We start from the raw sequence: 72,089 nt of genomic DNA on the forward strand, positions 1-72,089 counted from the left end.
TGAAGCTAGCTTGCTAAGAGTGTCTGCCGATTTGTTCTCACTTCTCTTAATGTGAACAACATTGAAAGAGGAAAACTGGCGAATCAAGACCCTCGCTTGTGACAGATAGGAGGCCATGACGTCATTTTTGGCTTCGTATGTTCCATTAATCTGTCCCACAATTAGCATTGAATCCACCTGAGCTTCTAAATGTTTCACCCCAAGCTTTTTCGCTATCCGCAGGCCTGCCAGGAAGACTTCATATTCCGCCTCATTGTTAGCACTTTTAAAGTCTAACTTGATGGCGTATGTAAATTCATGCCCCTCAGGGTTGACTAGCCTTAATCCTGCACCTAATCCTTCATTTCTTGAAGCTCCATCCGTGAACAATGACCAAACTTGCCCTTGTTCCGGAGATGCTTGAGGTTGTTGTTCGATTAAACATTCTTGTTCTTTGTGCTGTGGGACTTCTGTGACGAAGTCCGCCAGCACTTGCCCTTTGATTGTTGGTCTTGGTTTATAATCTATCGAGTGTTCTCCCAATTCAATGGCCCATTTTTCCAGTCGCCCAGATAATTCGGGTTTACTTAATATGTTCTTGAGCTTGTATCCAGTTAACACATTGATGGGATGACCCTAGAAATATCTGCGGAGCCGACGGGCTGCGCACACTAATGCCAAGACCAACTTTTCCAACATCGAATATCTTGTTTCTGGGTCTGACAATGTTCTACTGACGTAATAGATCGGAGTTTGAACATTTTTCCTATCCGTTAGTAAAACAGCCCCCACGGCAATGTCAGACGCCGGTAAATATAGTGTTAATGGTTCACCCGCGTGAGGAGCTGTTAACGTGGGTAATTACATTAAACACTTCTTGAATTCCTGGAATGCTTGTTCAGCTTCCGGAGTCCATCTAAATTGTGCCTTTTTGAGACAGTTCCTTAATGTTGAGATGAACGGGTAAGATTTAGCAGCGTGGTTTGCCAGGAACCTGTTTAACGCTACCAATCTACCGTTAAGTGTTTGAACTTCTTTGAGGGATGCGGGAGATGGCATGCGAGCTACTGCTTGTATCTTGTCCAAATTAGCCTTAAAACCCATGCTCGTCACGATTACCCCAAGGAACTTTCCTTCCTCCATTCCGAAGGAGCATTTTGCTGGATTCAGCTTCATATTGATGCTTCTCAAAGTTTCAAAAGTTTCCTCTATGTCTCTCAACATTTGATCCTCTTCAGTGCTTTTGATCACCAAATCATCCATATAGACTTCAAGATTTCGACTTATTTGACCTTTGAAGGCCTGATCCATCAGTCTTTGGTATGTGGCACCCGCATTCTTTAACCCGAAAGGCATCATTCTGTAACAGAATGTTCCTTGGTCAATGCAGAACGCTGTCTTAACCTCATCACCGGCTGCCATATGAATATGTTGATAACCTTTATAGGCATCGAGGAAGCACTTGAATTTGAATGGAGCCACAACATCTACTTTCAAGTCGATATCTGGAAGTGGGTAAAACTCTTTTGGACATGCCTTGTTTAGATCTTTGTAATCTATTCGTTCCGTTGCTTTTCGGGACCATTACCGGGTTGGCTACCCACGTCTGATATTTGATTTCTCGTATGATACCGGCATGGAGAAGATCTTGTACCTGCTCGTTCATGGCTTTTGTTTGTTCCGGACCCATCTTTCGTTTCTTTTGCACTATCGGGGTGATCAACGGATTCACCTTTAATTTGTGCTCTGAAAATGCTCCGCGGGACACCTGTCATGTCCGCGGGCTGCCATGCGAAAATGTCTATATTTTTGGTCAATAATTGCTTCAAAAAGGTTTAGACGATTTTAGAAATAGCCGGACCGATTATCACAGTTTGATCAGGAAATTTCTTGTTAAGAACCCATTTCTCTGGTTCAGTTCTCTGGGTTTGTTTTGGGATCTTGCTTGGTTTTGAACTATCTGTTGTGAAGCAATGACGGTTGACATGAATTATTTCTACGCCGGTGCGGGTCGGAACCCCTACTGCCCGGTGAGCTCTGGACGGATGAGCATTGAAGTCGCCAATTACTTCTCGTCCGAGAATAATGCCATGTTTGGAAGTTGTCGGTAAGACTAAAAATTCGACTTCCTCAGTTTTGAATGGACCCCGTCACTAAGTGTGACCGGGAATGTAATGATACCCTGCGGGTTCATTATCCCCCCCCCCCTCAATCCAGAAACAGGGGCATGAATCGGCCTTAACCTTTCTTTATCATCTTCCTCAAGTTGTTCGAAGCACTGTTCGTACATGATGTCAGATGTACTACCAGTGTCGAAGAACACATATTGCGATCGATAATGTCCGAATAAAGCAGTAATTATCAAAGGATTCTTATTGCACCGTCCTCCCCTGATATGTGGAAAAATGACTGGTTCATTCTTCCATTCCTCATCCGCAAACTCTTTCCTCCTACTACTACTGATCTTTTGTCCTCCCTGAATCATGTGGACGTTCAAATCTTTTATTTGCCTTTTGGCCGGGCCTTGGTTATCCTTTACGGGAGGTTTACCAGTCCCTGGTCTTACACTTTTGACCAAATGATCCAACTTTCCGTTCTTTACAGCTGCCTCGATTTCATTCCTTAGGGCTACACATTTGTTCGTGTTGTGCCCTATGTCATTGTGATACGTGCAATGTTTCTTATTATCGAGGAACGACTTCCTCGGTAATGGTTGTGGTTTGCGGAAGGTCAAATTCTCAGTTGTGTGGATTTCTGAAGGAGTTTTTGACAGCTGCGCCCAACTGTTGTTGGACGATCGTGCTGGAAAGCTACGCTTGTTCTTGTTGCCAATCAACGATCTCGCATCGAACTGCTTCGGTTGTTCTGTGGTCGGTTGCAGCCTTGACCAGATTGTTCCTTTAGCTTGTTTATTTGGTCTTGGAGTCTGGAACTCGACCCTTGGTAATTGCTTCTGGCTGCTGGACCCCAATGTTTTTTCAGTTCTTGCAAACAACTTAGCTGTTGTCATGATTTCATCCCAGGACTCGGGCATTCCGTCTTTTCCGGTTAGTGTGCGGATCAAGGCGTCACTATGGACATTTTGGCGGAATGCTCCCCGTAGCATATCTTCACTAACCCCTCCAATGTTAAGGCTCTCGTTATTAAAACGAGTAATGAAGTCCTCAATGGATTCATTATTTCGCCTTTCAACATCCAATATTTCCGAAGGATCGCGTGTATGCTTTCTTTGTTGGTTGTTGGGAGAATTTTGCTACAAAATCCTTCCAACTTTTAATCTGTCCGCATGGTAATTTTTCAAACCATTCTTGTAACGATTCCGGCAGAATCAGGTATACCCTAACCGGAATATACTATTTATGTGTTATTTAATAATGAATATATGAATTATAATGTGTTTATACGAGTATGTATGATTCACAGTACGGATTATACTTGATTATACAGTTAATCGTATTGGAAATACGATCAACCGATTAACGGTTATTGAAGCCCGAACGAATCGGGGATACATTATAGACGAGATATATAATATATAGTGATGTTTACGAAGTATTAAAGCTTCGGGATAAGTGAATTAAAGCACAGAAAAAGAATTTCGATTTAATGGTACGTCGGTACGTTAAACGAAACCTTTAATACCAAACCAAGCAAGAGGCGATCGATCAAGCCGAAAAAGATGCGCAATTATTAATAATATGATGTTTTAAGTCAATGAAGTCATGGTTTAAGTTTTTGAATTTTTTAAATTGGTTTTATATAAATTTTATTTTTTAGCCGAAAAACTACCGTTTTAACCTCGTTTTAAGCCGAATTAAACATTTAACCAAAAAACGAACTGAACCAGATTATCCAAAACATTATCCAGATCTCTGATATCCAAACTAGTGGCTAGAAATGGAGAGGTGGGTCCCACCCCACCCCCCATTCATTTCCGATCGGATAAGGGGTTCCAACCCCCTTACTTATCATTTTTTTTACATCAAAACATTGAACAAACTTCACTTTCTCTCAAATTCATGACCTAAAAACCGAGAGTTTTAGCAAGAAAAACAAGGTAACGATCGAGTTATTCACGTGTTCATATTCGTTTCTTGAGTTTGTTTGCAAGAAAATGAGGTTTCAAAGATGAAAACCGATTCTTGCATGATCAAGTGATGTATACGGGTTATACAAGGGATCTTGGTTCCAAGAAAGGAGTTACACGAACCAAAAACGAATTTTTACGGTTAAATCTTTGTTTTTAAATCATAACAGAAACCATGAAAGAAATGGCTTGATTGTGGGTGTAACTTGCTTGGTGTGGTGTTATTGTGCTTGTAGGTGTTGTATCTAGTTGATAGCAAGGGCTAGAAAGCGAGATCCTTACGTTTTGAAGCTAGAAACACAAGGTAGTTCGGTTTTTGTATAATGTTTGAGATTTGGACAGATTGTGATGTGTTGAGATTTAGGTCATGAAATTTTACAGAGGTGTTATATATATGAAAATATGAGTTCTGTGAATTGTTTGTAATATTTGGACAAAGGATGAATATTTGGTGAATTTAATGCTCGGTTTTGGCCAAAAATGGTGAAAAATAGTTAAATATCATGAAAAATTCTGGAAAATTCCAGATAAGCTTTTTATAACATGTATAAGTCACACACAAAATTTTAGGTCATTTGGAGAAGTCTAAGTAGGCTTTTCGGTTAAACGTGTTCTAGGGTTTTCTAGCATGGTTTTGGTAAAAAGGGCATATAAAAAGAGATTTTGGTTCTGGAAAAATTACAGGGGACTAAGGGGATGGCAGGGGTCATCCAGGAAAAATTTGGGATTTTTCTAAGATCGTTTGGTATTTACGACATATTTAGTGTTTTAATGGTGTTTAAAAATAGATAAATAAATTTTAAATATAAAAATTAATTCTGGAAATATTTTTATAAAATTCCCCACTGTCAAAAAGTGATTTGTGCAAAATTTCAAGATCTGGGATTAAACGGATAATTATTGGTGCAAAAACAAACTTTTAAAGCTTAAAACGCGTAAACCGGTAAAGTTCGCATAAGCGAGCTGACTGGTGTATAAAAACCCTAAAAATGAACCATTTTCATATAATTGAGTTAAACAAGTAAAAATAAATCATCCGAAAATAATTCGGATGATTTGGGTACCTTTTACCCGATTTAACAGTTTCCGGTACACTAATGACGGAAACGGGTCCCCCGGCCAAACGGGGCGTCTAAACCGAGCTCTAAATTCACAACCATAATTAAATTATCAGTCAACAACTATTTTCGGGTCGCGTGTGACCAAACTCATTTTTTTGAAACGTAAAAACGAATAACCGTGCTAGGCACGCAAAACGGGAAAAACAACTAATAGTAATTTTGACTAGTGAACTCTAAACGATATCACAATCTGAGTCCGGAGAAGTGTTTCTGGGTTAACATTACCCCCGGAACGAGTACCGTACGAGGTTAACAATGTTCCCAGACGCACCGGTTAACACGGTTAAAGTTATATTAATAGTGATTGTATAGTAACGAACTTAGGGATCGTATTACAGATCCGGACTAGTAGCTGGTATACTGTGTTACTTAATTGCTTACGACAAGGTGAGTTTCACGAGCCCCTTTTTCCTGAATTGTTTTTAAATATTTTCCCGGGGCGGAAAGCATGTTGTTACTAAAATGTTTAAGTACATACTGAGCGTTTGGATTTGCGTGTATTTATATATGTTTTATTGTACGGGAATCGTACGGAAATCTACTAAGATGGTAATTGTCTGAGTTACTAACATTGTAAGGCCCCGCAACACGAGTGATTAACTGAAAGCCGGTAGAGTGTGGATAGTACTATTGGTCCGACAAACCCAACTGGTCCGACATGGATTTGCTGATGTTTCCCAGCCAGTTGCACATGTCTATTTTGGGTGTTATATATACTTTGCTATGTAATGTTAGGCATAGCGATTTGGGGCAGGTTCGTGGGCGGAGTATGCCACGGGGTTGTGTGTGATAGTCAGAGGTTTCACTTGTGGGCTCAGCATAATTACATCGATAATATACGATTATTATAATGATTTGTCACTGTTTATTTAAATTAGTGAAACTCACCAACTATTCGTAGTTGACCCGTTTTCTTTCCATGCTTTCTAGGTACTCCCAAACTGGAATAAGTGCTACATACTTGATGATGCGTGCTTTTTGTGGAAGCTTAGTGATCATTTTGTATTAATTATGTTAATGTAATGTTGGTAAAACTTATGTGCTATCGCCTAGACGGTAACTAAACTCGGAACAATGTAATATGATGTAAATTAATGTAGTGGTGTTTTCTTTATGAGCAATGCTGTTGATATCAGATGTGTCTGTTGCATCCCGTTTACGTTTCCGCTGCGGTTACGGGGTGTTACAGAACTTGGTATCAGAGCTATTGGTTATAAAGAATTAGGATGTCTTTAAAAGATACTTAAAATATAACCAGTAGCTCAAGTATTATAGGATCTGAATATCAACTAATAATTTATAGTGACGAGATCTGGATTAACTTGGATGGACAAGTGAGTTATTATGGTCCGGAACATAATAACAGACTTGTCCACACGAGGGAATTCAGGGGAAGTCACGGGGAACACTAATAGGTAAAACCGGCAACATATGTGTAAGTATATGATAATATTTTTATGTGGCAAAGTTGTATAAGTATGTGTATATTAATTGTGATTTACATCATGGAAGGAACTATATGTTTGCTAACTTGTGTACAGGTATGGATGTCGAGGTCTCGAAGTTTGTCCATGGAAGAGGACCCGGAGGAGGCCAGTTCCGGGAACTCTAGGAGCTTACACTTAGCATCCAGCACTGAGCCTACTGAGACTAGCCATAGGAGTGCTAGCTTGTCCTCCCCTGCTAGGGTTGCCAGATCCCCCACCCCACCCGCACCACAGGTCACCCCTACCCCTCCCAGACCCGGTCCCCGCCTCACGGCGCGGATCAGTGTCCCTTATGTCCCACCTACCTCTACCCCACCCAGACCCACTTACCACAGGGGCGAGTCCTCCCGCCTCCAGCCTGAGCCTGTACCTCCACCCGTGTGGGGTACCCCTAGGCTGGAGAGGGATGAGCGTCCCTCCTCCGAGGCTGCATGGCTCCGAGTGCTCCACGAGCAGGTGGTTGAGCACACCATCGCCTTGACGGTGGGTATTCAGAGGAGGAATCACTTGGCGGACTGCGTACTGGACAGCCAGTACGCGATTGGCCAGCTGAGGAGGGAGGGTGCATACTCCCAGTGGATGATTGACCGGATGGAGACACGGATCCGGGGTTTGATGGCGGTGTTAGTGGTGATGGTGGCAGTGATGGTGTGGTTGGTATACCACCATGTTTAGATCATGTAGGGTGGTAGTAGTCAGGGTCCGCTTTTTGATACTCTGTGTAAGCAGTTAGTGGCGATGCTAACATAGAGTGAATCTTGGGTAGTTATAGTACAGCCACTAGCCCATAGGGGGTCTCTTTTTTTGGGAATATCATTGTAGATACTTTTGGTGTATCATTCAAGCACTGACCCATAGCGAGTTATGTCGAAATGATGCCGATGTAGGACCGATGTATGAAAACTTGATCTATGGGCTGATGTTTATGAAATGTGTACTGATGCTTATGTAATATGTACTAATGTTTATTAATGAATGGAATATGTGTTATGTATTGAGACTGGAAATTGTATTAATTATATGTATTTTCTTAATGTTTTGTAGAATGGCACCAAAACGGTCAGCTCAAATGTCAGAAGGGGATGTGAGTCGTCTGATTGCTCGACAGTTAGAGGCGGCGATACCGGATATAGTATCGCGCATCGCTGCCAGTATTAATAATACGACCAATCCAGGCCCTGCGAGCAATCAAACGACCACCAATAATGATGGGGAACAAAATGTTAATCCTCCACAGAACGATAACCCGATTCCGAGTAATGACGCACCGCCTAGGGTGGTCGTTACAGACAGTAATGGTCCTATACCTAGTGTAGAAACGAACCGCATCGAGCCGACTCCTGCAGCAAAGGGGTGTTCAATCAAAGATTTTATGTTGTGCAAGCCCCTAGAATTTAGCTGGTCGGAGGGACCAAATGGGTTGGTTAAGTGGATTGAGAAATTAGAGGTCGTTGTGAACATCAGCAACTGTCCTGAGGATTACGTTGTTAAGTATGCTACCTGCATGTTCACGGACTATGCCTTGACATGGTGGAACACAATAGTGCAAACTCGCGGTCAGGCAGCGACAAACCGCATGACCTGGGCAGAGCTCAAGGCCCTTGTACTGGAACATTTCTGCCCGAAAAACGAACTGCAGAAATTAGAAAACGAATTGTGGAACCTGGAGATGCAGGGGGCAGACCACTTGGGTTATACGAACCGATTTAATGAGTTGTCACGATTGGTGCCATGGTTGGTCACCCCAGAGTCAAAGAGGGTTGAGCGTTATATATGGAGACTAACTCCAATAGTAAGGAGTATAGTCAACTCTAGGAGACACAAGACGTTTGAGGGTGCGGTGACGCAAGCTGGTATCGTCACATACGATTTCGTGAGGAGTGGGTCACTGAAGGTGGCAGGAGAGTCTGCTGGGGGAAAGCGAGGTACGTATGATAATAGGATCCAGGAGAAGCAGCAAAATAAACGTGCTAGGCCCGCTGCCCAGAACTACGCCATGACTAGTTCAGGCGGAAGGCAGGAATCGCAGAAAGGGACGTTCCCTAAGTGTGGGAAATGCGGTTACCAGCATGGTGGCGTGTGCAAGGAGGTAGTGTGCCACCGGTGTGGCAGGAATGGGCACTACGCACCAAGTTGTAGGAGGAACCTGAACAATCTGAACCGACAACCGCAACCTATCCGTTAATAGCCATTTAGGACCCAACCAGCCCGACAACAATACCCACAAGGAAACCAAATGATGACCACCAGCCGTGCTTGCTTTGAATGCGGCAGCACAGATCACTTCAAAAGAGACTGCCCGAAACTGAACCAGGGAGGAAATAGGAGACAAACAGTGGGTCAGGCATCGTCGTCCAATCCGGCGAGAGGCCGAGCTTTTGTGATGGGGGCGAACGAAGCACGCCAGGACCCCAGCCTAGTGACAGGTACATTCCTCTTCTCTGATCATTACGCTTCTGTATTATTTGATACGGGTGCTGATAAAAGTTTTGTCTCCGTTAAGTTTCTATCGATAGCAAACCTTCCGATTAGTGAACCCATAGAACCTTATACCGTAGAAGTCGCTAACGGTAAAACCATGATAGTTAATCAGATAGTTCGGAATTGCCCTTTTATTCTGAACGATCAATCCTTCCTGATTGACTTATTACCGGTAGAATTAGGTAGTTTTGACGTGATAGTGGGAATGGATTGGTTAGCACGTAACAAAGTCGAAATAAACTGTGAAAAGAAAATCGTCAAGATCCGGGTGTCGAATGACGAAGAGGTGTTAGTGCAAGGAGAGAAGTCAGGCACAATGATACCATTTATATCCCACCTCAAGGTGATAAAATATATACGCCAGGGATGCGTGGCGTATCTAGCAAGCTTGACGGCCACAGATTCTGATGAGAAACGGGTGGATGATATCCCGGTGGTACGCGAATTTCCACAAGTTTTCCCAGAAGAATTTCCCGGATTACCTCCAACCCGACAGGTCGAATTCAGAATCGATTTAATACCTCAAGCTGGCCCCGTTGCTAAAGCACCTTACAGACTTGCACCGTCCGAGATGCAAGAATTATCCAATCAGTTGCAAGAATTGTTGGATAAAGGATTTATACGTCCTAGTCATTCCCCGTGGGGTGCACCTGTATTATTCGTGAAAAAGAAGGACGGGAGCCTTAGAATGTGCATTTATTACAGGGAGTTGAACAAGTTAACAATCAAAAATAGATACCCTCTTCCCCGAATTGATGACCTGTTTGACCAGCTGCAAGGTGCGAGCTATTTCTCAAAAATCGATCTTAGATCGGGATACCATCAGGTTAGAATTCAGGAAGAAGATATCCCAAAAACCGCATTCCGGACTCCCTACGGCCATTACGAGTTCTTAGTTATGCCTTTCGGGCTAACAAATGCGCCGGCAGTGTTCATGGACCTCATGAATCGAGTCTGTAAACCTTATCTCGACAAATTCGTCATCGTGTTTATTGATGATATTCTGATTTACTCGAAAAGTAAGGAAGAGCACGAGCAACACTTAAGAATAATTTTAGAGCTTCTGAATCAGGAGAAGTTGTATGCAAAATTCTCCAAGTGTAACTTCTGGTTACAAGAAGTACAATTCCTCGGTCACGTTGTAAACCATCAAGGAATACACGTTGATCCAAGTAAGATTGAAGCAATTAAGAATTGGCAAGCGCCTAAAACGCCAAAGGAAATCCGCCAATTCTTAGGCTTAGCTGGATATTATCGTCGATTCATAGAGAACTTTTCCAGCATCGCCCAACCTTTAACTCTCCTGACTCAAAAGGATCGAAAGTATGAATGGGGAGAAGAGCAGGAGACGGCGTTTCAAACGTTAAAGCAAAAATTGTGCCAAGCGCCGATTTTAAGTCTCCCCGATTGAGACGATGGTTTTGTCGCGTATTGTGACGCATCGCGTAGAGGGTTAGGATGCGTGTTGATGCAGAATAATAAGGTTATAGCCTATGCTTCCCGATAGTTAAAAGTACACGAGAAAAATTACACTACTCATGACTTAGAACTGGGAGCGGTTATCTTCGCACTTAAAATCTGGAGACATTATCTCTACGGTACGAAGTGCACCATCTTCACCGACCATAAAAGTTTGCAGCATATATTCGATCAGAAAGAACTGAATATGAGGCAACGAAGATGGGTCGAGTTGTTAAGCGATTATGACTGTGGCACCCGTTATCACCCCGGCAAGGCTAACGTCGTAGCCGATGCCTTGAGTAGGAAAGATCGGGTTAAGCCATTACGAGTGCGGGCGCTGGGGATGATAGTCCAGTCGAACCTTTCGGACCTGATTCGAGTCACTCAACGTGAGGCGTTGAAAGAGGAACAATTGGAAAAGGAGGGACTTTACGGCAATGAGAAGAATTTCGAACAGCGCGTGGACGAAATTCTCTATTTCAAAAATCGGATTTGGATCCCGACCCTCCATGACCTTCGTGAATTAATCATGGACGAAGCGCATAGATCGAAATATTCCATACATCCGAGATCGGATAAGATGTACAAGGATGTGAAGGAGTTCTACTGGTGGCCGGGTATGAAAAAGGACATAGCAACGTATGTCGGTAAGTGCACGACTTGTGCGAGAGTTAAGGCGGAACGCCAGAAACCCTCAGGTATGTTACAACAACCAGAAATTCCCGAATGGAAGTGGGAGCAAATCACGATGGATTTTGTGACACATCTTCCTAAAACGTCCCGAGGACATGATGCAATTTGGGTAATCGTGGATCGATTGACCAAATCAGCACATTTTATCCCGATTAGGAATAATTATAACACTGAGAGACTTACGCAAATTTATATAAATGAAATTGTGTCTCGTCATGGGATACCCATCTCAATCATCTCTGATCGGGATAGCCATTTCACCTCCAAACTTTGGCAAGCTGTGCAAGAAGCGCTGGGAACGCGCATTAATCTAAGCACAGCTTACCACCCACAGACCGATGGTCAGTCTGAAAGGACCATCCAAACCCTGGAGGATTTGCTTCGTGCATGCGTACTGGATTTTAAGGGAAATTGGGATCAACATCTCCCACTCGTTGAATTTTCCTATAATAACAGTTACCATAGCAGTATAAAGGCAGCGCCTTACGAAGCATTGTATGGTCGGAAGTGCCGATCACCACTCTGCTGGACTGAAGTGGGCGACACTCAGGTTATTAGATCAGACCTGGTCCAGGAAACGACCAGCAAAATCCTTGAAATTAGGAACAATCTGAAGGCCGCGCGGGATCGGCAGAAGAGTTATGCCGACACCCGTAGAAAACCGTTGTCATTTGAGAAAGGTGATAAAGTGTATTTGAAAGTATCACCTTGGAAGGGTGTAGTCAGATTTGGAAAGGCGGGGAAGTTAGCCCCGAGATATATCGGACCATTCAATATTACTGCAAAAATCGGTCCCGTAGCATACCGATTAGAGCTACCCGATGAACTGAGTGCAGTTCACAACGTGTTTCACGTATCGAACTTGAAAAGATGTCTGGCGGATGAGACATCGGTGTTACCTTTAGAGGGTGTCCAAATAAGTGATAAGCTCGATTTCTTAGAGGAACCCATAGAAATAGTAGACGGGAAAGTCAAGCAGCTTAGACACAATAAGATTTCGTTGGTCAAAGTTAGATGGAATTCGCAACGAGGCCGAGAATATACATGGGAACGAAAGGACGAATTCCGGAAGAAATACCCCTATCTATTTCCTCAAAAGGAAGTAGTCGACGCGTAAAAATTTCGAGGACGAAATTTCTCTTACGGGGGGAGAATGTAACGATTCCGGCAGAATCAGGTATACCCTAACCGGAATATACTATTTATGTGTTATTTAATAATGAATATATGAATTATAATGTGTTTATACGAGTATGTATGATTCACAGTACGGATTATACTCGATTATACAGTTAATCGTATTGGAAATACGATCAACCGATTAACGGTTATTGAAGCCCGAACGAATCGGGGATACATTATAGACGAGATATATAATATATAGTGATGTTTACGAAGTATTAAAGCTTCGGGATAAGTGAATTAAAGCACAGAAAAAGAATTTCGATTTAATGGTACGTCGGTACGTTAAACGAAACCTTTAATACCAAACCAAGCAAGAGGCGATCGATCAAGCCGAAAAAGATGCGCAATTATTAATAATATGATGTTTTAAGTCAATGAAAGTCATGGTTTAAGTTTTTGAAGTTTTTAAATTGGTTTTATATAAATTTCATTTTTTAGCCGAAAAACTACCGTTTTAACCTCGTTTTAAGCCGAATTAAACATTTAACCAAAAAACGAACTGAACCAAATTATCCAAAACATTATCCAGATCTCTGATATCCAAACTAGTGGCTAGAAATGGAGAGGTGGGTCCCACCCCACCCACCATTCATTTCCGATCGGATAAGGGGTTCCAACCCCCTTACTTATCATTTTTTTTACATCAAAACATTGAACAAACTTCACTTTCTCTCAAATTCATGACCTAAAAACCGAGAGTTTTAGCAAGAAAAACAAGGTAACGATCGAGTTATTCACGTGTTCATCTTCGTTTCTTGAGTTTGTTTGCAAGAAAATGAGGTTTCAAAGATGAAAACCGATTCTTGCATGATCAAGTGATGTATACGGGTTATACAAGGGATCTTGGTCCAAGAAAGGAGTTACACGAACCAAAAACGAATTTTTACGGTTAAATCTTTGTTTTTAAATCATAACCGAAACCATGAAAGAAATGGCTTGATTGTGGGTGTAACTTGCTTGGTGTGGTGTTATTGTGATTGTAGGTGTTGTATCTAGTTGATATCAAGGGCTAGAAAGCGAGATCCTTACGGTTTGAAGCTAGAAACACAAGGTAGTTCGGTTTTTGTATAATGTTTGGGATTTGGACAGATTGTGATGTGTTGAGAGTTAGGTCATGAAATTTTACAGAGGTGTTAGATATATGAAAATATGAGTTCTGTGAATTTTTGGTAATATTTGGACAAAGGATGAATATTTGGTGAATTTAATGCTCGGTTTTGGCCAAAAATGGTGAAAAATAGTTAAATATCATGAAAAATTCTGGAAAATTCCAGATAAGCTTTTTATAACATGTATAAGTCACACACAAAATTTTAGGTCATTTGGAGAAGTCTAAGTAGGCTTTTCGGTTAAACGTGTTCTAGGGTTTTCTAGCTCGGTTTTGGTAAAAAGGGCATATAAAAAGAGATTTTGGTTCTGGAAAAATTACAGGGGACTAAGGGGATGGCAGGGGTCATCCAGGAAAAATTTGGGATTTTTATAAGATCGTTTGGTATTTACGACATATTTAGTGTTTTAATGGTGTTTAAAAATAGATAAATAAATTTTAAATATAAAAATTAATTCTGGAAATATTTTTATAAAACTCCCCACTGTCAAAAAGTGATTTGTGCAAAATTTCAAGATCTGGGATTAAACGGATAATTATTGGTGCAAAAACAAACTTTTAAAGCTTAAAACGCGTAAACCGGTAAAGTTCGCATAAGCGAGCTGACTGGTGTATAAAAACCCTAAAAATGAACCATTTTCATATAATTGAGTTAAACAAGTAAAAATAAATCATCCGAAAATAATTCGGATGATTTGGGTACCTTTTACCCCGATTTAACAGTTTCCGGTACACTAATGACGGAAACGGGTCCCCCGGCCAAACGGGGCGTCTAAACCGAGCTCTAAATTCACAACCATAATTAAATTATCAGTCAACAACTATTTTCGGGTCGCGTGTGACCAAACTCATTTTTTTGAAACGTAAAAACGGATAACCGTGCTAGGCACGCAAAACGGGAAAAACAACTAATAGTAATTTTGACTAGTGAACTCTAAACGATATCACAATCTGAGTCCGGAGAAGTGTTTCTGGGTTAACATTACCCCCGGAACGAGTACCGTACGGGGTTAACAATGTTCCCAGACGCACCGGTTAACACGGTTAAAGTTATATTAATAGTGATTGTATAGTAACGAACTTAGGGATCGTATTACAGATCCGGACTAGTAGCTGGTATACTGTGTTACTTAATTGCTTATGACAAGGTGAGTTTCACGAGCCCCTTTTTCCTGAATTGTTTTTAAATATTTTCCCGAGGCGGAAAGCATGTTGTTACTAAAATGTTTAAGTACATACTGAGCGTATGGATTTGCGTGTATTTATATATGTTTTATTGTACGGCAATCGTACGGAAATGTACTAAGATGGTAATTGTCTGAGTTACTAACATTGTAAGGCCCCGCAACACGAGTGATTAACTGAAAGCCGGTAGAGTATGGATAGTACTATTGGTCCGACAAACCCAACTGGTCCGGCATGGATTTGCTGATGTTTCCCAGCCAGTTGCACATGTCTATTTTGGGTGTTATATATACTTTGCTATGTAATGTTAGGCATAGCGATTTGGGGCAGGTTCGTGGGCGGAGTATGCCACGGGGTTGTGTGTGATAGTCAGAGGTTTCACTTGTGGGCTCAGCATAATTACATCGATAATATATGATTATTATAATGATTTGTCAATGTTTATTTAAATTATTGAAACTCACCAACTATTCGTAGTTGACCCGTTTTCTTTCCATGCTTTCTAGGTACTCCCAAACTGGAATAAGTGCTACATACTTGATGATGCGTGCTTTTTGTGGAAGCTTAGTGATCATTTTGTATTAATTATGTTAATGTAATTTTGGTAAAACTTATGTGCTATCGCCTAGACGGTAACTAAACTCGGAACAATGTAATATGATGTAAATTAATGTAGTGGTGTTTTCTTTATAAGCAATGTTGTTGATATCAGATGTGTCTGTTGCATCCCGTTTACGTTTCCGCTGCGGTTACGGGGTGTTACAATTCTCGCGCCACTCCAGTGAATGTTAGTGCAAACATGTGGCACAAATATGGAAGAGTCCAACCACTGACTCCTCCAACTGCTTCACACCTCAGCAAATGATCACTAGGATCCGTCATTCCACTATATGTTCCAACGGATGTTGGAATTTTTGCGTTTATCGGGAATGGAGCCGTCGCGATGCCGAAATGAACTTCGATTTTTCTGCGAAGGATTCCGGACGGTATGGTTTAAGAAAATCATGTTCAGCACTACTATAGTATTCCGCATGGTGGACAACCGATCGCGGGTAACTAGCCCCTCCATATGAAGGAAGATGGCTATCCCCGCTATAATAACTACCGTCCGGGTGATAGGTTGAATCATATCCATCCAGTTCGTCCTCATAGGATGGTACCCGCATATCTATGCGGGGGCGAGGACGTAACCTCCGGATGTCACATAGGTTTTGCTCTGGTGGCTGACTATACTGAATGTGACTTCCCCGTATGGGTGGGGGACTGATCTCCTAGGAGAGTCATCATACGTCAGGGGACGAGCGTGAAAACGCTCGTTCCGTACCCTTCGCTCGTACTCAGCTTTCAGATTATCTTGTTGGATACGGAGCCACTCATCCGGAGAAAAAAGTGCATTGGATCTGGAGTTATGACGTTGACCTCTTCTTGGGGTGAAGTCCCCGGAATTCTCTTCCAAGGCTAACTCTGAATGAGTTCGATTGGCATCTCTCTTAATTCGTTCCAGATCTCCGAGATTGGAACCCCCTGGGGCTGTAACACGCCCCAAGTCAGTAGTTGGTGTGACAACATTTCCAGTGTCGACCGGGGTAACACCTTCTTGTTGAGCAAACAATCCCTGAGCCGTCGAACCACCCAAGGAAAAACCTCCAGGGTTGACGGCATCGATTCTTGTGATAGGAGTCGAAGTTCGAGCAAACTCAGACGTTGTTCCTTCACGTGTTTCAAGGTTGAGACCACGTGAAGGCTGTGCCTGGCTCTCCGTCGGCCCTTTAGGTAACTGATTCATATCGTAAAGAGGACGGAAAAAATTTCTTGCAGTTCTAACAAAAGCACGGATGGCGCCAATGAAGAAACACGGATCTACTCCCCTGAACGGGTCCTAGATCCAATGAGTCAACAGGGTAGGATACGGTTAACTGCCAATACGATATGAACTCAATTGACCAAAGTCCAGTGATGAAGACCTGCAAAACAGACACCGTGAGCTCGTTACGGGAAGGACAAGAGGGGGGGGTCTTCCCATAACCACCCTCCAGCGTGAGAATAAGTACAGTTCTGACGAAGATAATGCACTTAAGTAAATAGTGATAGTACAGTGGGAGTGAATGAATACCTCATGATGATTGAGAGGGTATTTATAGCTGAAGGGTGTAGGGAAGTAATTGGGTCAGCTGTCCTTTTAGAAGATGCTCTTATAACCGCCTGGACACGTGTCCTCATGTGATAGGCTCAGTCTATACGTTGCTTGTGCATATATAACAACCTGGACACGCGTCCTTCTGATATTGGTTAATGGGTAACATTGGCCATGTGCGCGGTTATAACGGCCTTGCCAGGTGTCACTAGCTAATTGGCCGAGGGATCACGTATTGCCCAAGAAAGCATCTTGGCAAATCTTCTAGAAGGTAATTAGTTATTGACAGCTGTCCCGGAGCATTACCTCGTGGTCCTTTATGCGGAAAGGTGTTCCTTCTTGTGGATGACTTTTGAGGGTGTCAGGATGCTCCCGCATGTGCCATGAGGGTGTTTCTTCCTCAGATGATCTATGCGGATGGTTCATATGTCCCGCGGGTGCCTTATGAGGGACTTCTAGTTAACCCGCGGGTATTACTTAAGGGTATTTTGGGTCTTTTTGGTACCCTACCTCTATACCTTGCTTGATTGCTACTTGGGATTATTGGTTGAGTCCCAGAAAACAATCTTTCCGGAAATGTATGGCAATTGTGACCCTTTTGATTAGCTAACAAGCTTGGTGCACTACTAATACTTTTAACGTTTTTGTGTGTTTCTTGGCCCGATTTACAGCTTTGAGGTGCTGATAGGCTGCACATTTCATGTTATAGAAAAACTAAAGAGTCCAGTCTTCCAAACAAGATTCTAACGTGGGAGCTCTGTTAGAGTGGAACCATGTGCGTACCACTGCACCGCCCCTTAAAGGTTATAGGCTGCACATAATTTGGTAGTCTTGAGTTGTAATGCAACCTGATCTCATATAATATTATGTTGTGACACAATATACTTTCTATGTACAACTGGATATTGGAATTTTAGAGTTGTAACCAAACTTCATCATTTGCATGTCTTTATGAATGTAATTAGGTAACAGTTTCAGGGCTATATATCTATTAATTCTGGTGTTGAGACTAGGCTTCCATAAAAACTGGTTGTGTTGCTTCATTCATCTTTTTAGGGATGTCCATCATAGAAATGCTCTTCATTTCTTGGCGCGTGGACAAAGTAATACCGATCATGTGCACGCATATATAATAACATGGTACTGATCGAACTTCTCCACATAGTTTTGGCAATATTTTGATCTGCATTAAACTAGTAGGTAGTAATAGTATAATTAGCTCCCTTGTTTACATAATATGAGGATGTGAAAATTCATGGAAACATGGAGTAGCCTTAAACTGACTAAACTTTCTCACTAGCACTTTGTTTTTACTTTTTTTTCACAAGTATATACTTTGTTAGATACTTTCATCTTATTTTTATGTTAAAACTTAAACTTTAACATTTTCTTGTGATATATAATAAATTAGATGGTGCATTTTGTTGAGTTTAAACAACTTTTTAATTAGAAAAGAAGAATAATTTATACTACATATAGTATTTATGAGTACCCAAATCATTCCTTTTGCCTTTTTTTATCTTTTAATTACTTGAAGCAAAAGAGTGGCATGATCATAGCATCACTACTAATCCAAACATCATGACATACATGTCACTCATAATTGAGTGATTGACACCTAATCATTGTGCTTTCACTTAATTTGTTCTTGCCACTATTTCTATCAGACTTTTAATATAATTATGTCACTCAATATTAAAAGAATTTGTGTCATACTTAAAGAATTTGAAGATTGAAGTTACCCATTTCAAGCTCACTTGAAAAAGAATTTGCCCATTTTTTAGGAGGGAAAAAGACTTTTAATTTTCAACACGTAAATGAAATAATTAGAAATTAAATAAATATAAAGCCTAGTTTGTATGCCAAAGGATTTCATCAGACTGAGGGGCATTGATTATGCTAAGACGTTTAGCCAAGTTATTAAACCAACCACTACAAAATTGGTTTTATCAGTTACCTATTCTCGTGACTTGGATATAATGGTTGGTTGACGTAAACATCCATTTGAGGGCGGATTATTTAAGACAATATATATCGCACAACCTTGTAGCTTTGGTGACTTTACCTGCCCACGTCATGTCTGATTGCTGCAAAAGGCTCTTTTTGACCTCAAAAAAGCCACAAGAGCTTGTTTTCAGGCTATCCTCAGCTCTCCTTACATATGGATGTACTCAGTGTGTGTCTCAGGTACGTCTTTGCTCATTTAATGTCCAAATTCAGTTACTTGCTATGTGCTTGTGTTATTACATCTGTATATGTTGAGGCAGATTTTATCGGGTATTTACACTATCAGCTTGTCCTCAAGGATTTAGGCATACAAGCCACATTCTCTGATATTGTTCTTCATCTTTCTTAGTAGTGGTATTTACATGATCTCTTCCAATGTACTGGTCTAAGTGGGGGCTCTTGCCTACTTATATCTTTCTCAAACGTCAACTATATATTAGTGTTCTGATGTGTCTATGGAATATCCATATAATTTATACATGAGCAATGTTGGCGTTTCACATTATCTAGTATTGGCTTATCTAGAGATTGCTTATGCCACTTATGTGGAAGTAAAGTGTCTCAAAAAACCTGCTGACCGCCATTGGATCATAGTCAAGTGCAGCCCTTGATGCATTGACATCGTCTTTACCCATGGATTGAGTGTCCACATATCTCCTAGTCTTGCCATTTATACTTAAGTTGATGTCAATTGGGTTGGGATCCTTGCAATCGCCTCTCCATCACACACGGTCGTCCGGTCTATTACGGATGGCAAATAACGGATTCTTGCTCGAGGTGATGTAGAGTCATTGATGTATAAGCTCCGATTGTGCACCTACCCTTTGGTGTGACAACATTTGTGCTACTTATATGGCGGCTAATCCCATCTTTTATTAGCATACCAAGAATTTCAAGACCGATCCACATTTTATTCAGAATATAGTGCTCGCACTAAATCTCAATGTCCGGTATATTCCGACAGATGTACAAATTGTTATGTGAAGCAGAAATCAAAACATACAAAGGACACAAGTTAAAGAATAATGCAAAGAAAACAAAAAGGTTGCTCATAAAAGACTTCGAGGTTTTCTGATAATTAATTTAATGAAAACAATCATAACTGAATATAAATAAGAACGTGGAACAACCTCCAACGGTCACAAAGACTTAACGAAAAACACATGAGACAAACCAAGAACCTACTAAGAACCTTAAGACCTATCCTCCTACCATTACTTATCAAATTAAAACAAAATAAACAAAGCATAACTTAAATAAAATACTATTTCACGTGCAAGTCCTAGTGGGCAATGTAATTTTTCAACATTCCCCTTAATTGCCTACTTGGACCATTCCCACTTCTTTAATAAACTCCAACAGTTTTGCACTTTGAGAAACCTTTGTAAGCAGGTCAGCTACTTGTTCTTTAGTATTGACTTGCACCATATCAATTTCTCCTCTCAACACATTCTCACGTATATAGTGGTAGTTTACCTCTATATGTTTGGTACGGGCGTGGAACACCGGGTTTTCAGCAAGCTTTATGGCTAATACATTGTCATTGACGTGTGTGAATATATGTATACAAATTTAAATAAAAGCTTCACACAAATCAGGTTTTAAAAATAGGTTTTCACTTACAACTAATCCGCACAAGAAAGGCAAGTGTATATATCGTTTGTAATAAAGTGTCGGTAAGAACCGAATATCAATCAATTGACACATTAATTTTCTATTACTAAATCTTTGTAAATAACCAACCGGACAAGTGAATCTCAATTTGAATTTGTTACTAACTAAACTAGCATACAATGAACACAAAGCAAGTGAAACTGCAAGAAACAATCAATCCAACAAACTACCTAGACATGAATCCACTCTACTAACATGATAAAATAACAATGACATGGTAAAACATCACAAATCTAAACATAAATACTAGATTACAATCAAGCAACCTAATACTAGCAAATAATCAACATGATGAGTTTTCAATCAAAAGATAAACATAGACGAACTTGTTTGTCAAAACAATAAAGTTTCATAATCAAAGAAAAGCTAGCACGGACATACATTCTAACAACCTAAAATTATGTTAAACTTGCCAAACTCATGAAATTAACATCAACTTATGAAACATTAACTAGCAAGTCATCACCAAGTCAAAAATCATAACAACACTCATCAATTTTCCAATATCAAGTGCTAGGTTCCATACTTGTCAACAATTTTATAACCAAGTTATTTTTTACTACTTATTCCTAACATAGAAATGTAAACAAAGTAAGCATGAGCATTCAAATTTTACAAACAAACAACTAAAACATAGTTTTCTAACATGAATGTCTAAGCATTTGTAAAACTAACAAGACCATTCAGCTCTAACAAGCATGAAACCATCAATATCAACTCATAAATTCAACATATTATTGAAAGAACACCAATTTACCAAACCATGTATAGATAAAATATCACATTAGTAAAAGCTTCAACATTGTCTAGATAGCAAAAGTATTTAGCCCATAAGGCTTGATACAACTACAATCAAACTAAAAACAAGCTTACAAAACATGTTCAAGAACAAATAAATGCAAACTAAAATCTCGGAAAGATAGGAATGATGAATCTTGTGGATGATGGAAGCCTTCAAACTCCTCTTGAATCACCCTCCAAAACCTGCATTAATTAAGAGAGAATACCCAAGGCTTCACATGTCACACCCCAACCTAAGGCGGAATTGTCGGGGCGCGAACTGATTGTTCACAGCTCACAAGGTACTATCATGTAATTATAAGGTGACAATATTTAATTAATATTTTAAATAAACAATTTACAAATCAGTACATCAAATCATAGAATATTACAAAACTAATCTAATAATCTTGAATAAGTTTTTAAATCCTAAAAGGCATCTCTACGTGATCTACATCTTGCTGAACAATCCAATCTGATAACTTGCAAATGCGTACAAAATATATATTTTTGTCAACACGCGATTGAGTGAGAAAATCAAAAGTTTTAGAATACAATATAATCATATATTAATAAAGAGCAAAAATGTTATATATGAGTATAAACAATCAAACCATAGCATGTTATATTGTAAACAAATAATGATGAGCTGCTAAACCGTTGCCATGCGAATCGAGCGTTGGTTACCATAATTGGGTTGACGGTGAAACCATTGTCATTCGATCGGATGCCGGCCACTACGGCATGATGTGATAATAATGATAAATGATGGATCTCTCCCAAGGCGATAAATAAACATATAAACATATTAACAAACAGCAACTAGTCATTCAAGTGACACACAACACAAATATTAACAGTTTGCAATTGAGAATATAATAAAATATATAATTTGATAATTGGTACGCATAAGTCCCCAAGAGTATTTGAAAACAGTATAAGAAGGGAGTGATTAATCACCTGATTAGATAAACGAAAGATCAAGGAATGATGCAGGAATGCTAAACCTTTCGAGATTTACCGTCAAGGATTTCCTAGTTATATAAAGATGATATTATGGGTTAACAATAAATGAGATAACATGTATAATGGATTTAAGAGTTCGATGTGATTTGAATTATGTTTGTGGATAGAATGTTATGGTTAGAACGATCGATTTCTACGGTTATTGTTATTGCAAAATCAATGTTATGTTTATCATTTAATTATTAATTATAAGAATCATTGCTTTTATTTAAATTTATACTTGATATAATATAAATATAATTAAATTTATAAATAAATAATTAAATATGATATGAGTTATAGTAATTATACATTTATAAATAAATAAGTAAAGAATGTGTAAATAAATAATTATAATATGTATTATGATAGTAATACATAAATATAATTCAAATAAATAAATGTTTAAATAACTAAGTCGTAATATTTTTTAATATTTAGATAAATATTTATCTCGGGTTTTTTTAACGAACATTAGTTTAATTAAGTGTAGCAAAAAGATATGTTTAACATGTTGATTTAAAATTATATTTATATTTAAAAAATTATACACATATATGTATAATATATACACACACACATAAAACTATACATAACAAGTTTATAAGGATGTTCACGATGAGAAACTTCAAGTTAAAGAGTGTCGGTTTAGCAAAATAATGTTTATTTGATAATTAATTATAACTAATTAATAATCAATAAAACAATTAAAAACCTAAAATAACAAAAAGCTAGGCTGGGGGAGGCTCGAACCTGCGCCCCCAGCCGGCTTGCAACATGAACAAACACACACTAGCCAACTAGTTGGTGTGTCAGTTGTATATAACATGAGAACAATAAATTAATATAGAAGCTGATTTAAACCCCAAATTGACATAAGAACCATAGAATTACAATTGCTCAATCTGTTTGTTTTTCGTTTAATTAACCAAAGGGTTAAGGTTGTATGATGAACAAAGAACATGATACATAGCTTAATTACCTGTTTAGTTGATGAATTGATGATGAACGGCTTAGCTGAAGCTGACAGCATAACACCAAATAGACTGGATAATGACGGCTAATGTAAATAAAGGTAGAATTAGAGTTTTGATTCACGAGGTGAAGAACAAGGTGCAGACCAGATTAATTTCATTATTATTATCAATTGTTAATGGTATATCAGCGATTTAGTTTAGGACGGTTTGTTCATTATAGTATCCAAGATCGTTTTTATAAAATTAAAACGTCGGTGTGATTCGTTTAAAGCAAGGAAACGATTTAGAGGATCAAATTTGATTATACTATGAAGATTATTGTGCACGAAACTAACCGGGTATACGGACATGGAAAACGGGTTTGGGTTCTGATTTGTTAATAATACATTATAAATTTTAGTAGATTTTCAAAATGGTCCTTGTAGTTCAAGGGTGGGTACAAAAATGATTTAAAACCAAGATTTAGGGTAGAAAATGCATATAATTCAAAGTTATTTTGATAATCTACAAAATATAATAAATAATAATAATAAAATAATATTAACTCGATAAATATGATGTTTTATTGATTAAAATTACCCGAAAACTAAAACGGGTCAAGTATTTGTATTTAATATATTATATGAAACCCGAGTTGTTACACCACACATGAAAATGAAGAGAAATGAAAGTTTTTAAAGCTGTCTGGAAGAAGTGCACGGTCGTGCACCGATATAGTAAGCCAATGCTTTGCTTTCGGTTGACCAAATTTACAGTTTCTATGAGATGTTTGGCACGACAGTGCAAGAAAATGCCACGGCCGTGACAGGATGGCACTAGCTGCTACACTAGGTCGTGCAAGGCTGTCTTGGCTTGAGATTGGCATGGTCGTGCCCAAGTAGGCGCACGGTCGTGCTCGGTCTTGATTCGACACTAGCCAGTGCACTGACCCTGATCCTCGGAAACGACGGTCGTGCCCAACATATGGCACGGTCGTGCCGGGTCATCTTTTCGTGTCTGTCTAGAATCTGGATTTTATCCTAAAAACGTCACCTTTTCATCGGGCGGACTCTTGGCCTACAAATACACAACTAACTCAGATAAGTACCAAATACAATGAATTTGCATGGAGTTTTAATAAAATATAAGGATAATTTGATGCTGAAAGATGTACACTTTTTGTTACATTAGTTATACATTAGCTTAACCTGATAGTTTCCTTTTTGATTCAATTCATCAAGTAGCCGGACTAACCATGTGCATTTCTATGTTGTCATTGATGCAACTGCATACTCCGCTTCTGTGGTAGATAATGACACATTGGGTTGTATTTTGTTGCACCATGAGATAGCACCCAACCCAAACATGAACACATAGCCTGTAGTCGACCTTATGTATCACAACCCCTGTATAATCGGAATTGCAGTACCCGACCAGCTTTGGATCGATCTCCCTCTTGAACCTTATTCCATTATTCATCGTGGCTTTGACATACTTTAAGATTTGGCGAACGGGAATGAGATGAGGCTTTCTGGGATTCCGCATTAATTTACTAATCACACCAACCGCGAAGGAAATGTTGGGTCGGGTTAGTGTGAGATAGATAGAACTTCCCAAAAAATTTAATAAACCAAAGGATCTGCTAATTCCTTTCCATCTTCAGCCTGAATTTTGACATAGGATCTATTTGTGTCGGAGCTGGTTTGGAATCAGTTATTTTAAATCGGAACAAGACTTCACTAGCATATTTTGTTTGATGCAAAATTACTTCATCACCAGCATATTTCAGCTCCAACCCTAAGAAATGATTTAGATTCCAAAGATCCTTCATTCTAAACCTCACACTTTAGTTTTCTTTTAGCTGATCAATCTCTTCTTCAAGATCTCCCATTATGATCGAATAGCCAACGCAGACGAGGACTACCACCACTTGATCATCAACTTGTTTAACAAAACGACCCATATCGTTATTAGTTAACCAAAAACCATTTTGTTTAAGGAACTAAACAATTTTACCGAACCAGGCTCGTGGTGACTGTTTTAGCCCATAAATCGCTTTCTTTAGCTTGCACACATACTTTGGATGGTATAGATTTTCAAACCCCATAGGATGAGTCATATAAATAACATGGTCTAAATCCCCATACAGGAACATATTATTAACGTCCATTTGCCACATTCACCACTTCTTACTCGTTGCAATAGCAAGCAGTGCTCGAATAGTTGTTAATATTGCCACCGGACTAAATGCATCTTCATAATCAAAACCACATGGTTGAGAAAATCCCCGGGCAATTAACCTAGTTAATTCAAACCTTTCTACTGACCCATCTTCTCGCCTTTTCAGCTTGTAAACCCATTTACATGAAACGAGCTTTACACCAGTAGCTTGAGATACTAAATCCCATGTTTGGTTCTTCACAAGTGCTGTCATTTCATCCTCCATTACCAATTTCCACTCCTTTTGGTTAATGGCATCTTCAAACATTTTAGGTTCTATAAGCCTACTTTCAACAATTGCAACATTAGCATTTGCATATTTAGGATTAGGTTTTCTTACTTGTTGAGATCTTCTTGGTAACTCTTCTGGTTGGCTATCCTGCGGGACATTTGTAGCATCATAATTTGAACTTCAAACCTCCGTTTATTCAGTTTCAGATGCAGTTGTTCCTTCAAAACTCATATTACTTTTAACAACTCGAGATCTTCCTTTAGTTGTCGGGTATCTGGTAAGGCTTGATTGTTGTCGGACCACTAGTTTTCATCGAAAATTACATGTCTAAGCACGTAGATCCTTCCTATATTAGGCTCACAGGAACACCATCCTTTTCTTTCAGTGTCATATCCAACAAACACACAACATAGCATGTTTCTCCATCTTATAACGAATATGGCTTGGTATGAACACGTAGCATACACTTCTGAACACCTTAAAATAACTGACATTGGGTTTCATCTCTATTAATTTTTCAAGTGGTGAAACATAGTTCATAACTTGGGAAAAACTTGATTGATTATAAATGTTGTTGTGCACATAGCCTCTCTTTTGAATACCCCATTCTGTAGTGGAGTATTTGAGCAAGTCAACTGTCTTATGATCCTTTGGGTCATTGCTAAAGTCTGTCAAACATCAGACTTTCCTACCCGTTAAGATTTTTGTATTAGCTTCAAATTCCTTAAACTTTGCCAAACCCTCTAATTTCTCTTTCAGGAAATAGGCCCAAACATATCGAGAAAAATGATCAATTAAAGTCACCATATACCTCATACCTTGAATTAAGGGTTGCTTGACATGACCAAAACGTCATAGTGAACCAAATAGACACTCGTGTTCTATAGAAACATTGATTTCTTTGAAAAAGGTTGCTTATTTGCCTTAGCGAACTGGAAACCTAAACATACAATTTCTTATTGATCTGTAGCTTAGGTAGCCCATTTACTAGGTCCTTTTCATTCATTAAACCCAGTTTATCAAGCCTCACATAGCCCAACCGTTGATGCCCCATATCGGCGTTGTGGTTCCCCTTTGTCTTTCCAACATAGGCAAATTCCACATTAACACATAAACTGCATCACTTCTGCGACCATTGAGGATTGGAATCGAGGAGGTTTCAAACTCCTTGTAAATATTTACATCCTTGGATCCAAACACGTAATGGACACTTTTTGTGATTTGAGGAACTGACAAAAAGTTTTTTTTCACCCAAACAACATGATACTCATTCTATAGGGTTAGCCATTGTCTTCGATTTCCTACTAGAATGGACACATCACCTATGTGATCTATTGAATGCTTAAAATCATCTGCTAGAACCACAACCAGGTTGCTCTCATATTTATTCAGGATTGGTCAAATTGTTCCTTTGTCTCCGATCATATGATTAGTACAACCCGAGTCAACAATCCAATCATCTAATTAGTGATTGTCTCGTTGTTCGGTAGAAGCCGTGAGCGTGAACACTTCTTCTATTTGAGCGACATACGCCTCGGAATCCCAACCTTCTTCATTCTGTGTTGTAGCAGGATTACCTTCTTCAACTAGTTCAGTCTTATAATACTTTGCAACGTGGCCACACCTTCCACAGTTTAGCACTTAGCCAGAAACTTCTTATTTTACGTATGAGGGTTCCATTCATTATTACCTTCCTTTTTATCAGATGCTTGTTTATGTCTTTCGTGTAAATCTTGAACCTTGGTTCGATTATTAACCCAGCTGGATCCTTGGCCTTGAGAGCTAGTTCGAAACCGTCCATTTCCTTTACCCGCATACAAAGCTTCAACTTCTGATTTTGAGGACGAATTAGGAGATAAACTACCCATTTGTTTGGCTAGATCCTCTTGGCCATCCAACAGATTCTTGAACTCACCGAGTTATGGTTGCACCGACCAATCTTGAACCGCAATCACGAAGCTCCGAAACTCCTCCTTCAACCCACGAATAAAGCTCTGAAACTCTGCCTTCAACCACAGTCACGGGGTAAACCGATTTTTGCTTGCAGATCAAGTTCTCCAACTTTTCTAACCAAAGACATCACCTTTTGAAAGTATTGAGAAATTGTCATTTTTCTTTGATTCATAAACAACAATTCATTCACCAAAAGTTGGAGTTTGGCATCATTCTTTTTCGAGAATTAATATGCCAATGTATCTCATGCTTCTTTTGGAGTTTGAGATCTCTTAAGTGATCCAACAACTCATCTTCCATTGTGGTCTTTAGAGCAAAAATGGCCTTATCCGCCTTGATTTTCCACTTTCTCATAATCCCGTTGGCGTCTTCATTTGCTGGTTGCATTGTCTCCGACCCATTTACAACTTCCCAAATATCTTAGCCTTGCAAGTACTAACGGATGCATGTTGACCAAGAGTTGTAATTCTGGTTATTGAGTTTCTTTACGCCACAAACTACTTGAAGATTTGTCATTGAGAACCTAGCTTTGATACTACTTGTGAAGTAGAAATCAAAACATGCGGAGGACACAAGTGAAAGAATAATGCAAAGAAAACAAACAGGTATGCTCATAAACTTTTAGCATTTCTGATAATTAATTTAATGAAAACAACCAACAACTGAATATAAATAAGAACGTGGAACAACCTCCAACGTTCACAAAGACGTACCTAAAAATACAGGAGATGGACCAGGAACCTTACAAACAACCTTAAGACTTATCCTCCTACCATAACTTATTAAATTAAAACAAAATAAACAAAGCATAACTTAAATAAAATAGTTTTCCACATGCAGATCGTAGTGGGCAATGTAATTTTCCAACATATTAGCCTCTTAACCAACAGGCCATTATCCGCTTGCTTTGATATACTTCGGTACGTACACGCTACTCGAGCTGTGAATGTCTAGATTGAGGGGCATATAAGAACGATTATTTTAATATAATGTTACGAGTAACTAATGTGTTGGCTAATGTCCCCCTTCAAGTTTGTTCTAAACACTAACACGGAAAACGGTGTCATGATGTACGAAACTTTAGAAAAATGAAGTAGGTTCAGTCATTAAAATTTTTTTTTGAAAGGCAGGCTTCAAATAAAAACCACACCCAGAAAGAAAAACCTAACCGGACACAAAACAAAAATTACATGGTAAGTAACGGGTTGAAGTACAAAACTTCTCTCGAGTCCCGATCCTTGAAAACAAAGAAGTATATGTTGTAGAATGTAATTAGGCTTCTTAACGAGCTTGCTAAACCGATTCAATCTAAACATGAAAAAAATATTAAAAATTTTACAAGATGATTTCAAGCCACCTCTCTTTATTGTTATTTAATTTCATACATCTCGAGTCGTAAGATTTTTAAAATAAGAACATATAATTTTTGTTAACTACCAGTATCATATCTAACCAACACCAATTGAACATAACTTGTACCCGTATTTGTTTGCGTTTCTATTTCAGTATTTTTAATAACAACTGTACCAAATCGACAAAATTGATACCATATTTGGTTGAGAGTGTGTGCAAAAGAAACCTTTACGTAAAAAAGGGTGTACGACTACTAAAAATAAGTGTTTGAATAGACAGCTTTTAATATTTTGATATAGTACTTGTATATTATAAAAAACCTTAGGCCATGTGTAGTGGTGGGGTTACAATTGGGGGCGAATTGTGACACGTGGCTCCCAATAGCATGGAGTGGAAATTTGTTTTTGGGGTGTAGGGGTTACAAGTTAGGCCCACAGTTTCTTTTTTATTATTTTCTTTTCATAATTAAACTAATTAAATAAAAACCAATTTATTTTAATAATTAAATAAAAATGTATTAAAATTAAAAAAATAAATACAAAAAAATACATAAAACTTAAAAAAACACACACAAATAATAAAAATAAATTATAATAAAAAAACACACCACAACAAAATACATATAAAAATACAAATAAAAAAACTAATCTGTTTGTCTTCATCTTCGTCCCAGTCCTCGTCTTCGTCATCCTCTCCGTCCTCATCTTCGTCCTCAACGGGACGATTATCCCACACATGTTGAACCAAATCCGCCTTTAGTTGGTTATGTATATCACTTGATGTGAGCTGACGAATGTTATACGTTCGTTGGTCTTGGGTTGGTTCAGGGAACTGTTCTGGAACGCTTCCTGGTATATAGTGTTGACATATTTCTTTTCCCTCGTCTTCTAAATCATATTATGCAATATGATACACGTATACATGGCATCGCTCATTTTTGCCAACGTCCATACACGACAAGGGTTTTTCACATAATGCCAACGTTTTTTTAGAACCCCAAAACACCTCTCGATATCCTTTCTCGCGAACTCTTGCTTCTTCTTAAAATAATCTCTTTTTTCTTCTATAGGGTCTTGAAACGTCTTAACGATGATCGAGTACTCTGGATATATCTCATCTCCCAAATAGTATCCGTGACGATAGAAGGTATCGTTGGTATAAAACGGTAAGACCGGTATGCTACGGCTGATGTAATACTCTAACACGGGTGACGCGTTGAGAACGTTTATGTCGTTGTTGGACCCGACTGAGCCGAAGTAGGCTGACCACATCCAGAGGTCGTGTGAACAAATGGCTTGAAGACTAACCGTTGGCACTCCATGGTCACCACGAGTGTATTGACCTCGCCATGCGGTTGGACAGTTGGCCCACTCCCAATGCATGCAATCTATACTCCCGATCATGCCTGGAAAAGAATGTTTGCTTTCGTGTACATCATATATGCGAGTCAGGTCGTTTGAAGTAGGAATCCTCAGATAACGACGAGAGTATAATTGTATTATCCCTATACAAATAAATTATTAAAAAATATTTATATTAAAAACAATAGTTAATACAAACAATTTAAATTTTACCGATGCAAAAATTCTCCAACGCATCTCTCGTTGTTTTCTCAGCCATCTTTAAATACTCGTCATTGATATCGGTCGTGTTGCCGTATGCGAGGATGTGTAGAGCCGAAGTACACTTTTGGATGGCGGAGAATCCTAAATATCCTCTTGCGTCGGGTTTCTGTTGAAAATACTCATACTCCCGCTCCATATCTCTAACGATGCGCAAAAATAAACGCTTGGACATCCGAAAACGACGTCGAAACATAGCGTCGTTAAATGTAGGTGTGTCGTTGAAGTAGTCCTTCATCAAACGAGTGTTCGCTTGCGTACGATCCCGAAGGATATATGACCGTAAACGTGGTGCCGTAGACGGAGCAGAGCCGGACACCATGTTATTGGCGACGGCCCGAACCGCGTTCGTGACCTCTAAATGCTCTTCCGCCACTTGTCGATGAATCTGATGAATTCTTCGACTCTCGTTGATTAATTGATCCCAAATCTCGGCAGAGTTCGTGGAATCCAGGAAACTCATTGAGTTTGAAGAAGTATGAAAATAATAAAAATGATTGGTATTTTTATGTTTGGGTTTGTGTATGATATGGTGAAAATGGTTTAATTGGTTTGATATTTATATTAAGTTTTTAATTTAATTTTTTTTATATAGCCGTTACCCTCCCAACGGTAACATTATTATTATTATATTATTATTTCCAACACTCACCGGCGACAAGTAAACCCCGCCCCCGTCTCAAATCGCCTGTGTTCTAGCCCTTTCACGCCCAAAAATCGCCTAAACCGGCGCCCACTACACACGGCCTTAAGAAAAGCAATATGCTACTTAAAAGAACATAAACATACCATTCCTACTCTAGTCAACTAGACACCTAATTACCTAAACCAATTTGAATTCATGATCTCATATGTTCAAACAAAACACCCAAATTTGTCACTTTTCTCTCTTTTCATCCTTAGCCCTGCTTGCGGTGCGCACATATGATGTATATATGTGTGAACCCTCGGGTGGGCAAAAGTGAAATTGCACTAATTTTGACGTTATTTTACTAATCTCGTGAAAATAACGTTAAAAGTGACGGACGGTTAATCAGGCATCATGTAGTGGCGTTGATAGCTGAAAGATAAGGGTACATGCACCGATCAGCTGGTGTCCCGATGATTGAGTGCTATGTGCCTTATGTACAAGGCTTGATGCAAAACTACTATCGAGCCGGGGGTTTCACTGGAAGCAGCCTCTCTATCCCTATGGGGTAGAGGTAAGGCTGCCTACATCTTACCCTACTCAGACCCTATCATAGCTTTGCTATTGATGATGATGATGATGATCTCTCTTTTCATCTTCATTCCACCATTATTATTATTTTATGCAAATTAAAATCCAACCTGCCACTAGTCTACCTAAACCACTAATCTCACACATGTCACAATCGAGTCTAACTCAAAGTTAATCATACTTTTCCTTTGCAACGACTAAAATCATTCTTCTCCTCAATTCAATTCAATTCAAATCACACCTTACTTAATTATCAAAATTCAATCTTTCTAAGAAACATCATAATTTCATTTCTTCTTCTTACGGACTAATGAAGCTTCTGATACCATCTCACCCTTCTCCAACCGGAACCCGTTCTGGGTTTTCTTCTCCGGCCACTTTCCGAGATGGGTTTCGCCGGAATAGTCCCCCGGCGTCGGAAATTGGCGGCGGTGATAAGGTTTTTGTGGCGGTTGGGAAGTCTGTTGAAAAGGCGGTATCTTTGTTTCATTGGACTTTTAGGAGGTTTAGAGATCAAGAGATTTGCATACTTCATGTTCACCAACCTTCGCCCTTGATTCCAACACTTTGTGAGTTTGTCTAATTGCTTTTTAGATTCATAATTTGTTTATGTTTTTGTATTAGTTGACCGGTAGCAAACTGATATGATTTCAGCACATGTTAGTAAATTTTGCTTTATGTTGGTGTATACTGTAACATGTAACAAAATTTATCATTAGATTATAAAAAAAGTTCAGAAGTTTGTTTTGATTTTGAGGTTGAAAATAGTCTGTTTGACTTCAAAAGTCAAATTGCAGTTTTCATACTATAGTCAGTTAGTGCTTCTTAATGTTAATGTTTTACCTGTAAATGAGACATTGTAACCAAACATATAGCGTTCATAACAAAAAAAAGAGAGTATATTTTGCACAACACTTCATGGGTCAAAGAAATATTTTATCTGCAAAAAGCCTTTAAATTTATTAGAACAGGTTTGACCAAGTGTAATCAGTCTTTTAATAACATGATCTTGAAGAGTGGTTAGATTGTTTAATCATTACAGATGAACATCTTGTATCATCTCTAACCAATCATGATATTTAAAGCGCACGAAAAGATCAAAAGACAAGGTTAGTTGACTTAAAATAACCAAAAAAAACACTCCAAGCAATACACAGTAAGGTGATCTATGTTATTTTAGAGCATAAAGAAAATCAAGTTGATCTTGTTAAATGAAACATAGTGAGATCACAGAGACATGGAATGTTTCTTTGTTTCCTATTGAATAATTATGTTGGTATTTATACGGGAGTAAATTAGTTGCACTAGCTAGTATTATGTTATGGCAGCTAAATGACAACAATATGACAGCTATGCTATATTAGTAACAGTTTAATATTACTATTCTCAAGTTGGAGCAAAAGCGATAATAATCTCCAACATCTAACAATAAAATCTATTTGTTATTTATGTAGTGGCGTCTGCAAGTTGATGTTGAGTTATGATACGCACAGGTAGATCCATGTAAGATTGTGTTCCACAACATGGTCTCTAATTAAGTGACAATCAGCTTCAATGTGTTTGGTTGTCTCATGGAAGACTTAATCTACTATGAGGATCTGGTTTTGCATCCTTATAAACCACACTTAGGAATCACATTAAGGACATACCTTCGTTGGTATGAAATGTAATTAGACAGTTACTTCTTAATCATAAAAATACTTGCACAAATAGCTATATAAAATACGAATTGAAGATGTCGCAAATTAGTAACCTAAAATTGAGACTGTAGGAGTTGTTCTGATAATGAAACCCTAAGGCTATCATCTCGAGTGATGATAATGTCGTCCACATAGACTACAAGAAGGATTTGTCGCTTTAGGTGACTTCTAAAGAATACTAAATCATCTCGGGACCCACAAGCCATGCGAAAGTCTCTTAAGAATGTCAGTAAGTCATTCAACCATGCTCTAGGAGACTGGTTGAGACCATATAATGAGTGTCTTTATAACATCCGGCCCCTCGTATCAATAGTGACTTTCCAGGAGGTCACCCATGTTGGTACTACTCTAACCTTTGCACGCTTGACTGTGGAGTTTTCATCTTCTTCGCAGCCAATGCCCAAAACGCGTTAGTAATATTCGAGGCAGGGCAGGACATTTCTTATGAATCGAGAATCTCTCCGGTCCACGACCGATGTAGGATTTGCCTAGGGTGATACAGTGTCAGTCGGCATAATTTTGATGTCCGATCATCAAGGATGCCATTTAGGATGGCATTCTTGAAATCTAACTGACGGAGGAGAAAGGGTGGACTGTGGACCGGTGCTACTACGGATTAACTATCCGGCGAGGTTCAGGCCACCATGGCTTTGATACCATGCAGTCACATAGGGATGAACATTTTTGTGTCTTCAATTGCATAGTTAACGACTTAACGTGTCTCTATACAAAAGTAAAATAGCTATATTTACACCTAGAAATCTGCTATAATAGCTAAATGGCAACTAAACAATACTCTTAATGCACATATTATATGATTTATGGTTTCTAAATGCAGTGGGAAAACTACCAGCAACTCAAGCAAACCCTGATGTTGCGTCTGCATATAGAAGAGAGGAGAGAGACGAGATGGAGAAGCTTCTACTTGAATACATGAACCTTTGCTCTCGTTCAAAGGTTTATTTTCAGCCATTTAATAGATCATATGTTTTAGACTTCTAGAAAGTAACAAATTAGTAATATACTTAATTGGCAAACGTTTGTGTGTAGGTTAAAGCATATGTTGTGACTACCGAAAATGATCAAGTCCGTAAAGGAATTATGGATCTGGTTAACAAATATCGGGTGCAGAAGCTAGTTATGGGAGCCGCCCCGGAAAAGTAAGCGTCCTATTATTTTTAAAAATATTTGAAAATAAAAGTAACAGAAAAGTATTGCATACAGTTGGATGAAGGTGAAGAAAAAATCGAGCAAATCAAGTTATGCTGCCAAAAATGCTCCGCCGTTTTGTCAAATATGGCTGGTCAACAAAGGTCAGCTGCTATTCACCCGAGAACCAGCTATTGACTATGATCCGCCATCATCAACCCATCAAGATTCCAGCGTGTTAAGGACACAATCGTTACGTTATCCAACCATTGAAAGGGAAGTACAGCAAGTTTACCACCGGTCCAGCTCAAGCACAAGTTTTATTCCAGGAAGTACAAGCATGACAAGGAGTGTACAGTCGAACACTTCTTCAGAATCCGGGTATTCATCTGAACATGATCTGAAAGTTGAAGAAGAAAGCTTATGCAAGCAGCTGGAAGGAGTCAACTTGGAAGTTGAAGCTACCAAGAATGAAGCGTTTCAAGAACTCTTAAAGCGGAAAAGATTAGAATCACACGCTTTGGAGGCGAACAACAAGGTGGGATTTCATATTTTTATATTTGTTTGACTCATGAAGTCAAACAAAGTACTCTTCAAATTCCAATATGAAACAAGTTAAGTTAACAGTTTCCACAAAAGAAATGACAAGTGTAAATCTCACAAAATATTACTGATGAAAAAAAGTTGAATTAAGTTTACATAACAAGTTTTAACAAGATTTTGGGATTTGAAATGCAATATGTTTGACTTCAGAAGTCAACCTTTTCTTTGACTTTACCAGGCCTATGAATCTGCTCATGGGAGTCAAATGCATACCGTTTGACTCCTGAAGTCAACAAACTCTTCTTCAAGTTTCAGTATGAAACGAATTATTCAACCGTTTTTAAATAAGAAACGACAAGTGTAAATCTTACAAATATTAAAGATGGGAAACTTTTAAATTAAGTTTACATAACAAGTTTAAAAAAGAATTTAGATTCAAAATATAATAAAATGACTTCAAAATTTCACTTTTTCTTTGACTTCTTTAGGTGAAGGCCTATGAATCCGCTCATGCTCAAGAAGTCGAGTTAAGAAAAGCATCTGAGGATAAACTAAACGCTGCAAGACAAGAAAATGAGCAACTCATGGAACAAAAGGAATCAACATTAAAAGAATTGCATAAGTTGATGACAAACATAGCAATCTTAGAGAATCAAGTACACGAAGCAAACCGTAGACGTGAAGAATCATGTGAAGAACTTAAACTTATCGAAGCATCTGTTGCAACTTTAAAGATTGAAAAACTAGCGGTTCAAAGACAACGGTTTGAAGCCACAAACTGGCTCGACAGGTGGAAGGTTCGGGGACAAGCGGGAAGTGTATCGTGTACAACATTGAGAGTGACCGAGTTTTCATTGGTGGATTTGGAAACCGCAACGTGTGGGTTCTCGGAGAGCTTCAAGATCGGGTATGAAAGTTTTGGTTGTTCTTTGTATAAAGGCGAAATGTTGAATAGAACAGTCATGATAAAGAAACTGCATACAAATAATTTGCAAGCTCAACAAGAGTTCCAAGAAGAGGTTAATCTCTCTCTCTCTCTGACACACACACGCACATGTAGGAGTGTGCATGGGTCGATTTTGAACTCATAACCAGACCAAAAACTGAAAATTCAATTTCTGGGTTTTTGCAAACCGTTTAGTTTCAGTTTTTGGTTTTCGCAACAGGTTGCCAGTTAGGCTTGAAATTTTTGAACCAAAAAACGAGACTCGTGATAATGAATTTGGGCTTGAAAGTTGAAACATTGGTTTTAATTTTTTTCTTTTAATAATAGATTAATTGATTATTACACGTGTGGGCCTTAAATTTGTGGGCTACACCATTTTTTATTTTTATAAATTACTTAACATTTAAAAATAAAAATTACCATCCACTAATTCAATAATAAATGCCGGTTCTTACGGTTTTTATGTGTTAGGTTTCGGTTTTTTGTGTTTTGTCATTTGTGCTTGAAAATTTTGGTCCGAAAAGAAAAATGACCCAAAATAATGAATTTGGGCCAAGAATTTGGTTTTAAAATTTTTAGGTGATTAATTGATTGAGTTTGGTTATTTTAGTTCCGTTATGTCTATTATTTCTGTTACAAACCGAGTTCTGTTTGCATCACGCAGGTTCAGCTGGTTGGGAAACTACAACATAAGCATATACTAAGTTTAATTGGTGTATGTCACGAAGCCCAAGCGCTTGTTTACGTGTACACACCAACGACCCTCGAGAGTCACTTTTCTCATAAACACAACTCTATTTCCACGTCCTGGAAAACCCGAACCCGAATCATATCCGAAATTGCAAAAGCCCTTTTGTTCTTGCACGGTACTAGACCCGAAAAGCTGCTACACGGGAATTTAAGCCCTGAAAACATTGTTCTCGATTCTGAACTCTGCAGTAAACTATGCAATTTCCGAGTCTCCAAATTGGTCAACGAGGAAACATTTCGGTGTCGTAGCTTTCGCCAGTATTCTAAACCGTCTTCTAACGGAGCGTTTTTGTTTACGGATCCTGATTTTCTTCAAACGGAAGATTTGACAGCTAAATCTGATGTTTACTCTTTTGGGATGATTATTTTGTGGTTAATCACAGGTAGTCGGTTAGCTGGGTTAGCTAATCAATCTTCTTTGATGTATTACATTGTCCACAAACCTCAAATATAATCATGTAACCAAGAAATATACCTGTCGAAGCATGAAATGAATCTGACCTGATCCATGACGATGTTTCCACGGATTTTCGAGATGAACGAACCACGTCTTGATCTTCTTCTCCGGCTGCTTGAGACCTGCAATGGTTTTTCGGGGGTGTGGAGGTGACTGCTAAGAAATCTCAAAGATCTCTTGTTTACAGACACAAAAAAGTGGTGGTGGCTCTTATTGAGCATGACCCCCTAATAAGGAGGTGGAGACCTCCTTATATAGAGAGCCTCATGGCCACCATCATGATACCCTAATGACCTCCACAAAACCCTCTCAGCCCAATAACATTGTATTAGTCCATATAATAAAATAAGCCGAAACATAATAAATTTAGGGTCGTAAAACCGGGTTTAATACCATATCCCTACAATACCCAAATCTTTTATTGATGAATAACTTCATGTTTACATGTTTTAATTTACCATAAAAAACTTGACCATCATGTATCAAGGTTATTGACTATCATTGGAGTTGTTATCTTGGTAGAATCAATCGAGAGATCTGAGAGGTTGCGTACGGTTTAGACTTTATAATGCGTTGAACGTGAACTTTTTATTTCAATTTGCAGAAAAAAAATATATAATTTTTGGATCAGACTTGTGTTGAAATAGAGACTAAATTTGCAATTCGCACTTGTATTTGCAAGAAAGAATAAAAATACTATTTAAGTAATGTAAGAGTTGAAATAAACTGATTTGTATTGCAATCAATGACTTAAAGATTTGGATTTCATATGAAAATAATATTTAGATCTTGAAACCAACCAAATCAAACAAAATATGATTGCTTTATTCTAATTTGGTTCCAAGTCTTTTGCATTAGTTTGATCTGGCTCCAACCTTTTTGCGTGTTTGATAAACTAGAGAATAATATCAATTGACCCTTATATATGCTTAGAATAAACAATTTAATGTTAAGGTTAACTTTATTTGAATGTGAATAGATGCTCTATATGTGATATTAATTTCTTTATGAAGAAAAGTTTGTATTGTTTACTTAAAAAAGGGCTGGAAGTGGTTTTGTTTTTCTCTTAGATTTTTGTAGCTTTAAATTAGTTTATAAATTTTATAGGGGCCCTTGAAAACATTATAAAAACAAGGAACAAAGAAACACCATAAGACCATCCAAAGTTTTAGATATTTTGGAGTTAATTTTGAGTTTATATAAATTAGATATAACGATTTAAATATTAATGTTAAGAAAAATGAACATATAATGAGCCGTGATGTGATAAATCAAGTCAAAAAAAGTTAGAAATTCAGAGTGGGAGATATACGTATTCAACATAATACAAGTTAAGAGAATCAACTACTAGACTCGAACATGGGTATTTAATCTTTAAATATGTATAATCAAGATATATACCCTCTTTGAAATTCAGCTTGTAACATGAATAAGTTCAAGTTTCAAGCTAAACATCTAGATAGTATTTATTGTTCACTAGCTTCTTCCTGATTTCTCATTTTACATTCAACGTAGATACACACTTCATTCTAGCATTGACGAAGACACGTTAGTTATGATTACAATATTATCAAGCAAATATGTACAAGAATATTTGATGTCTAGTATGACAGTTTCAAATTATGAAGCATCATATTTTTGTCCATATGTAATACGGTATAATGCATATAAAATGTACGATATTCTTAAATAAAAACTAATCCACATGATACACAATATCTAAGTTTCTACAATTTGTTTCAATTGAAGCATCATACGATACACAAAAACTATACGGTAACTCACTTGAGAATATTTTAACTCCTTTTCATCAACTCTAGGCGTTTGTGTTTCATTTAACTATGATAATTCGTTCATCAAGTTTGAATGGAAACGCTTGGATGACATCAATTTACTTAGGGGTATTGAATAGTTACAGGTAAACAATTTGCGTGGGATACGACAATCACAACCTTGCCCAATATATTTGCGGCTCGTACTATTTGTTGGCCATAATTCATAAACTCTGATCCCACACAAACATAGTGAATATCTTTATATAAATAATAATAATAATAATTAATTATTATTATTATTATTATTATTATTATTATTATTATTATTATTATATACTTGTATCTTTCTCTTGTTTGAGACAAGGCGTAAATATATAAGTATTTTCTAGTGTGAAAGATAAGTTGTTAATAAAGATTATCTAGATATAGGTACAAAAAAAGAAGAAAGAAAAGGAAAAGTTTCAGCCGTAGTAAAGCTCATCTTTTTGCAGTAGGATTAACGAGAGCAAAAAACGTTTAGCTAATGTAATAAATAGAGGATTATTTTTCTGAAGACTCTACTCCTTTTAGTAATATATAAAATATTAGGGTCATAACTCATTTATGTACGGATAGACATATTGCAACCCTCAAGTAAAAAACAATTACAAATAATGAAAAAACTAGTATATTTAAATATAAAGAAGCAACAAAAAAAAAAGAAGAAACTAAATTTAGTACCGGGTTTGATAGCCTCCTACTAATTCTTTTTATTTAAATCTAATAAATTATTTGAAAAATGATTTGTTGAACATTACACAACACACTTGCCATAAAATGTATAGAGTAAGGCGGGTCTGCAAATCGGAAACGAGAAAGGGACGGTGATGTGGCACCCTTTTCTTGTGGTGAACACCACACCACAGTCGGGTTCAGGGAAAGGAAGAGTAGGCAATGAGTCACAGGGGAGGCTCGGAGGGTGTGCGAGTCACACCATCAGCCGGGGCACATAAGTTTCAGGGGCACAAACGTTTTTATACATATTACATATATATGTTTTTTTGTTATTAAAAATAAGGTTATTTGCAATGGTTTATGAAATAATTACATGCTCAGAATGGTTTCTGCTTATAATAAATCGTCGAGAAAAGTTTTATGTATATACATTAGCGAATAGAAAATTTTCGTTAAGGGCTACGGGCCTTTCTAATTTTGGCTCGATTGAGATATTTAAATTCTCGGAAACGGCCATACAAGGAGAACACAAGTCAATTAAACTGCTTGTTTGTGAGATATAGAAGTGAGAGAAAGGATGGAGTAGAGGCTTGGTGAAATGGCTAGGCTTTCTGCCGTTCTGGCATTGAACAACGCCCCCACTATGAAGAAGGAAACGGTGAGGTGTTGGGAGCGGGACGACTCCGTCTAGTCTTAATATAGGTTTAGTTTATACCTCTGTCATAGTCGGAAACTTCTATGTTTTACTTAAATAAAGTTTTAAAATAATCATAAATTATCGAACAATTGATGCATATGGTAAAAATAAAATCTAGTCGGTGTTCATAAAAAAAGGGAAATAAACATTAAAGGTCTTTATTTTAGAAAGTCAACCATGAAACATACTTTGACTTTTCCTCACCGGCTCACCATGTTTTTCATCCACGCGGTTTGTTTGACTAAATGTTATACCAAATCAAAGTTATTTACCCTAAATAGGAAATTGATTTCATCACACGTTTTCAAAATCTTGACAGTTGAAAACAACATGCATTGATATCATTTATCCAACACATTCTAGGACTTTGACCGGAAGGAACCTACGTGTTTTGTCTTTAAATAATCAAAGACTTTAGAATCGAAACTCTCATTTGCTTTTGAATCATATGCAACCAACTTCAAGTATGTATCCGGTTTTGTTTATACAAGTTTACAAGCCACGCAACTAATATAATTTTATAAATATATTAAAGAAAAGCAAAAAATAACTTGATGATTAAAATTTAAAAATAAATTGAAGAAATTTCAATTATGAAACAAAATCCGTGTTGTAAGAAACGTCATTTATTAGAATATTTGCAATTCTGGCATGACAGTTTCATATTTGCAATTTTAACATGGAACATGTATACAAGTTCTAAGCACATATAGAAAAATTGAACACAAGTAGAGTTTGTATCTAGCTATTTATGTAACAAAAACCGTTTTATTTTGGATTTCTATGTTTATAGTCGTGTCGTGTCGTGTCGTGTCTTGTCTTTATACACATGATCTCCATATCCTTCCTTCAAGCGAAATCACAATGATCGAAATATCGTCATGGTAACGCCTTCGATCCCCCTGTGGTATTTCCAACAACTCATGGAAATCCATACCTATCAAAACCGAAAAACATAAGATATATAAACATATTTAAACCATACGAATTCACTTTTTTAAGAAGTTTTTCCAAAGCCGTTACAGGTTTTTTATTATTCTATAATAGTTTTTTTTAAGTTGAGATTGTTACCTGCTTTCTTAGCTGCACGGAGAAGAACTTCTTCTACTAAATGCTGAGCAGGATCGCCTTCAGGTGACCATTGAATAAAACGCTCGACTTCAGAAACCGCCTCCTCGTTAGTGAAGTATTGGTAAAGCCCGTCTGAGGATAATATCAAGAACCGATCTCTCGGGCCCAGTCTGTGATGGTGAAGGTACGGGTGGCAGTTTATGTATGGCCCGTTTCCTACATAATCGATCCTAAACGCTTCTAGTAACGCATTGTTCCATATCGGCTGCACAAGTAATAAAAGTTAAGATTTTTGTACCAAACAATGTTTTAGTTGTGAATAAAATTATAATAGTATGAATGTCAACGCGAAAGCCAACAACTCGAAAAATCGAAAGTCAACTTGCTCAAGAATATTCAATCTCCCATTGATTCCAACACATGAGAATCTACTTTTATCAAAGAACTAAAAGGAATCAATCCCAATTTGCTTTTCTTAACATTATCAAAGAACTAAAAGGAATCAATCCCAATTTGCTTTTCTTAACATCAACCAGATTGATCAAATCTTTTATAATAACTACCTGTTTAAGAAAACCAGCCCCGAAAGCTCGTGTGATCTTTAACGACCCTTTGACACGATCATTCATCACAGCGCACGCATCATCAGGGTGTTCTCTCTTTATTCTTTCAACTTCCTGCACAAATTTAATAAACTTAACTTGAGAAAACAACATTTGGAAGGCTAATAAAACTTGATTGAAATTATTTTGTTTGATTTTACCTCATGAATGGATGTACTATGATCTATACAAAGCTGACAAGCAGTTAAACATGGATCTGTATCCGTATTATCCGCATCAAAAACCTCAAGGTCATACCATGTTTCTTCATTAATCTTCTCTAAATCTTGTCTCCAAATATCGGGCTCAGATTTTTTACCCAAAACCGCTCGACTATCACCAACATTTATCACATAAACATCCTCCCCTTTCATTAACATAACAAGAACACAAGAACCCATCAAAGCAAGTTCAGGATTTTCATAAAGCATCTGGTCTGCAATATCCAAATAAGCCTCTTTCGTCTTCTCTAGCCCTTTAGCAAGCGCTTTCAATACATCCGAATGATTAACTGACTTCGACCCGTTTGAGTTAACTTGTTCCTGTAACCTTCTTTCAAGTTCTAGTCTCTCCCGATTGAATTCGCACTTCCATCTTTTGTAATTCGCCCGGTTTCTAACTTTACTCCTCTTTTTCCTTAAATTTGTTTCAAGATCATTATTAGCACATGGATAACTTTCCTGCTTATGAATATAACTCGGTAACGGGTTGTTTAAACTTTGATCATTAATATTAGACTCCACAACATCTAAGGGTTGCTCAGGATTCGAATTCGATGAATCGGTCTGATCATCCCATAATAATCCTTTGAGTTCCTTATGAACAGCTGCATACAAATTAGACAACAGAAAATCAGGCGCATCCGGACCGCTAAATCCACCATAAATCCCAACAAACACCCAACCGTGCTCTTCCGAAACAACGACATGCACTCTATCTTCCCCTGCTTTCCCTTGAGCCCATTGAAGATTCTGACTCTGATTCAAACAATCATCATCATCCAAAAAACTACCTTCACTACTCAAATTAAGACTACTAATAGTCAATTCATTTTGTTTCTCGTTAACCCAATCATGATGATCTTTCAAACTACCCGCGTTTTTATTACCGAGGCAACGCTCGAGTGCGGCCTAAACGTCCGGGAAATCGCCCGTTGGATAACCTTGATCAAGTTCCGTTTTCTTGATCTGGGTTTGAAAGCTACCCCATGGGAATAGCTTCTTTGGAACTGATCGAGGGGACCAGAAAAAAGCGGGCTCGATTGAAAACATCTCTCAATCGGGCCTGACATAAACCCTCGATCAATTGGGCCCGAATAAATACTATTATTCGGGCCCTGCAACCCCTGCAAAGGACCTGAGTTCACGCAGGTCCTTGGCAGGGGACCTAACTCAGGTCCTTGGCAGGGGTTGCAGAGGAATTGATGCAAAATTAGTGGAGCTCTCGAAACTCGAGCTTTTATCATTAATATTATATGAGTATACATCAAGGAATGATGTGGATAGTGGGGTGGAGGTGTGAAGAGGTAGGTCCCAGCAGGGCCCAGTTGGTCCCGCAAGACTCACCTTGAACAGGGACGTCTGCGCAAAGGCCATCTGCTCCCGCAGGACCCACCATGCTCAGAGAACCTTACGCGCAGTACGCAAGCTGTACACGCAGGGAAAGCCTCCCAATGGTGAAGTACCCCGCCTGTTCCCGCAGTTGCGGATACAAGCCATCAGGGAAGGCTACCCGCAGACAGCAGGGCTACACGCACAAGACAATAGATACTTCAGTAGTCACATGAAGGAATGAGCAAGGCGGGAACAATCCCGCCAAAATGAGCCAGTCCGTATGATTCTGAAAGATCTTCTGTACTATACCTACCAAGGTATGGATATGACAGACAATCTGACCAGAACAGCCCATGAGCCAATCACAGGGTGACAGCTCACCGACAACAGTACGAGGAGGAGCACCCTCTAGTACTGTTTGTCACTATTATCCGCTGCCTACTCACCAACCCTTACTGTGGGGCATGCGCAGCCTACAGTTGGTGGAATAGTGTTACTGTTGGCCGTAACCTATTCACCAACCAGCATGGCCTGCGTACAATCCACAGTAGGTGGGACGTGCATAATCTACAGTTGGTGGAATAGTGCAGCCGACTTTGTTACTGTCGCCCGTAACCTACCCACCAACCAGTATGGCCTGTGCATAGTCCACTGTTGGTAGAACAGGAATACTATTCAGCCGGCTGTACCTTCTAGGAAACCTACCTTCGGCTATAAATACTCCAACATCTTGGAATGGTAAGATCATCTGCTATCCTGTTATCTAGCAATCTCTTAATATACACTTATATTCAGAGCAATCTAGTCTGATTCTCACGCCGGAGGGTGGTCACAAGGAGGAACCCCCCCTTCTCAGTGACGAGCTTACGGTGTTTGTTTTGCAGGTCCCCTGAAGAACAACCGTCTCTGTTGGACCTCATTCACGTGGGAAACATTACTTAACCCCCAGATTATCTATAATCTGCACCGGGTCACCTAGTGTTTCTTCATTGGTGCCATCCGTGCATAAAAGCTAGAACTAATTTAGTTTTTTCAAATTTTCTGAAGAAATGGTTAACGTTACTCCTGTCCAAAGGCCAGTAACCGACCAAGAAACCCCGGTAACAACCCCAGCAACTGGGGGGAACACCGGCGGTTATACAATCCTTACGAACACTACCCTGACTACTCAAGCCGGGGCAAGTGCAGTAAATATTCCACTGGGGTTCACCGATACCCAGCTGGAAAAACGAACGAGGGTCCCTCGCCAAACACTAGATCAAGTGAAGGCGTGGGCCGAAGCACGTCAGAAAGAGTTCCAAGCTGAATTGGACGAACGCTTGCGTTCAGTTCAACAGGCTGACGAATTCGGCAGTACTCGCCAACACCTCATTATGAACAGCGAGGGCGAGTACTCAGACGACGAGAGGGAGGAGTCCGATACCGACGCAAACCCTCGCCATAAGGCGAAAGGGAAGCGTAAGGAAACGGACTCCCAGCCAAAAAGGAATTTTGGGGAAGCCTTTAAACCAACAAATGCGGAGAGAAACCCGCGTGACTTCTCCAAAACCTTTAGACCAACTGCTACGAATGCAGGAAAGTCAAAATTTGCAAGGGATATTGCGGAAGCAATCGCCCCGAGAAGTGCCAAACAAATGTCCAACATTGGCACTTATGATGGTCTATCCGACCCAGACGACCATTTGAACAGGTTCATTGCGGGGGCTACCGTCAGTAACTGGACGGAACCCACGTGGTGTTACATGTTCCAGATGACTCTGGTCGGAGCAGCCAGGGCATGGTTCGATCGTTTACCGGTCCACCACATATATGACTGGGCGGACTTTCAGAACAAGTTCAGCCAGCACTTCAGCCAGCAGAGGAAGTATACTGAAGAGTAGTGGACGATCCTCAACTGCGTTAGAGAGGAGGATGAATCTTTACTAGACTTCATCACCCGCTTCAACTCCAAGAAGCTGAGTCTGGGCAACATAAGTGAAGATCTTGTTCGCGCCGCTTTCATCCAGGGCGCCGAGTACCCAGAACTTATCCGCACATTGACGGGTAAGGACGGCATGCCATCCACATGGGATGCCATCATGACGGCAGCCAAGCGCTTCGCCGAGACGGAGAAGCAGCTGGGAAGAGATCTTCCCCAGAGTACACACCTCTACACGCAGAGGACAAGGGAGAACAACGTTAGGATCGCCCGGCAGAACAAAAAGAGGCGGCTAGGTATTTGGCAGTCAAGGGTAAACTTTGACACCTCATCCAGCTCTCGCCCTCTTGTTGGCGGAAGGGACAACACACACCCTTCAAACAGAAAACACCGGTGGACGCCACTCACCAAGAGCGTCACGGAGATATTTGCCACGGAAAAATTGCCATGGCCAAAAGCCCCATTGATCCGGCAGAAACCTAATGCGGATCAAAGCAAATCCTGTGATTTCCACGGGACAAAGGGTCATGGTACTGAAGAGTGCACATCCCTGAAGGATATTGTTGAGACATTTGTCAAGGATGGAAGACTTGCACATCTCGTGGCATCAATCAAGAAGGGAGGAAGGAATGACAACCGGTACAGAGGTAACGGACGAAAGCCCGTCGACATCAGCATCAACATGGTCCATGGCAAGGTCAGAGGAAGAAAAAGACGAGTGACAGAACCATGCGCGTGGAAGGAAGCTGAGGTGCGCTTCCCGCGAGTGCCAGGAGGCCCCAGCAAAGAAGGCCCCATCGTCATCAAAAGCCAGCTGGGGCATTACATCACTTCCCGCACTCTTGCTGACAACGGCGCTTCGTCGACAGTGATGTACAGGCAGTTCTTTGACAAGCTGGATGATGAAGACAAAGAACGCTTGGAAACGGTCTACGCTTCAATGGAAGGGTTTGACGGCAGCACAGAAACCCCACTGGGTATCCTATCTTTCCCCGTTACTCTTACCGATGGGAATCATTCACGCACAGAAGACGTGGATTTTGTCGTGATGAGAAAGCCACACCACACGTACGACATCCTATTCGGAAGAGACGGGATGGCAAGATTCAACGCCGTGGTATCTTCAGTCCACGGCATGATGGGATGGCCAACAGCTGAGGGTGTAGCGATGATCACTGGCATTCCCCAGGTATGCATCGCATCTGTCTCATCTAAACCCAAACCAAAAATGGCTAAACCAACCATCACCGAACCGGAAAAATGGGCCTTCAATGGCAAATACCCCGACCAGGCCGTTACCATTGGACCAACAATCGTTGATCCCACCCGCACCTTACTCAAACGCTTACTGCAGAAAAACGCTGACATCTTTACGTGGGCACCAGCTGACATGACTGGTGTACCCCGAAGTAAGGCGAAGCATAAGCTCAAGTGCGATCCGGCTGTTACGCGAGTCGTACAAAAGCGCAGAGTAATGGGGCCTGAACAAACTAACGCGTGTAGAACCCAAGTCAAGGAACTCCTTGACGCGGGCATCGTACGCGTCAGTAGATATCAAACATGGGTTGCAAATCCCGTAATGGTACCGAAGAATGACAAACAATGGCGCATGTGCATAGATTTCAAAGATTTGAACAAAGCATGCCCCAAAGATTGTTATCCGTTACCAGAAATTGATCTTAAAGTGGATTCGTTGGCACCATTTCGCCTTAAATGCTTCTTGGATGCGTATAAGGGGTACCATCAAATCCACATGGCCGTAGATGACCAGGACAAAACCGCATTTCGGACGCCCGATGGTACATTTTGTTATAAAATGATGCCGTTCGGACTTAAGAATGCAGGGTCCACGTACCAACGACTGATGGACAAAGAGTTTCATGCCCAAATCGGGAGAAACTTGGAAGTCTATATGGATGATTTGGTCATCAAAAGCCCCGAGCCAGAAGCGATGTTGAAAGACATTGAAGAAACTTTCAACACGCTCAGAAAGATAAACATGAAGCTCAACCCGAGCAAGTGTTCATTTGGGATGGAAGAAGGGAAGTTCTTGGGAGTCATTGTTACTAAAGATGGCTTCAGAGCGAACCCTGAAAAGGTCGAAGCCATTGTTAAAATGGAATCACCTACCACCATCAAACAGGCTCAGACACTGAATGGACGATTAGTCGCACTTAATCGCTTTTTGGCAAACCATGCGGATAAGTCGTTTCCTTTCGTGTCAACATCGAGAAACTGCTTAAAGAAAACGCACTTCCGCTGGACACCAGAAGCGGAAGCAGCTTTTCAGGAGATTCGGTCACGCCTGATCGAACTCCCAACACTTACAGCACCACAAGCGGGAGAGGAGTTAATCCTATACCTTTCCGCAACAGATAGAGCAACCGGGGCAGTCCTGCTAATAGAACGAAAAGGCATCCAGATGCCAATCTATTATGTTAGCCGTGTATTAACAGACGTAGAAACCCGATACTCTACCCTCGAAAAATTAGTCTTAGCACTTATACACGCTTCACGCAGGTTAAGACGATATTTCCAGGGTCACACAATCACCATTCTCACCAACTTCAAACTCTCAAACGTTCTAGGCAAACCCGAATTATCGGGACGTCTAGCCAAATGGGCAATTGAATTGGGAGAATATGCAATTAAGTACAAGCCAAGACCAGCCATAAAAGGCCAGGTCCTGGCCGATTTTATTGCAGAAGTCCCCGCTTCGCGGGAGAAAGAGTGCCAGGAGGAGGCTCAACCCTCCCCAGCACAGGACATCAATGATGTCTGGCGACTCTACACTGATGGAGCAGCCAATAACGAGGGTTCAGGCGCAGGGTTAAAATTAACCAACTCAGCAGGCCAAGAATATACTTACGCTATTCGGTTGGATTTTCCAAGTACGAATAACGAAGCCGAATATGAAGCACTCTTGGCCGGATTGAGAATTGCGCGTAGGATGGGAGTGAAAAACTTGGAAGCCCACGTGGATTCCATGCTGGTGGCCAACCAAATAAATGGGACGTACACGGCTGTGAACGACACAATGGCCCTGTACCTCGCTCAGGAAAAAACCCTTATGCGTGATTTTAATGATTGTAAAGTCATACATGTCAAGCGCAACGAAAACAAATCTGCGGATGCGTTAAGCAAGCTTGCATCACTAGCCTTCACCCACTTGGGAAAGGACATCCGCATTGAACTCCTCGAAGCACCATCAGTCCCGAACAAGGAAATTTGTGTCATCCAAACCGGTACAGAAACGTAGATGACACCAATAATAAATTACCTTGCAGCAGGAACACTACCAGAGTCAAAAACACAGGCAAGAAAACTACGCTGTAAAGCACTGAATTATCAACTCATCAATGACACCCTTTACAGACGTAACTTTCTTGGCCCACTCTTAAGATGCGTGGACAACCAAGATGCTGACTACCTCTTAAGGGAAGTACACGAAGGTATCTGTGGAGTTCACGCAGGTCCCCGCGCTGTTGTGGCTAAGCTGAACAATGCGGGATACTTTTGGCCGGGGATGCATATGGATGCACTGGCATACACCAGAAAATGCAGGTCTTGCCAGCTTTACGCACCCAACACGCATCGCCCGAAGAATGAACTTGTTCCAGTCACTTCTTCGTGGCCATTTCAGAAGTGGGCCATCGATGTGACAGGCCCATTTCCCACAGCAGCAGGAAATGTTCAGTTCCTAGTGGTAGCCATCGACTACTTCACCAAGTGGATAGAAGCAAAACCTTTAGCCCAAACAACCGCAAAATATATCAAAAAATTTATTTGGGAATTTATTATTTGTCGTTTTGGACTTCCACAGAATTTGGTGAGCGATAACGGCACCAACTTTGCTGACAAGAAGCTACAGCAGTGGCTGAAAGAACTTCAAATCACCCACACCTTTACCTCAGTGGCACACCCGCAAGGTAATGGTGAGGTGGAAAGAGCAAACAAGAGCATCGTCGATGGCATAAAGAAAAGACTCTTGAAACACAGATCCGGCTGGGTGGACGAGCTTCCGCACGTCCTTTGGGCAAACAGAACGCTGAAAAAGGCCAGTACGGGGGAAACCCCGTTCAGTCTCACTTATGGCACTGAAGCCATGGTCCCGGTCGAAATTGGTTTACCCTCACCAAGGGTCTTGATCCAGCCAGAAGACAATGATGCGGAAAGACGGTTAGACCTTATGCTAACCGAGGAACGCAGAGACTTAGCCGCAGTGCGTGAAGAGAATTACAAACGACAAATGCAAAAGTACTACAACACGCGGGTAAAACTCTGCAACTTCAATGAAGGAGACTACATACTGCGTAACAACGAGGCTTCGAACCAAGAACGCCCAGGAAAGCTGGCCCCGGTCTGGGAAGGGCCATACGTTATCAAACAAGTTCTGGGAAAGGGCGCATACCGGCTCGAAAGGCTCGATGGCACTCCCATCCCAAGAACATGGAATGGAGCTCAATTACGCAAATGTTATATGTAGATCAATTCCAAACTTGTAAAGAAAAGGCCTAAGAGCCACTTCTAATGGAAATGATTCTCCTTTCACAATGTGTTGATAGCCTTACCTTTAACTTATGAACTTCCCATGTGCCGGTACTCACCGCATCAATGTGTGAAGAAGTAAGTAGTTGCGTGTGGAAGGCGGCAAAACCCGCATAAACACAACGCTAAAAATGTTAAAAAAGTTCTAAGGAAAACCTACACGCAGGTCAGATGTAAGTAAAGTTTAGCCATCCTTATAAGTGCAAGTGACGGTCTTACCCGCACAATCACGAACAAGGAAGCAAAACTTCAACCTATCATCTACCACGTTCAAAGGTTAACTTATTCTGAACACTTAGAAAATTTCAAAGGAAAAGATGAGGAAAACTTCCACGCAGGTTAAATGTAAGTTTAGCCATCCTACTAAGTGCAAGTGACGGTCCTACCCGCACAATCATGAAAGAGGAAGCAAAATAAACTTATAATTTACCACGTCAAAAAGTTAACTTATCTAAGTACTAAAGAAATTGCTAAGTGTAAACATGCGTAAAATAAACAAAGAAAAGGACAAACACATTCTTTATTTCATCAAAACTCGAATATTACAAACATTGCTGGGTGTATACCCGCATACAAAAGAAATACAAAAGCAAATATCTACGCTAGTGGTGGAAAGGGATCTTCTGGATCATGCTTCAGGACCACTTCCACTTGGACCCGCACCATCAGCAGAGTGTGGCGGTTCAAGGAAAGCTCTAAGGACAGCAAGCCCATCATCAGCAGCAGCAATTTCATTCACCTTCTCCACCACCGGATGCGGGAAGGCAGCATACTGGTTCACTGCTTGGTCGTAAATAGTTTCAGTATCCGCATTATACAAAGGGAAGTTGGAAGGCGGGACGCCTTTCTCAGCAAACCCTAGACCAAGCAGGAAGCCGGTCCGTTCCCCATCCTCATGAGAAGTGTTGAGGGCTGCGCTCATAGCATCGTCGTAGGATGTCTCTGAGAAGACCCGATGCACAACCTACAAAGAAAATGTACAAGTGTAAGAAACTTTTGTCACAAAGGAAAGCGTGAAGACAAAGCTAAAATACCTGAGGCAACGCTTCTCGAAGAAGCCATTCCTTGGCAACCAGAGCTTCTTGAAGGGCGGCTTGAGCTTAGGTGCAGGCGCGTTCGGCTTCGCTCTTATTAAGATTGGCAAGAAGCACATCCTTTGCAGCGGCCTCTTCAACGCCCTTAAGCTTCCGCTCGGTGTGCGCAAGCACGCCCCTCTGGTCCAGGATCTCTTGAAGCTTCTTCGCATCCTCCATAGCCAAGGCATCATGAGCCTGTTGAAGAGCCTCTAATTTGGCTTTAAGTTCTTCATTCTCCAGGCGGAGAGGCTCAGCAACAGCTTCAGCCTTGGTGGCCCTCTCGGTCGCGTTCCTCGCAGTTTCCTTAGCTAGCCGAAGCTGTTCGTTAACAGCTTGGGCAGCCTTGGAGCGGGCCTCGAGTCGCGCTTGAACCTCAACCTCGAGGGCCTTGAAGGCCTTATCCTTCTCCGCAGCCACTGCGGATAGTTTTTGGTTCTCCTCCCGGAGAGCACGCGCCTGAGATACTTCTTTAACGCGAGCTGCTTTCAACTTGTCGTTTTCACGACAAAGCAGCTCGACGCGTGGCTGCATCCGGGCCAGGAGAACCCGAAGCTCGTTGGTTAGCCTACCCTCCTGGTAGCTAACCATGGCTTCCCCCAACGCACCATGGGGAGCAGCGTGGCGAGCCCAGTCCACGCACTCCACAGGTGTGCGAAGGGTTGTTCCTCGGCGAATGTTCCATCTTGGAACATACACTTCATTGGAATCCGACACTGCAAAAGAAACAAAGCAGTTAGGAAAAGATGATAAAAAAAAATGTATAAAGGCCAAAAGAACCCTACGCACCTGTAGGGTCGATCACATGCCGATAGCCACCGAACCCATCACCTGAACCTAAGGGAAATCCATCCAAAAGGTCAGGCAGATGGGAAGGTAACAAAGATTGGCGAGAGGCCTCGCGCGTACCTGAAGGTTCGGCCGTCGAGGCCGATGGCGGAGGCGGCACGGTTTCCGCCGCAGTAGATGGCGGAGGCATGGTATCCGCCGCGGTCGCCGCCGTGGAGTCAGCAACAACAGTAACCGCCGGCTCCGTGAAGGATGCTGTAAATATCGCACTCACGGCCGGCGGTGACGTCATCTCGGCTGGAACAGTCGGCTCAAAGGAGTGAGCAACTGGACCAGCGGATGCAGGCGCAGGCGCCTGGGTCGACGCCTCAGGTAGGCTGACCGAGCCTACCGTCATTGGCGGAGAGGTACTACTCTGCGCTCCACCCTGGAATGCGTCAACATCCACGCCTGCACAAGAAGATAAGTTTCAATAAATTTATAGTGAAATCTACAAAGATAAGGACGTTTGTACTTACGGGTTTTCTTGAGCCTGAACGTACGGACGGGCGGGGACGAGCCCGATGGAGCCGGTCTCTTGATGCCGGTCACCGTCGTCGTCGTTGGTTCTCCGGAGGCAACAGTCGTAGCCTGCGGAGCAGTGGTCTTCTCACCACCGGGGTTCCCCGCCACCTCTTCACTATCTGACTCAGTGTCAGATAGAAGCACTGGATCGGCTGTGGAGGCCACCTTCTCCTTCCCCTTTCCGCCGGCAGCTTTCCTCTTCCGCACCAGCGAAGGACCATCTGCGGATTCCTCAGAAGAAGGGATGTCAGGAATTCCAGCAGCGGGTACAGCATTGAGGGATTGAGGATAGAATATCGCCTTACCTGGCCGCCGGTGGCTCAGGATCTCGTGGCCCAGCGGATAGACCTCCACAAACCGATCCGCCGTTTGCTCCAGGATGGGCAACTCGCCCTCGTCTAGAGCACGAGTACCCATCCGCGCGGGACCGTCAGCTTCCCGCGGGTACAGGAGCGACTCCAAATCGTTCCCCTCTGAAAGAAAAGAAACAGTTAGAAGACAAACTCGTATCAGCAGAAAAGACAAGACATACCATAAGGAATAGAGTTCAAACCGTATTCGAGAAGGATGGGAACCTGAGACGCCTCCTTCCACACCCGGCTCATCCCCAACATCACCATCCCGGACTCCGCAAACCGGTAAACCGGAGATTGGACCAGGGATATCTTCGAGAACCATTCCGCCTCCTGGTAGTTGGTGGCGTGAAGGCTCGGAATTGCTTGGCCATTTTTAAACTTCATGGCAAGGGGGACGGCGCGGGAGGATATGTAGAAGAACTCCCGCTTCCACGATCGGAGACTGCGCTCGGTCGCGCAAATCTTTAAACCCTTAATACGGGTTGTCAGGGTGTACCACCCCTGGATGCACCTCCAAGTATAGAAGGTCATCAGGCGGTCCACATGGGGCTCGATGCCCAAAATCCGGCACACCCACTCGAAGTGGCGAATCTTGGCGATCGCCATGGGGTGCAACTCGGTCAGATGAACACCGTGCCTCTCAAGGACACGGTAAACAAACTTTGTCAATGGGAACCTAAGATTCCCATAGACAAAGAATGCTGCATAAACCCCGATCTTGCCTCTGGGGGCATCGTACACGGTCTGATGGGGTTCAGGAAACTCAGGCTCGAGAGGATCGAGCATGAACTTCCTAACAACATACCGGTACTGATCGCCGGGCAGAGCACACTGTCACTCGCCAGCAGTACTCCTATCATCGGTGGTAGACTCGAAATCATGTGAAGACATCTTGCAGAAGGAAGAAGAAAACGATTTCAAGGGAATGCTCGACTGAATAGAGGAGTATTCACCGGAAATCGCTGTAAAGATGAAGAGAAAATGTGAAAGTGTGAATTGGAAAGGATCCTCCACCCCCTTTATATACTAATCGCAATTAATGCGGTGAATTTAATGCGGAGGAGAGAGAAATCGAAGGTGCAATGAAACTATGACGCGTGGCAAAAAGCAAGCTGGCAACAGCTGTCAAAAGGACGCGTGCCAGTAATTTTGCGGCCACGCGCCCGAAAAATCGCGCCCACGCGCCTGAAAAAGCGTCTGGAATGACCATGTACTGTCACGTCACCATAACTTCCTGCACGTCCTGACACAGTCAGAAGAAACCGTCGCACGACGTTTCAGATGTTTGGACTGTTCCTATCTTTCCACCAACTCTTCGAATTTCGAAATTCAAAATTCAAAAAGATTCAAAAGTAAGCGGGAAAGTACTTACCTTGGCAACCAAGTAACCATAAGCCGGGTGCGGGTACAGTGTTAAGGCAAAACCCTTCACATACCTAGCACCCGCAGGGAATTGAAGCCAAGAATACCTTGGCAACCAAGTAACCATAAGCCGGGTGCGGGTACAGTGTTAAGGCAAAACCCTTCACATACCTGGCACCCGCAGGGAATTGAAGCCAAGAGTACCTTGGAAGTAAAGTAACCGTAAGACGAGCGCGGGTAGTGTTAAGGCAAAACCCTTCACATACCTAGCGCCCCGAAGGGAATTGAAACCAAGAAGGATCTTCTGGGCAATGCTTGCGGATAGAGGAATAACATCCCCGCATAACGGGAACGTCGAGAATTATATTGTTTGAAACTCCATGATGGAATTGGTGGTCTTAGCATAATTGATCACTATGTTGAAAACCACCAGAACCCCATGGAGACTATATACAAGTAAGACTCAACGCTCCTGACTTGAGAGAAGGTTACATACCTACCCGCATCATACCCAAAGATCAAGCAAAAAAATCGGGAATTTTTGCAAGTGACATTAGGAAACTCGTGGGAAGAATCCCCACGGAGAACCTTAAAACTAAAAACCCTTTTCAAAACCCCTTGCTTAAAGTCCAAAAGTTCACCTCACCTTATTAAACATTCGTGAGAAGAACATTGGACTGGGGGGACTTGAAGAGGTAGGTCCCAGCAGGGCCCAGTTGGTCCCGCAAGACTCACCTTGAACAGGGACGTCTGCGCAAAGGCCATCTGCTCCCGCAGGACCCACCATGCTCAGAGAACCTTACGCGCAGTACGCAAGCTGTACACGCAGGGAAAGCCTCCCAATAGTGAAGTACCCCGCCTGTTCCCGCAGTTGCGGATACAAGCCATCAGGGAAGGCTACCCGCAGACAGCAGGGCTACACGCACAAGACAATAGATACTTCAGTAGTCACATGAATGAATGAGCAAGGCGGGAACAATCCCGCCAAAATGAGCCAGTCCGTATGATTCTGAAAGATCTTCTGTACTATACCTACCAAGGTATGGATAGGACAGACAATCTGACCAGAACAGCCCATGAGCCAATCACAGGGTGACAGCTCACCGACAACAGTACGAGGAGGAGCACCCTCTAGTACTGTTTGTCACTATTAGCCGCTGCCTACTCACCAACCCTTACTGTGGGGCATGCGCAGCCTACAGTTGGTGGAATAGTGTTACTGTTGGCCGTAACCTATTCACCAACCAGCATGGCCTGCGTACAATCCACAGTAGGTGGGACGTGCATAATCTACAGTTGGTGGAATAGTGCAGCCGACTTTGTTACTGTCGGCCGTAACCTACCCACCAACCAGTATGGTCTGTGCATAGTCCACTGTTGGTAGAACAGGAATACTATTCAGCCGGCTGTACCTTCTAGGAAACCTACCTTCGGCTATAAATACTCCAACATCTTGGAATGGTAAGATCATCTGCTATCCTGTTATCTAGCAATCTCTTAATATACACTTATATTCAGAGCAATCTAGTCTGATTCTCACGCCGGAGGGTGGTCACAAGAAGGAACCCCCCCCCTTCTCAGTGACGAGCTTACGGTGTTTGTTTTGCAGGTCCCCTGAAGAACAACCATCTCTGTTGGACCTCATTCTCGTGGGAAACATTACTTAAACCCCAGATTATCTATAATCTGCACCGGGTCACCTAGTGTTTCTTCAAGGTGTTAGCGGAAACCGACGGTCCGGATATTATCCGGAACGTCGTGGTTTCCTCAGAATGGACCTTGGAGGAGGATATTCGAGATGGGTCGGGTCTAACATAACAAAAGGAGTGACCCAGATCGTTTAACGGGTCAGGGATGATACCGGCGATGTTTTTACGGCGGTCTGGTCCGGTGAAACAGACGGTGAGCTTACCGACGTCGTTGCCCATAACTGGTTATGACTTATGAAGGAAGGAATGATAATATTATTTGGATGAGAGTGAATGTGTGATATTGATCTTCTTCTTCATGGGATGGAATGGATGTTGGTTTAGTTGGGAAAGAAGAATTATGTGTTAAAGAATGGTGAAGGAGGTGGTGGTGGGATGAGAGAGAAAGAGGGGTTGACTTTTGGGACGGAGGTTTTTAAATTCATACGACAAAATTCAACAATTTGAGTTTTGTTTGAATCATAATAATGACAAACTATATTTTCAAACTAGTCTCAAGTTTAAATAATATTTTTATTTTTATGTATATTAGTAAATCTTAATGTTGATCTATTTCTTGAATTAATAAAGCTTATGTCAAGTTTGCTTTTAATTATAATCTTTTGATCTTTCATCTAATTCATCTTAGCTATTTTTAGAACATGGGTTAAAATAATTATGGAAAATGAGTTATAAAATAGTCTATTTCTCTCCTAACCTTTGAGTATGTGTGGATTTGAGGTTGGAAATAACTTATTGAGTTATTCGCTTTTTAATAAGTCAATAAGTTAAAAAAACTGTTTGGCAAACACAAAAGTCACTTTTATTTTAGATTTTTGAAAGGGTAAAAAATTGTTTTCAATAAACCATAAATCTTGGCTTTTCAAAATATCTTTTTGAAAATGTCAATAAGTCGATATTTAGTTTTCAAACTCAATCTCAAACATATTCATCTCTCATCTCATTTTTTATAGTTATTAATGGGTTATGAAACAAAATCATTTTAACAGTTGAGTTATAAAATACTGAAAAATTTTAATACAAAATATTGATTACCAATCAAACAAGTAGAAACATGAAAGTTAAACAAATAGGAATAACTAAGACCAATCTTTTTCTAGGATCGGTTTGTAACTTCAATATCTAGTTTTTTTCACATGGATATTATATGTTGCATTATCCATGGTAACTAACATACGTGTTCTAAAATTTAATATCGGATAAAAAAATGTTATATACAAAGAGATTTTCTCAAATATATAAATTTGAAATTCTAGACTTTTACTATATATTTCATTTTTTATCTTTAATTTTGTTCTTTTATTTCAAATAACGGATTTTATTTATTTTATCATTCTATAAATCTCGTACAATACACAGGTTCAAAATCTACATACAATATAAAAAAATGAATTAGTTTACTTTTAACAAATTATATAAGACCAATAGACCATCCTGCAAGAGAAAATTTAGAAAATATTTTTTTTTTTCGTCCTTTTACATTTTTGTTTTCACACTAATTCACGTCACCATCTTCACAAATGAGCTTACGGTTTTACTCATCTATCTCTCTTTACATTGGCTACAAATCACAGGTCGAGCACCGCATTGGAGATATTTAAATTTTTTTTATTATTATCTTACTAAAATAATATGTGTTGTAAAAAAGGTAATAAACTGTGTTTACTATTTTATTTTTCAAAGATGCTTTTGATATTAAATCCTTACATTATCAACTAAAAGTAATCATGAACGTTTGACTTAGTGATATAGTGTGCATCCTTATAAACGTAAGCTTGTGGGTTTAAATTATAGTGTATTAAGGTAAATGTGATTTTTTTAAAAAAAAAAAATAAAGTATAATATAATATGTAAAGAGGAAGTGTTGCATTGAAAAATGAAATGTTTGTGAATATATTTTCTTTTAAGAAACTAAACGGTGATAGGCTGGTAATTTTAAATTTTGTTTGCTTCTTACTTCGTTATTCACTCTTGTAATGAAGTAAAATTACAAGTAAACAAAAGTAGTAGAAACAATGAAACATAACACTATATCTAAACTTATTTAGATGGATAATAACTAAGTTATCGTGTCGTTATTATCTTAATATCCACTCTATAAACAACTTTCTAATATGGTAAAGGTCAATGTTACAACATATACTAGTTTGATAGTGATCACATCTTCTATTTCACCAAGTTAATAGTAATTACCGGATGTATATAAGGATTTAAAGATTTGATAATCCATACTCGCTTCTTCTCTTGGTCTTGGATTTTAACTCATTAAGACTCTTGATTCTTGAATATGGAAACTATGGCATATAGCTAGCTAAGATCACTTGTTACTTATAACATTGAGTTTCCGTATTGGCAAGAGATGAGTTAGAATCTAGGTTAAGTTCGGTGTTAACAATTAATTAAATAAATAAAGTGACTATAGTTAGAAGAATAATAGTTGACGTGCGTCTTAGAGCATGTATCGATTTGGAAATTATGTAAGTGTTTTACTTTACAAACTAAAGTTTAACATCCAAGTATTAAATCTGTGTTTTAATTTCCAAGCTAGAATCTTAACATCAAAGACATTGTTTATCAAATCCCACATACGCAAGAAAGTGTGTTTAGAGTTTAGACCACTTGGGATCCATCCATCACGTAAGGTTATTATTAATTTTAAGATAATAGAAAATTGTTATCATTTTCAACAATAGTTGTAGACAAAATGTTATGAGATGTGTTTCTTAATTATTAAAATCATTTGTTTGACTTGTTCATCAAAACTAAATAGTATATGATGATTCATCTTGCTCACACTGGAGAAAAAAGGAAATATTTAAAACCTTAAAGAAGTTAGAAGTTGACTAATACTAGCAATGAAAAGTTACAAAAATACATTCACAAGTATCTTTATATGTTCTGAAGAAACACTAAGTGACCCCGGGCAGATTATGGGTAATCTGGGGGCTAAGTAATGTTTCCCACGAAGGTTAGGTCCAGCAGAGTAAGTTGTACTTCAAGGAACCTGCAAAACAGACACCGTAAGCTCGTCACTGAGAAGGGGGGGGTTCCTCCTTGTGACCACCCTCCGGCGTGAGAATCAGTCTATATTGCTCTTTAAATATAAAAGTATATGAATACTATTAGAGCAATTATCAAGTAAGTTATACGAGATAGTAGATGATGAAATGATAATACCATTTGCTGTCTTTTATAGCCGAAGGTGGGTTTCCAAGGGGTTTAGCCGGCCCAACACGCTACCAACTGTAACCTATGCACGTGCCCTACCTGTGAGTGGTGGATAGGTAGCGGCTGACACAGAGCAGGCGTGCCGTGCACTCTTCGTCTTCTACCAACTGCAGGCTAGGCACGTGGTCTGGCAGGAGTTGGTGGGCAGGCGGCGGCTATTGGTCACAGTGCTGTGGCGTGCTGTCTGCCACGCTGCTGTCAGTGAGCTGTCGCATTCTTGGTCAGATCTTTTGTCTTTACCTCGTCAGGTATCACGCAAAAGATCCTCCATCATACAGACTGGCCCATTTTGGCGGGAGTTTTCCCCCTCCCGCCTCTGCTCATTCTTTCAGGTGACACTGAATATTTGTAAGTGTTAAGCCTTATGCGTGTAGCTATGCTGTGCGGGTAGCCTTCCCTGATGGCTTGTATCCGCAACTGCGGGAACAGGCGGGTTACTTTACCATTGGGAGGCTTTTCCCTGCGTATGCAGCTTGCATACTGCGCGTAGGCTTCTCTGAGCATGGTGGGTCCTGCGGGAGTAGATGGTCCTTGCGCAGACATCCCTGTTCAAGGTGAGTCATGCGGGACCAACTGAGCCCTGCTGGGACCTACCTCTTCAAGTCCCCCCAGTCCAATGTTCTTTTCACGAATGTCTAATAAAGTGAGGTGAACTTTTGGACTTAAGCAAAGGGTTTTGAAAAGGGGTTTTTGTAAGGTTTTCCATGGGGTTCTTCCCGCGGAAGTCCTTGTCACTTGCAGAAATTCCCGAGTTTCCTGCTTGGTCTTTGGGTATGATGCGGTAGGTCTGTAACCTCCTCGCAAGTCAGGAGCATTGAGTCTTAGTTGTGCGGATTCTCCCTGTGGTTCTGGTAGTTTTTTGAACATAGTGATCAATTATGTTTAAACCACCAATTCCATCTTGGAGCCTCAAACAACGTAGTACTCGATGTTCCCGCTATGCGGGGATATTATTTCCGTTTTCACAGGCATTGCCCAGAAGATCCTTCCTGGTTTCAATTCTCAGCGGGTGCTAGGTATGTGAAGGGTTTTGCCTTTACACTGTACCTGCATCCGTCTTATGGTTACTTTACTTCCAAGGTATTCCTGGCGTCCATTCCCTGCGGGTGCTAGGTATGTGAAGGGTTTTGCCTTTACACTGTACCCGCACCCGTCTTATGGTTACTTGGTTGCCAAATATTTTGGCTTCAATTCCCTGCGGGTGTTAGGTATGTGAAGGGTTTTGCCTTTACACTGTACCCACACCCGGCTTATGGTTACTTGTTTGCCAAATATTTTGGCTTCAATTCCCTGCGGGTGTTAGGTATGTGAAGGGTTTTGCCTTTACACTGTACCCACACCCGGCTTATGGTTACTTGTTTGCCAAGGTAAGGGGTATTTTCCCGCTTACTTTTTTGAACCTTAGTCTTCAAATTTTTTAAATTTTGAAATTTGAAGAGTTGGTGGATGGATAACAACCCAATACCTCAAACGTCGTGCGACGGTTTCTTCTGACTGTGTCAGGACGTGCCAGAAGTTATGGCGACATGACATTATGTGGTCATTCCAGTTGCTTTTTCAGGCGCGTGGGCACGGGATTCCGGGCGCGTAGCCGCGAAATCTCTGGCACACGTCCTTTTGACAGCTGTTGCCAGCTTGCCTTTGCCACGTGTCATAGTTTCATTGCACCTTTGACTTCTCTCTCTTCCGTATTAATTTCATCGCATTAATTGCGATTACTATATAAAGGGGGAGAGGGTTATTTGCAATTCACACTTTCCACTTTCATCTCTTCTTCTCCAGTAATTTCCGGCGAATTTCTCTTTTCAGTAAAGCATTACTCTGAAATCTCTTCTTTCTTCCACCATGTCTTCTCACGATGCTGATGATCAGAAGACTGCTGGCGAATGCCAGTGTTCTCTTCCTGTCGAGCTGTACCAGTATATCGTCAGGAAGTTCATGCTCGAGTCTCTCGAGCCTGAGTTTCCTGAGCCCCACCATACTGTGTACGATGCCCCTAGTGGCAAGATCGGGGTTTATGCTGCATTCTTTGTCTACGGGAACCTTAGGTTTCCGTTGACAAAGTTTGTGTACCGTGTCCTAGAGAGGCACGGTGTGCACCTGACAGAGGTGCACCCCATGGCCATTGCCAAGGTCCGGCACTTTGAGTGGGTGTGCCGGATACTGGGCCTTGAGCCCCTCGTTGACCGCCTGATGACCTTCTATACATGGAGGTGCATCCAAGGGTGGTACACTCTTACAACCCGTATCAAGGGTTTAAAGATTTGTACCACCGAGCGGAGTCTTCGCTCATGGAGGAGAGAGTTCTTCTTCATATCCGCTCGCGCCATCCCCATCGCTATGAAGTTCAAGAATGGCCAGGCGCTTCCGAACCTTCCCGCCCTCAATTATGAGGAGGCGGAATGGTTCTCGAAGATATCCCGGGTCCAGTCCCCGGTTTTCCGTTTTCCGGAGTCGGCGATGGTGATGCTGGGGATGAGCCGGGTGTGGAAGGCGGCGAATGCGGATAAGGTTCCGATCGTCCTCGAATATGGTTCGAACTCTGTCCCTTATGGTATGTCTTGTTTCTTTTTGCTGACTATGATTTTTTCTAACTTTCTTGTTGATTTCAGAGGGTAACGATCTTCAGTCGCTCCTGAATCCGCGGGAGGAAGATGGTCCTGCGCGGATGGGTACTCGTGCTCTGGACGAGAACGAGTTGCCCATCTTAGAGCAGACCGCGGGTCGGTTCGTGGAGGTTTACCCGCCAGGCCAAGAGATCCTGAGCCACCGACGGCCAGGTAAGCCTATCTTCTATCCTGAACCTCTCAATGCTGTGCCTGCTGCTGGAGTTGACATTTCTTCTTCTGAGGAATCCGCAGAAGGTCCTCCACTGGTGCGGAAGAAAAAGGCTGCCGTCGGGAAAGGCAAGGAGAAGGTGGCCTCTACGGCCGACCCGGTAGTCCTATCTGACTCGGAGTCAGATAATGCAGAGGTGGCGGGGAAACCCGGTGGTGAGGAGACCACCGCTCCGGAGGCTGTAGGTGATACCTCCGGGGAGGCAGCGACGACGACGGTTACCGGTGTCAAGAGGCCGGCTCCATCGGGTTCGCCCCCACTCGTTCGTATGTTCAAGCTCAAGAAACCCCGTAAGTACCCCCATAATTCTTGTCTAGATTTGTTGTTTCAAATAAATTCAATACATTTGCTTGTGCAGGTGCGGATGTTGACGCATTCCAGGGTGGAGTTGGAGCAAGTATTCCCCCGCCAATGAGGGAAGGCTCGGTCAGCCTTCCCGAGGCGTCGACCCAGGCGTCTGTGCCTGCTTCCGCTGGTTCCAGCCTTCCTGAGGCTGTTCCAGCTGAGAAGTTGTCTCCGCCGGCCGTGAGTGCAATTTTTACAGCATCTTTCACGGAGCCGGCGGTTACTGTTGCTGAGGAGGTGGCGCCAACAATGGCTACCACAGCGGCTGCCACTATACCTGCGCCACCGGCACCGATGGCCGGACCATCAGGTACGCGCCGGGCTTCCCGCCGATCTATGCCACCTTCCCGTCTACCTGACCTGTTGGATGGATTTCCTTTAGGTTCAGGTGATGGGTTTGGCGGCTATCGGCCTGTTATTGACCCTACAGGTACGTAGGGTTCTTTTTCCTTTGTATATTTTTATCATCTTTTCCTAACTGCCTTTGTTTCTTTTGCAGTGTCGGATTCCAATGAAGTGTATGTTCCAAGATGGAACATACGCCGAGGAACAACCCTTCGTACCCCTGTGGAGTGCGTGGACTGGGCTCGCCACGCTGCTCCTCATGGTGCGTTGGGGGAAGCCATGGCTAGCTACCAAGAGGGTAGGCTAACCAATGAGCTTCGGGTTCTCCAGGCCCGGACGCAGCCCCGCGTCGAGCTGCTTTGTCGTGAAAACGACAAGTTAAAAGCAGCTCGCGCCAAAGATGTATCTGAAGCGCGGGCTCTTCGGGAGGAGAACCGGCAGTTGGCCGCTGCCGCAGCCGAGAAGGAGAAGGCATTCAAGGCCCTCGAGGTTGAAGTCCAGGCGCGACTCGAGGCCCGCTCCAAGGCTGCCCAAGCTGTGAATGAACAGCTTCGGCTGGCCAAGGAGACTGCGCGAAACTCAACTGAGAGGGCTGCCAAGGCTGAAGCTGTTGCTGAGCCGCTTCGCGAAGAGAATGAGCAGCTTAAATGCAAATTAAAGGCTCTTCAGCATGCTCATGACGCCTTGGCAATGGAAGATGCCAAGAAGCTGCAGGAGATCCTTGACCAGAGGGGGGTGCTTGACCGCACTGAAAGGAAACTCAAAAGCGTCGAAGAGGCTGCCGCCAAGGAAGTTCAACTTGCCAACCTTGATAAGAGCGGAACCGAACGTGCTTACAAAGAAAGTCAAGCTACCCTCCAATGGCTGCTTCGAGAAGCGTTGCCTCGGTATCTTTATCTTTTTCTTTACGCTTTCCGCTCGGAATTAGAAAATGGTTCTAATTTGTATTCTTTTGTAGGTTGTGCGTCGGGTCCTTTCAGAGACCTCTTATGACGATGCGATGAGCGCAGCCCTCAACGCTTCTCATGAGGATGGGGAGAAGACTGGCTTCCTGCTTGGTCTAGGGTTTGCTGAGAGAGGCTTTCCGCCCTCCAACTTCCCTTTATTCAATGATAATACTGAAGCTGCTTATGACCAAGCTGTGAACCAGTACGCTTCCTTCCCGCATCCAGTGGTGGAGAAGGTGAATGAAGCTGCTGCTGCTGATGATGGGCTAAACATCCTTAAGGCTTTCCTTGGGCAGCCGCGCTCTGACGGTGCTGGTTCAAGCGGAGGTGGCCCTGAAGCCTGATCCTGAAGATCTTTTCCCACTGCTAGGATAGACTTGGCTTTGTACAGATTTCTTTTAGGCGGGTAGTTACCCAGCCCTTCTTGTAATAGATTGTGAAATATTAATCTTTTTGCGTATAAGATTGTTATTTCCTTCCTTGGGTTCCTTGCTTTATAAACTTATGACTTGCATACTTAGTTTGAATTAGCAATTTTCCAAGTGTTTAGAATAAGGACCTTTGAACGTGGTTGATGATGGGTTAAAGTTTCGCCTCCTCCTTCGTGAATGTGCGGGTAAAACCGTCACTTGCACTTGGTAGGATGGCTAATCTTTACCCTCTATTTGACCTGCGTGTAGGTTTTCCTTTTCGAAATTTCTAAGGCATTAAGTTAAACCTTTGAACGTGGTTGATAATGGACTAAAGTTTTCGCTTCCTCTTTCGTGATTGTGCGGGTGCAACCGTCACTTGCACTTAGTAGGATGGCTTTAACTTTAGACCTATATCTGACCTGCGTGTAGGTTTTTCTTATCCTTTTTTAAGTGTTCATAAGTTAACCTTTTAACGTGGTAGATGGTAAGTTAAGTTTGGCTTCCTTGTTTGTGATTGTGCGGGTAAGACCGTCACTTGCACTTACAAGGATGGCTAAACTTTACCTACATCTGACCTGCGTGTAGGTTTTCCTTAGAACTTTTTAACATTTTGGCGTTGTGTTTATGCGGGTATTGCCGCCTTCCACACGCAACTACTTCTTCCCGTAAGGGAAGTTCATAGGTTACAAGCTATCAATACATCATGAAAGGAGAATCATTTCCATTAGAAGTGGCTCTAGGCCTTTTCTTTACAAGTTGGAATTGATCTACATATAACATTTGCGTAATTGAGCTCCATTCCATGTTCTAGGGATGGGAGTGCCATCGAGCCTTTCGAGCCGGTATGCGCCCTTTCCCAGAACTTCTTTGATAACGTATGGCCCTTCCCAAATCGGGGCCAACTTTCCTGGGCGTTGTTGGTTCGAAGCCTCGTTGTTACGCAGTATGTAGTCTCCTTCATTGAAATTGCAGAGTTTTACCCGCGTGTTGTAGTATTTTTGCATTTGTCGTTTGTAGTTTTCTTCCCGCACGGCGGCTAAGTCTCTGCGCTCTTCGGTTAGCATAAGGTCTAACCGTCTTTCCGCATCATTGTCTCCTGGTTGGATTAAGACCCTTGGTGAGGGTAAACCGATTTCGACTGGGATCATGGCTTCAGTGCCATAAGTGAGACTGAACGGGGTTTCTCCCGTACTGGTCTTCTTCAGCGTTCTGTTTGCCCAAAGGACGTGTGGAAGCTCGTCCACCCAACCGGATCTATGTTCCAAGAGTCTTCTCTTTATGCCTTCGACGATGCTCTTATTTGCTCTTTCCACCTCACCGTTACCTTGCGGGTGTGCCACTGAGGTAAAGGTGTGGGTGATTTGAAGTTCTTTCAGCCACTGCTGTAGCTTCTTGTCAGCAAAGTTGGTGCCATTATCGCTTACCAAATTCTGTGGAAGTCCAAAACGACAAATAATAAATTCCCAAATAAATTTTTTGATATGCTTTGCGGTTGTTTGGGCTAAAGGTTTCGCTTCTATCCATTTGGTGAAGTAGTCAATGGCTACCACTAGGAACTGAACATTCCCAGCTGCTGTAGGAAATGGGCCTGTCACGTCAATGGCCCACTTCTGAAATGGCCACGAGGAAGTGACAGGAACAAGTTCATTTTTCGGGCGATGCGTGTTGGGTGCGTAAAGCTGGCAAGATCTGCATTTTCTGATGTATGCCAACGCGTCCATATGCATCCCCGGCCAGAAGTATCCCGCGTTGTTTAGCTTGGCTACCACAGCGCGGGGGCCTGCGTGTACTCCACAGATGCCTTCGTGAACCTCCCTTAGGAGGTAGTCGGCATCTTGGTTGTCCACGCATCTTAACAATGGGCCAAGAAAGTTACGTCTGTAAAGGATGTCATTGACCAGCTGATAATTCAGTGCTTTACAGCGTAGTTTTCTTGCCTGTGACTTCGACTCTGGTAACGTTCCTGTTTCAAGGTATTTTATTATTGGGGTCATCCATGTTTCTGTACCGGTTTGGATGACACAAATTTCCTTGTGCGGGACTGATGGTGTTTCGAGGAGTTCCACGCGGATGTCCTTTCCCAAGTGGGTGAAGGCCAGTGATGCAAGCTTGCTTAACGCATCCGCAGATTTGTTTTCGCTGCGCTTGACGTGTATCACTTTACAATCATTAAAATCGCGCATGATGGCTTTGGCCTGGGCAAGGTACAGGGCCATTGTGTCGTTCACAGCCGTGTACGTCCCGTTTATTTGGTTTGCCACTAGCATGGAATCTACATGGGCTTCCAAATTTTTTACACCCATTTTACGCGCAATCCTCAATCCGGCCAGGAATGCTTCATATTCAGCCTCGTTATTCGTACTTGGAAAATCCAGCCGAATAGCATAAGTATATTCCTGGCCTGCTGGATTTGTTAATTTTAACCCTGCGCCTGAACCCTCGTTACTAGCTGCTCCATCAGTGTAGAGTCGCCAGACCTCATTGATTTCGTGTGCTGGGGAGGGTTGAACCTCCTCCTGGCACTCTTTCTCCCGTGAAGCGGGGACTTCTGCAATAAAATCAGCCAGGACCTGGCCTTTAATGGCTGGTCTCGGCTTGTATTGAATCGCATATTCTCCCAATTCAATTGCCCACTTGGCTAGACGTCCCGATAACTCGGGTTTGCCTAGAACATTTGAGAGTTTGAAGTTGGTGAGAATAGTGATTGGGTGACCCTGGAAATATCGTCTCAACCTGCGTGAAGCGTGAATAAGTGCCAAGACCAGTTTTTCCAGGGTAGAGTACCGGGTTTCCGCGTCTGCCAGCACGCGGCTAACATAATAGATTGGCATCTGGATGCCTTTTCGTTCTACAAGCAGGACTGCCCCGGTTGCTCTATCTGTTGCGGAGAGGTATAGGATTAACTCCTCCCCCGCTTGTGGTGCTGTGAGTGTTGGGAGTTCGATCAGGCGTGATCGAATCTCCTGAAAAGCTGCTTCCGCTTCTGGTGTCCAGCGGAAGTGCGTTTTCTTTAAACAATTTCTTAGCGTTGACACAAATGGGAAAGACCTATCCGCATGGTTTGCCAAAAAGCGGTTAAGCGCGACTAGTCGTCCATTCAGTGTTTGGGCCTGTTTTATGGTGGTAGGTGATTCCATTTTGACAATGGCTTCGACCTTTTCAGGGTTCGCTCTGAAGCCATCTTTAGTAATAATGACTCCCAAGAACTTCCCTTCTTCCACCCCAAATGAACACTTGCTCGGGTTGAGCTTCATGTTTATCTTTCTGAGTGTGTTGAAAGTTTCCTCAATGTCTTTCAACATCGCCTCTGGCTCGGGGCTTTTGATGACCAAATCATCCATATAGACTTCCAAGTTTCTCCCAATTTGGGCGTGAAACTCTTTGTCCATTAGTCGTTGGTACGTGGATCCCGCGTTCTTAAGTCCGAATGGCATCATTTTATAACAAAATGTGCCATCGGGCGTCCGAAAGGCGGTTTTGTCCTGGTCATCTACAGCCATGTGGATTTGATGGTACCCCTTATACGCATCCAAGAAGCATTTAAGGCGAAATGGTGCCACCGAATCCACCTTGAGATCAATTTCTGGCAACGGATAACAATCTTTGGGGCATGCTTTATTCAAATCTTTGAAATCTATGCACATGCGCCATTGTTTGTTATTCTTCGGTACCATTACGGGATTTGCAACCCACGTTTGATATTTGCTAACGCGCACGATGCCCGCATCAAGGAGTTCCTTGACTTGGGTTCTGCACGCGTTGGTTTGCTCGGGCCCCATTACTCTGCGCTTTTGTACGATCGGCGTAACGGCCGGATCGCATTTGAGCTTATGCTCTGCCTTACCCCGGGGTACACCAGTCATGTCGGCTGGTGTCCACGCGAAGATGTCTGCGTTTCGCTGCAGTAAGCGCTTGAGTAAGGTGCGTGTTGGATCAACAATTGTCGGGCCAATGGTAACGGCCTGATCGGGATATTTCCCATTGAATGCCCACTGTTCAGGTTCAGTGATGGTTTGTTTGGCCATCTTCGGTTTGGGTTTAGAGGAGACAGATGCGATGCATACCTGGGGAATGCCCGTGATCATCGCTACGCCTTCAGTTGTTGGCCATCCCATCATGCCGTGGACTGAGGATACCACGGCGTTGAATCTTGCCATCCCGTCTCTCCCGAATAGGATGTCATACGTATGATGTGGTTTTTTCATTACAACAAAATCCACATCCTCCGTGCGTGAATAATTCCCATCGGTGAGAGTGACGGGGAAAGATAGGATGCCCAAGGGAGTGTTCATGCTACCGTCAAACCCTTCCATTGAAGCGTAGACCGTCTCCAGGCGTTCCTTGTCTTCATCGTCGAGCTTGTCGAAGAACTGCCTGTACATCACTGTCGACGATGCGCCATTGTCAACGAGGGTGCGGGAGGTGATGTAGTGCCCCAGCCGGCTTTTAATGACAATGGGGCCTTCTTTGTTTGGGCCTCCCGGCACTCGCGGGAAGCGCACTTCTGCTTCCTTCCATGCGCATGGTTCGGTTATCGGTCTCTTTCTTCCTCTGACCTTACCATGGACCATGTTGATGCTAATGTCGACGGGCTTTCGTCCGTTACCCCTGTACCTGTTGTCGTTCCTTCCTCCCTTCTTGATAGATGCCACGAGGTGTGCGAGCCTCCCAACCTTGACGAATGTCTCGACGATGTCCCTCAAGGATGTGCACTCCTCAGTGCTATGGCCCTTTGTCCCATGGAAGTCACAAGACTTGCTTTGATCCGCATTGGGTTTCTGTCGGATCGCTGGGGCTTTTGGCCATGGCAGTTTTTCCGTGGCAAATATCTCCGTGACGCTCTTGGTGAGTGGCGTCCAACGGTTTTTTCCGGTTCGAAGGGTGCGTGTTGTCCCTTCCGCCAACCAGAGGGCGAGAGCTTGAGGGGGTGTCAAAGTTTATCCTTGACTGCCAAATACCTTGCCGCCTCTTTTTGTTTAGCCGGGCGGTTCTCACATTGTTCTCCCTTGTCCTCTGCGTGTAGAGGTTTGTATTCTGGGGGAGATCTCTTCCCAGCTGTTTCTCCGTTTCGGCAAAGCGCTTGGCTGCCGTCATTATGGCATCCCACGTGGATGGCATGCCGTCTTTACCCGTCAGAGTGCGGATGAGTTCTGGGTATTCAGCGCCCTGAATGAAAGCGGCGCGAACGAGGTCTTCACTGATGTTGCCCAGACTCAGCTTCTTGGAGTTGAAGCGGGTGATGAAGTCCAGTAAGGATTCATCCTCTTCTCTCACACAGTTGAGGATCGTCCACTGCTCCTCAGTGTGCTTCCTCTGTTGACTAAACTGTTGACTGAACTTGTTCTGGAAGTCTGCCCAGTCATAAATGTGGTGGACCGGTAAACGGTCGAACCACGCTCTGGCTGCTCCTACCAGAGTCATCTGGAACATGTAGCACCACGTGGGTTCCGTCCAGTTACTGACGGTTGCCCCCGCAATGAACCTGTTCAGATGGTCATCTGGGTCGGATATACCATCGTATGTGCCAATATTGGACATTTGTTTGGCACTCCTCGGGGCGATTGCTTCTGCAATGTCCCTTGCAAATTTTGACCTTCCTGCGTTTGTGGCAGTAGGTCTAAAGGCCTTGGAGAAGTCACGCGAGCTTTTTTCCGTGACTGGTTGGAATGCTTCCCCAAAATTCCTTTTTGGCTGGGGATCCGTTTCCTTACGCTTCCCTTTCGCCCTATGGCGAGGGTTCGCGTCGGTGTCGGAGTCTTCCCTCTCGGCGTCTGAGTACTCGTACTCACTACTCATGTTGAGGTGCTGGCGAGTACTACCGAATTCCTCAGCTTGTTGGACTGAACGCAAGCGTTCGTCCAACTCAGCCTGAAATTCTCTTTGACGTGCCTCGGCCCATGCCTTCACTTGATCAAGTGTTTGGCGAGGGGCTCGAGTTCGTTTTTCCAGCTGGGCATCAGTGAATCCCAGTGGAATATTTACTCCACTTGCCCCTACATGAGTGACTGGGGTAGTGTTCGTAAAATGTACTTCACTTGCCCCAGCTTGGGTGGCTGGGGTAGTGTTTGTAAACATTGTGTTGCCGGTGTTTACCCCAGTGGCTGGGGTTGTGGTTACCGGAATTTCTCTAGTCATCTTGGAAGTTTTGAAAAACTGGAGAAAGATGTAGTTCTAGCTTTATGCACGGATGGCGCCAATGAAGAAACACTAAGTGACCCCGGGCAGATTATGGGTAATCTGGGGGCTAAGTAATGTTTCCCACGAAGGTTAGGTCCAGCAGAGTAAGTTGTACTTCAAGGAACCTGCAAAACAGACACCGTAAGCTCGTCACTGAGAAGGGGGGAGGGTTCCTCCTTGTGACCACCCTCCGGCGTGAGAATCAGTCTATATTGCTCTTTAAATATAAAAGTATATGAATACTATTAGAGCAATTATCAAGTAAGTTATACGAGATAGTAGATGATGAAATGATAATACCATTTGCTGTCTTTTATAGCCGAAGGTGGGTTTCCAAGGGGTTTAGCCGGCCCAACACGCTACCAACTGTAACCTATGCACGTGCCCTACCTGTGAGTGGTGGATAGGTAGCGGCTGACACAGAGCAGGCGTGCCGTGCACTCTTCGTCTTCTACCAACTGCAGGCTAGGCACGTGGTCTGGCAGGAGTTGGTGGGCAGGCGGCGGCTATTGGTCACAGTGCTGTGGCGTGCTGTCTGCCACGCTGCTGTCAGTGAGCTGTCGCATTCTTGGTCAGATCTTTTGTCTTTACCTCGTCAGGTATCACGCAAAAGATCCTCCATCATACAGACTGGCCCATTTTGGCGGGAGTTTTCCCCCTCCCGCCTCTGCTCATTCTTTCAGGTGACACTGAATATTTGTAAGTGTTAAGCCTTATGCGTGTAGCTATGCTGTGCGGGTAGCCTTCCCTGATGGCTTGTATCCGCAACTGCGGGAACAGGCGGGTTACTTTACCATTGGGAGGCTTTTCCCTGCGTATGCAGCTTGCATACTGCGCGTAGGCTTCTCTGAGCATGGTGGGTCCTGCGGGAGTAGATGGTCCTTGCGCAGACATCCCTGTTCAAGGTGAGTCATGCGGGACCAACTGAGCCCTGCTGGGACCTACCTCTTCATGTTCCCATGGGCCATGACCTAACTAAACGGGATTGCTATAACTTAATTATATTTTTCAATACCTTATTTATTTACTAAAACTATTCTATAATCATCAGTGCATATATATAATTTGATATGTAGTTCAATATATAGATCACATTAATAAAATAATAAAAATATTTGAATTAAGTTGGCATATGTTACGTTTTCACGCAATAAATATATTCTTTTAGAATTTAAGATAATAAGAAATGAAGATTAAATTTTGGGGAGGCAGGGCAGGGGTAGTTGGATCAGGGACAAGTTGAGAACATGAAGACAAAGTACAGCTTGAGTGTTTTAGGTGGCTTGGCCCTTGTGGAAGTCAGTAATTAAGTATGTCCTACTTTCCTATATAAAATTGAATACTATATATAGAGTTAGACTATCCCTATCAATAATCTTACAATCTCAATCTCACATTATAAAATTAATTTCTCTCTCTTCAATCTACAAAATTTAACCCACTCCAATCTTTTACTCCCATTAACAACCCAATCTCATCTTTTTTTTAATTAAATAAATTCAATTTATAATTAGTTTTGATTAAAATACGAAAGTTCTTATAATATTTATAGGGTTAAAATACGAATTTAGATACTTA

General features: G+C 41.7%; 4 protein-coding genes across 4 annotated transcripts in view; 1 reads left to right on the top strand and 3 right to left on the bottom strand.

Annotated features, from left to right (window-relative positions):
• The window catches only part of LOC143600492 (uncharacterized), a 1,686-nt gene extending 285 nt beyond the window's left edge, over positions 1-1,401 (bottom strand). Inside the window, exons 1-2 of the mRNA XM_077078167.1 lie at positions 1,231-1,401; positions 1-582 (exon numbers count right to left, since the gene is read on the bottom strand). The exon at positions 1-582 is cut by the window's left edge and continues 285 nt beyond it. Of these exons, the coding sequence (XP_076934282.1) occupies positions 1-582; positions 1,231-1,401 (753 nt within the window). The remainder of the gene's footprint in view (positions 583-1,230) is intronic.
• Positions 1,402-25,522: 24,121 nt separating this feature from the next.
• LOC143600493 (putative mitochondrial protein AtMg00820) lies at positions 25,523-26,849 on the bottom strand. Its single transcript, XM_077078168.1, has 2 exons — positions 26,784-26,849; positions 25,523-25,942 (listed from the first exon to the last, which is right to left on the bottom strand). The coding sequence occupies exons 1-2, from the start codon at positions 26,847-26,849 to the stop codon at positions 25,523-25,525; spliced, it is 486 nt and encodes a 161-aa protein (XP_076934283.1).
• A 5,364-nt stretch (positions 26,850-32,213) lies between these two features.
• Positions 32,214-37,484, top strand: LOC143600495 (U-box domain-containing protein 33-like). The gene is made up of 6 exons (XM_077078169.1): positions 32,214-32,511; positions 34,481-34,599; positions 34,693-34,802; positions 34,867-35,329; positions 35,823-36,353; positions 36,945-37,484. Exons 1-6 carry the CDS (start codon positions 32,253-32,255, stop codon positions 37,482-37,484), a joined length of 2,022 nt encoding a protein of 673 aa, XP_076934284.1. The 5' UTR covers positions 32,214-32,252.
• A 3,778-nt stretch (positions 37,485-41,262) lies between these two features.
• LOC143600496 (putative protein phosphatase 2C 4) lies at positions 41,263-43,637 on the bottom strand. Its single transcript, XM_077078170.1, has 5 exons — positions 43,551-43,637; positions 42,508-43,476; positions 42,308-42,421; positions 41,745-42,009; positions 41,263-41,610 (listed from the first exon to the last, which is right to left on the bottom strand). Exons 1-5 carry the CDS (start codon positions 43,635-43,637, stop codon positions 41,495-41,497), a joined length of 1,551 nt encoding a protein of 516 aa, XP_076934285.1. The 3' UTR covers positions 41,263-41,494.
• Positions 43,638-72,089: the final 28,452 nt, after the last annotated feature.

This window comes from Bidens hawaiensis, unplaced genomic scaffold (genome assembly GCF_021521415.1).
Source record: "Bidens hawaiensis isolate Kalapana, Puna unplaced genomic scaffold, B.hawaiensis_p1.1 tig00054162_1, whole genome shotgun sequence".
Lineage (NCBI taxonomy): Eukaryota > Viridiplantae > Streptophyta > Magnoliopsida > Asterales > Asteraceae > Bidens > Bidens hawaiensis.

Excerpts from the sequence above, each read along its gene's own strand:
- LOC143600493 (XM_077078168.1), bottom strand. The coding sequence starts at position 26,849 with ATGGGGCATCAACGGTTGGGCTATGTGAGGCTTGATAAACTGGGTTTA. Across the intron at positions 25,943-26,783 it reads TAATGAATGAAAAGGACCTA|GATAGCCAACCAGAAGAGTT; the intron begins GTAAATGGGCTA and ends AATGTCCCGCAG.
- LOC143600495 (XM_077078169.1), top strand. The coding sequence starts at position 32,253 with ATGAAGCTTCTGATACCATCTCACCCTTCTCCAACCGGAACCCGTTCT. Across the intron at positions 34,600-34,692 it reads ACCTTTGCTCTCGTTCAAAG|GTTAAAGCATATGTTGTGAC; the intron begins GTTTATTTTCAG and ends GTTTGTGTGTAG. Across the intron at positions 35,330-35,822 it reads CTTTGGAGGCGAACAACAAG|GTGAAGGCCTATGAATCCGC; the intron begins GTGGGATTTCAT and ends TGACTTCTTTAG.
- LOC143600496 (XM_077078170.1), bottom strand. The coding sequence starts at position 43,637 with ATGTCAGGCCCGATTGAGAGATGTTTTCAATCGAGCCCGCTTTTTTCT. Across the intron at positions 42,010-42,307 it reads GGGCTGGTTTTCTTAAACAG|CCGATATGGAACAATGCGTT; the intron begins GTAGTTATTATA and ends TTACTTGTGCAG. Across the intron at positions 41,611-41,744 it reads CCGTGCAGCTAAGAAAGCAG|GTATGGATTTCCATGAGTTG; the intron begins GTAACAATCTCA and ends CGGTTTTGATAG.